At 45.0% G+C, this 65815-nt stretch overlaps 6 protein-coding genes and 1 pseudogene across 8 annotated transcripts; 4 read left to right on the top strand and 3 right to left on the bottom strand.

Annotated features, from left to right (window-relative positions):
- Window positions 1-5447: 5447 nt before the first annotated feature.
- On the top strand, window positions 5448-7907 carry Upk2 (uroplakin 2). The gene is made up of 5 exons (XM_046438728.2): window positions 5448-5827; window positions 6295-6426; window positions 6618-6756; window positions 7021-7091; window positions 7499-7907. The coding sequence occupies exons 1-5, from the start codon at window positions 5752-5754 to the stop codon at window positions 7633-7635; spliced, it is 555 nt and encodes a 184-aa protein (XP_046294684.1). The 5' UTR covers window positions 5448-5751; the 3' UTR covers window positions 7636-7907.
- A 3974-nt stretch (window positions 7908-11881) lies between these two features.
- LOC124088824 (putative KHDC1-like protein) lies at window positions 11882-12467 on the bottom strand (annotated as a pseudogene).
- A 6059-nt stretch (window positions 12468-18526) lies between these two features.
- Foxr1 (forkhead box R1) lies at window positions 18527-26676 on the top strand. Its single transcript, XM_046438601.1, has 6 exons — window positions 18527-18656; window positions 24089-24163; window positions 24267-24514; window positions 24737-24963; window positions 25978-26216; window positions 26642-26676. Exons 1-6 carry the CDS (start codon window positions 18596-18598, stop codon window positions 26674-26676), a joined length of 885 nt encoding a protein of 294 aa, XP_046294557.1. The 5' UTR covers window positions 18527-18595.
- A 13564-nt stretch (window positions 26677-40240) lies between these two features.
- Window positions 40241-49939, top strand: Cenatac (centrosomal AT-AC splicing factor). The gene is made up of 11 exons (XM_046438809.2): window positions 40241-40453; window positions 40556-40719; window positions 41106-41204; window positions 46432-46498; window positions 46568-46630; window positions 46943-47007; window positions 47154-47259; window positions 48638-48668; window positions 49380-49469; window positions 49546-49678; window positions 49760-49939. The coding sequence occupies exons 1-11, from the start codon at window positions 40334-40336 to the stop codon at window positions 49812-49814; spliced, it is 993 nt and encodes a 330-aa protein (XP_046294765.1). The 5' UTR covers window positions 40241-40333; the 3' UTR covers window positions 49815-49939.
- Rps25 (ribosomal protein S25) lies at window positions 49902-52216 on the bottom strand. Its single transcript, XM_046438813.2, has 5 exons — window positions 52060-52216; window positions 51736-51831; window positions 50940-51123; window positions 50052-50150; window positions 49902-49952 (listed from the first exon to the last, which is right to left on the bottom strand). Exons 1-4 carry the CDS (start codon window positions 52060-52062, stop codon window positions 50056-50058), a joined length of 378 nt encoding a protein of 125 aa, XP_046294769.1. The 5' UTR covers window positions 52063-52216; the 3' UTR covers window positions 49902-49952; window positions 50052-50055.
- Window positions 52217-52304: 88 nt separating this feature from the next.
- On the top strand, window positions 52305-55191 carry Trappc4 (trafficking protein particle complex subunit 4). The gene is made up of 5 exons (XM_046438812.2): window positions 52305-52694; window positions 52840-53014; window positions 53764-53867; window positions 54488-54614; window positions 54851-55191. The coding sequence occupies exons 1-5, from the start codon at window positions 52520-52522 to the stop codon at window positions 54927-54929; spliced, it is 660 nt and encodes a 219-aa protein (XP_046294768.1). The 5' UTR covers window positions 52305-52519; the 3' UTR covers window positions 54930-55191.
- A 429-nt stretch (window positions 55192-55620) lies between these two features.
- Window positions 55621-62096, bottom strand: Slc37a4 (solute carrier family 37 member 4). Of its 3 annotated transcripts, none has more exons than XM_046438806.2 (9): window positions 62049-62096; window positions 60322-60660; window positions 59297-59529; window positions 58751-58994; window positions 58104-58262; window positions 57781-57866; window positions 57174-57287; window positions 56422-56560; window positions 55621-56314 (listed from the first exon to the last, which is right to left on the bottom strand). In XM_046438806.2, the coding sequence occupies exons 2-9, from the start codon at window positions 60467-60469 to the stop codon at window positions 56148-56150; spliced, it is 1290 nt and encodes a 429-aa protein (XP_046294762.1). In that variant the 5' UTR covers window positions 60470-60660; window positions 62049-62096; the 3' UTR covers window positions 55621-56147. The 3 variants fall into 3 exon arrangements, with proteins under 3 accessions (XP_046294762.1, XP_046294761.1, XP_046294763.1); XM_046438805.2 differs by lacking the exon at window positions 62049-62096 and adding an exon at window positions 61454-61975; XM_046438807.2 differs by lacking the exon at window positions 62049-62096 and having other exon boundaries at window positions 59297-59560; window positions 60322-60464.
- Window positions 62097-65815: the final 3719 nt, after the last annotated feature.

The following is a 65815-nucleotide window of genomic DNA, read 5'->3' as shown; positions in this document are numbered from 1 at the left end:
TAAAAAGGTTTGGGGATGTAGCTCAGTGGTAGACACCTCAAATTCAATCCCCAATACCAGAGAGAGAGAGAGAGAGAGGAGAGAGAGCAGACGCACGCACGCAGGATCATTAGGGGCTATCATGGAGCCTGGCAATCACAACACCTCAGAGTTAGCAGATCCACAGTGAACTTTCTTCTCCCCGTCCTCCTTTCAAATCTGTTCTCGGCCATACGGCTGGAAATCATTCTTGATTCTTCCTTCCTTAAACATACTCTTCAGTCACTGATTCCAGTCCATCTCTCCTTAATACCTCTGCAATCTGTCTGCTTCTCTCTATTTCCATGCTTATTGCCTGGCCACATTTTTTTATTCTTTTTTCACTTGGATCATTTTGCTTCTCACCCAGTCTTCTTGCCTCCTGTCTAACCTGCTGCCAACCCATCCTCCACACTGTCGCCAGAATGATCTTTACACAACTCACACCACTCAAAGGCTTTCATTTTTCTTGAGGGTCAAAACCAAGCTCCTTGGCATAGGATATGAAGCCCCTGATGGCCCAGCGAGTGGCTCTAGCTCTCACCAGACCCATCTTTGGATATTTCTTCCTTGCTAAGATACACGATTTACAGTTCCCAGAAGGTGTGAGGATAACATACATCTCTGAGCCTTTTCATGTGCTGCTCCCTCTCTTTAGTTTACCTTCTTCCACTTACTTGAGTACCACTGACTCTGATTCACTCTTCAAAACTCAGAAAATTGGGAGCAGAAATTGCGTCCTGTCATCTCAGTGATCTCAGCACCTAGCAAGGTACCTACCATAAAGGAACTGTTCAACGAGTAGACAAGTGGTTCCTATGTGCCTGGTACCCTGTGGGATACTTGGTGTTATGGTTTGCATCTGCAATGTCCCCCAAAGGCCATGTATTGAAGGCTCAGTCCCTGATGCAGCTATGTTCAGAGGTAGAACTTTGGGGAATCAGCTGGATTATGTGGGCTCTGACCATCTGTGGATTAATCATCCTGACTGAATAGACCATGGGGAGGTGGTAGAACCTGTAGGAGATGGTGCCTACTGGAGAAAGTGGGTCACTGGGGGTGTTCCCTGGAAAGGTTTGTTTTGTCCCCAGCCCCTTCCTCTGTTGCTGCTCTCTCTCTCTGCTCCCCAGATGCCACGAGGTGAACAGAGATTCACCATGATTCATGGTGCCTCTCCTGTGCCCTTTCACCATGTTTTTGCCTTGGAACCAGCTGATCAGGGACTGAAACCTCTTGAAACTATGAGCCAAAATAAATCTTTCCTCTTGTTTTTCCCTCAGGTGTTTTGGCTATAGCCATGAAAAGCTAATACCCTTGCTGTATAATGCCCATATCTCAGCCATTTTCCCCTCAAACTAGTTTCCCCACCCCAAACATTTCTTTTTGCATCAATGACAAGGCTGGAAAAGTGAATTCTGAGTTATATCCTACCTCATTCCTATTTGCTCTGTGACCTTGGGAAAGTCATTTATTACCTCTGTGCCTCTAGTCTTTATCTGCAATAAGGGTTGATAAAAAGGAGAGGATAAGATGAATTACTTAAATTAGTATTTATTGAACCAGAGACTGTGCTAAACACTTTAAAATAAATTAGTTTGAGTGATAGTCATAATATTCCCATGAGACAGATTTTATACCCTTTATACAGAAGAGGAAACTACAGATCAGAGCAATAAGGTGGATAACTTGGCCCAAATCACAAAGCTGGAAGGTTTGGGGTACATGACTAAATCACAGGCTAGGGCTGGGGATGTGGCTCAAGCGGTAGCGCGCTCGCCTGCCATGCGTGCGGCCCGGGTTCGATCCTCAGCACCACGTACAAACAAAGATGTTGTGTCCGCCAATAACTAAAAAATAAATATTAAAATTTAAAAAAAAAAAAAAATTCTAAATCACAGGCTACATTAGAAAAAAAAAAATGGAGCATCCAGGTCCTTCCAACCCTGAATGAAGAGGAGTTTGTTTTTGTGTGTTTGGTTTTTGTGGCATAGGATATGAAGCCTATGTTAGGGCACTAAGTTACATCCCCAGTCTTTTTATTTATTTATTTATTTTCTTTAGTTGTCAATGAACCTTTATTTTTTTATTTATATGTGGTGCTGAGAATCGAACCCAGGGCCTCACACATGCAAGGCAAGTGCTCTGCCACTGAGCCACAGCCCCAGCCCCAGTCTTTTTATTTTTATTTTGAGGCAGGATCTCACTAAGTTGTCCATCTTGAGCTTGAACTTTCAATCTTCCTGCCTCAGCCTACCAAGCAGCTGGAATTAAAGACATGTACCTTCACATCCATCGCTGAAGAGGAGGATTTCTTATTGTCACAGCCTTTTCTAACCTTGGATGTCAAGAAGAGAGGACCTACCGCTTCCCAACAGAGCCACATGTGGTGAGTATGACATCTGACCCCCAGGCCCAAGCCCTCAGTCCTCCCCTGGGTACTCCTACAGTTCTTGACAATGATCTCCAGAACTCCTTCTGCACCTTCATTTTAAAACATATTTTATCTCGCTAGATCTCCTGAGTAAGGGAGGAATCAGTCCCCCCCCTTTTTTTTTTGCTACTGGAGATTGAACTCTGGGGCACTCGACCACTGAGCCACATTCCCCAGCCCTATTTCATATTTTATTTAGGGACAGGGTCTCCCTGAGTTGCTTAGTGCCTTGCCATTGCTGAGGCTGGCTTTGAACTTGCAATCCTCCTGTCTCAGCCTACCTAGCCACTGGGATTTCGGGTGTGTGCCACCACGCCTGGCTAGAGGATTTCCATTTTTGAGATGAAAAGAATGAGGCTCAAAGTGACTTGCCTAAAAAGTCATATAGCCTTATTCCTCAACAGGACAACAGTTGCCGTCAGAGGCTTGTATGCCTATGGATGTGTTTTTCTAATTGACTAAGAGGCAGAGGAGTGGCATTGTGGACAGAGAACCTGTTAGACAGGCCTTAGGTGTATGTTTGTTTGCTTTTTGGTACTGGGGATTGAACCCAGGGGTGCTTAACCACTGAGCCACATCCCCATAGTCCAGAAGGTCCAGAAAGAGGAGGTCTGTTTTAAGAGGTAATCTAGTCTGACCAAAACAAAGAAATCAGGAATACCTTAAGTTTCTTGAGGGCAGAAACTCATCTTACCTTTATATTTCTGGTCCTAGTACATTTCCAGTGACATACTTGGTACTCAATAAATGTCTGTTGACTTGAACTGGAAATTTGGAAGAAGAAGGCAAAGGAGGGAACTTGAGAGAGTTCAGAATCAAGAATCAAGGGAGACACCCTAGAAATACGGGGTCCAGGAGAGAGACTCCAGACGTGTGGTCCTGATTCACTTACTCCAAGCCATTGGGGAATCCTCCAGAGGAACAGGGTGCTGTGGCTTTAAATGACTTCAGCATTGTCAATGAATCTGCTCTGCTAAAAGAGTTATCCTCTTGCTCCTGCGCTTGGCCTCCCCCTCCTCTCAGCTCCCCAAACCCTTCTCGGCCGCTGTGATGGGATAATTAGATGCGAGAGCTCAGCACAGATGATGCTCCAGTTGCTTAGCAACTAATGGTTTCCATGGAGACCGCAAAGCACAGCCTCCAGAGCAGCCAGTGAGCAGCTCGGCAGGGCAGGGAGAAGACGCAACTCTCTGCTCCTCCAGAAACCTGGGGAGGGTTGGGGTGGGGAAGGTGGGGGGGTTGTTGGAGGGAGAAGGGAGGGCTTAAAGGCACAGGGCCCTCATATCCCTTTAAAACCTGGTCTGAGATCTGCCCTACCCTAATCTGTCTCATCATAATTTCAGATGGAGAATGGGAGCTTAAGGGTGGACCCAAGGCAACCCGCCCTGCAATAAACTCAACCTCTTCTCCTTTCTGCTTCCTGGTTATGATTGAAATGGAAAAAGATACCTCTCAAACCCAAATGTAAACATCCTGCCAGGGGGTGATGGAAGTTGAGAAGTGTCAGGAACATCCCCTCCCCCCAGGCATTCCACCCTTGACTCTGTTCTCTTTCATGTGCGAAAGATCCTCTTTCAGTTTATAAAGCAGGGCTAAACGGGACAAAAACCAAGGAGCAGGAAAAACAGAATTTAATTCTTCACCAAAAGGCAGCCCATCCTGGCAAACTGGAGGGGAAGCCCCACCCTTGCCTTCCATTGGAAAAGACCCAGGGTAAGTGTTGGGGGGCAGGTATCAAAACCAATCCTCTGCAAGTCCAAGTGAGCACCATCTGTGTTACCTGAAAGCTCATTGGAAACGCAGAATTTCAGGCTTCGCCTCAGACCCTCTGAATCAGAAACTGCATGACAAGAGATCCCTGGTCATTCATAAGCAAAATAAATTTGAAGAAGCTCTGGCCTAAGACCCTTCTACCCTCAGCCTGGGTCCTCTTTACTGTTGTCCCCATTCACACCCAGGATGGAAGCCCACCCTTCCCACCAATGGGGTAGGAACGCAGCTCCACCAGCCCCTCATGATCATACAAGGATGCTGGCCTTCTCTGGGACGGGAAAGATAACAGGGTCATGGAGCAAAGAGACCTACAGCAATTATCTCTGTAGAGCACAGGCCTTTATAGAATTCCACAACCTCTCCTGACAGTGTTCCACTTTCCACAAGTGACTACCTGAATTTCAGTTTCCACATTTACAAACGGGAACCAGTAACATCCATTACTCGGATCACTGTAGCTTATGTATGTGGGAACACACGGAGCCCCTGGCCCATGCCCAGAGTAGGGGCATCCTTGTCTCCCTCATGCCCCCGCTTTCCCTTCTGCTGATAGTCCCTCCTTCACCTCTCTCTCACTGGCCCAGGGCAGGGGGTGGTCATAAGTTGTATCATTGTTTTGTATTGTTTTTGCTTTTGTTTTTTCATTTTCTTTCTTTTCTTTTTTTGAACTCCGCAATTGATAGAAAGGGTAATGTACCTTTTTTTTTTTTTTTCATTTTCTCTTCCCAGGTCTCTTTCATTTTATTTGTTTTGCCTCGCTGGGGATCAAACCAGGACCTGACATGCTAAGCATGCTCTCTACCCCTGAGCTGTAGCCTCAGCCCTCTTTCTCTTCTTTATTCTCAGTTCAACAAATGTTTGCTGCCCAAGGCTGACTGTGCCCACCCCACCCACGCTTGTCTCTCCAGAAGTCTTCCCTGGATTCCCTTGTTCCCACCCACTGGAGGAATCTGAAAGCCTACATGTCAGGTCACCCCTGCCTTTCCAAGAGCAGCAATAGCTGGGCCTCGGTGAATACCAAGAATTAAGCCCCCTGCTCTACCACCCCTCTCCCTGTGATCAGTCTCTTTCTCTCCTTTTAGAAGCCCCTCAAGGTTACTCTCCTCTTCCTACATACCAGGGCAACTTCGGAATTCATGCCCTTCCTGGGAAGACCCCTGCCATGAAGGGAGAGCAGCCCCCCACCCCAGGCCAGGCTCTAGACCCACACAGGTGCCCACAGGAACACTGCTTCACATATGGGAGGCCCAGAAGAGGGGGTGGTTTACCTTGCTCCTCTGCAGCTGACTAATCACCAGGACCCAGACGGGCACCCCCACACACTTCTGGCCTGAAGGCCAGCTCTCAGTCCTGAAAAACCTGTCCCAAACTCCCCCCAGGCCATAGGGCCCAAGGGGCAGGTTGGACTGGATTCCCCTCCAGCCCCTCCCACCCCAGGACAAAATCAGCCACCCCAGGGCAGGGCCTCACTTGCCTCAGGAAGCCCCAACCTGCCAGCACCTGTTCCAGGATCCAGGTTTCAGCCCAGCATGGCATCCCTGCGGCCTGTCCAGACCTTGCCCTTGATCCTGATTCTGCTGGCTATACTGGCCCCGGGGGCTGCAGGTCTCTGCAATCTCTGGGGAAAGGTTCAGAGGTCTAAACATGGGGCACTGGGCCTTCCAGTTTCTCAAAGGGAAGCTGGTCTGGCTGGCTAGGGGTGGGGGTTGGTGATATCAGTGACCGGGCATTAGACATAGGATCCAGGGCACATTCCTGGGCCTCTTCCAGACCCAAGAGGCAGAGAAGTGTGGGAAAGGGTCCAGGGCTGCCCGTGGGGATAAGATTGGGCGCTGACTGCCTCCTGGCATCCAAAGTCTGGTTCCAGGGCAGCTTGGAAGAGTATGCAGCTTCTGCGGCCCAAGCCTGCCACCTGGTGGTCAGGCTCGCACAGGCTTGGCTGTTCTACTCTCCAGCTGCAGAAAGGGGAGAAGGATTTCGCTTCCTTAGCAGTGGCCCCAGGGGAATGCACCAGATCTGACGGCTGGACAGGGACTGATCCCCATCTGAACTCCCTTCTGGCCTCCCAGCAGAGTTCAACATCTCAAGCCTCTCTGGTCTGCTGTCCCCAGCGCTAACCGAGAGCCTGCTAGTTGCTTTGCCCCCCTGTCACCTCACAGGAGGCAACGCCACACTGACTGTCCGAAGAGCCAATGACAGCAAAGGTCTGCCTCCTGCTCCCCAGGCATCCCCCTGGTTCCCAGGGACCTCTTCCCAGGGCACCACCGGCATCCCTTCCCCTATTCATGCCACCTTGTCAAACCCTCTCTTGGGGCATTCAAACTCAAAGCTGCCCCTTTCTCCCTGGAGCTTCCAAAAACTTGACCCTGATTTTCACTCCCAATTTCCTGCCCAGTGGAGAAGTCCAGTTTTATAGTGCCTCCATGCCGTGGGCGCAGGGAGCTGGTGAGCGTGGTGGACAGTGGGAATGGCTTCACAGTCACACGGCTCCGTGCATACCAGGTGACAAACCTCCTCCCAGGAACCAAATACTAGTAGGTACCTGACCCATGCCTAGAGCAACTTAGGGATGGGGGTGCCGGAAGAGAAGCTGGGAGGGTTCTGGTCAGCATGGGAGAGAGAGAGAGAGAGAGAGAGAGAGAGAGAGAGGGCACGGCCAAAGGGTGTGCAAAGTGTCCTCTCCTGGGGGAAGGCACAGCCATGAAGCTAGGTTGGGGAGCAGGCTGGAGCCCCTCTTTCCCTAAGTCCCAGATACTCACTGAACATTTTCTCCTCTCTCTCCAACCCCACCCCAAAAGTATTTCCTACCGAGTAGAGAAGGGGACATCTACCGAGTCCAGCAGAGAGATCCCAATGTCCACGCTTCCTCGTAAGTAGCGCTCTGCCTCCATCTCTGGGTCCACAGACCTTTTAGGGACACTCTCACTCCACCCCCCAGTGTGGATTAGCTGCCCCCCTGCGCCACCACAGCACCTTTGCATCCTACCACAGAGGCCCGTGGCATCTTCTTGTTGACTCATCTGTCCTACTATTAAACTAAAGGCTCCTCATGGGTAGGGTTGGTGTCCTAACCTCTGTATGCTCGGGGACTCCCCTAGGAGATGTTCTGTAACTTTGGTTTGATGGGTGTTTGGGTCCACTGCCTGGCTGTTCGGATGGATGAATAACTGAAAGAATGGACATTGGTTGGGTGGCCAGATGAGAGCTAAGCTGTGCACCTGGGGTAGCCTTGGGCCCTTCCTGCCCTCAAAGGCATCCCTTTTTCTCTTCTGACAGGAAGGAATATGGAGTCCATTGGTCTGGGAATGGCCCGAACAGGGGGCATGGTGGTCATCACAGTGCTGCTGTCTGTGGCCATGTTCCTGCTGGTAGTGGGTTTCATCATTGCCCTGGCTCTGGGCGCTCGAAAGTAAGGAGGGCTGACCTGCGCGGGGCTCCTTCAGGAAGTCCAGAAACCCTCTGTGTCCCAGTCTGCCTCCTCCTGGGCCTCAGCCACCAGCCTCTGGCTCCTTCAGTGCCTTCATGTCCCTCTCCCTGCCCCCACCCTGCCCCTGGAGCCCTTTCCTCCCTCAGTCCCTCTCCCTACCCCCAGTGCCACACCACCCAACACTCCCTACCATTCCCCTTGCTGCAATCCTGTGGGAGTCGACATTCCTCCCATTTCACCACTCTGACCCCCATTACAGTCCACCCTTTCCTCTGTGAACTTGGTCTCTACAATAAAGGCTAATCCACATCTACCCTGTGCGGTTCCCGTTAGTGGGCTCCAATTGAAGGCAAACCTATAGAATCCACATCCAGGCTGCAAGTGCACCTGGACTCCTCCCTGCCTCAAGTCTCAGCATATAAGACACCAGGAGTCAGAGCTCTCAGACCCACACCTGGGCTGTGGCTTTTACATTCTGCACAGCACGAAGAAGACCACCCAACCAGGGTCCTGGGTTGGCGGCAGAGGCTGAGGCTGGGGCATCAGGTAGGGGCCAAGGGGCCTGAGGGCCTGGCTGGGGCTGGCAGAGCAGGGAGAAGCACTGGGAGAAAGAGCCACTGTCTGGGAAAGACAAAGACCGGGCCACCAGGGTGAGACCCAAGGATAGGGCACTGGAGGGGGAAGTAGAAACAGAAGTGGAAGGACCCTGGATGGAGGGGGACAAGGGAGGTAGAGTGTGGTAAATAAGGGAAAAGGGCAGGAGTACCCTTTTTTTTTTGTACCAGGGATTGAACTCAGGGTCACTTAACCTCTCAGCCACATCCCCAGCCCTTTTTAATATTTTATTTAGAGACAGGGTCTCGCTAAGTTGCCTCAGGCCTGGATAAGTAGTTGAGTCTGATCTTGAACTCAATAATCTTCATGCTTCAGCCTCCTGAGCTGCTGGGATTACAGGCATGCGCCACCGTGCCCAGCAGGAGTGGTCATAATTCACTCATCCAGTACATATTCCTTACAGGGACCAGTGATCTTTACATTGCTCTCTTTCTTCTTTCTTTCCTCCCCCTCCCCCTTTCTCTCTCTCTCTTCCCTCCTCCTCCTCCTCCTCCTCCTCCTCCTCCTCCTCCTCTTCTTCTTCTTCTTCTTCTTCTTCTTCTCTCTCTCTCTCTCTCTCCTTCTTTTTCCAGTATTGGGGATTGAATCCATGGCCTCAAGCAAGCACTCTTGTACTGAGCTACATTCAGGCAGGCCTAATATATCCCATAACTTCCTTGCAATTTTTACCACCATCCCTCCAAGATACTGTGTTCCTGCTTTCCTCAGGACCTTTGTACAGAGTATTCTGTGAGCCAGAACTGCTCTTGTGACTGCTCCCACTGCCTCTTCACTCCTATTTACATAGTTAGCTTCCTGTCCCTTTTCAAGGGAAGCCTCTGACCTTCATTCCTCCCTTTAGGTTGGACTCCCCTATCCCGTCTCCTAGTGTTACCACATAGTTTATAACTGTGTTTGTGTGATTATTTGATTGCCTCCTGTATCAGATGGTGAGTTTCCTGAGAGCAATTGCTTTGCTCCTATCTTTATTCCACTCTGCCTGGAACATAGTAGGCACTCAATAAATACTTGTTGAATAAGTGAATGAATGAACAAGCCTGTAAAGAGAAGGGGGAATCTGGGAAAGGACCAAAAATCCTGTGAAAACAACCAGAAAGGATTCACAGGAACCTTGATGACCTCTTTGTAGAGTGATCCTAGAACTTGAGACAGGGAAGAAATGGAAGAGAAGGACAATGATCTTTCTCATTCCACAAAAATTAACTGAGCATGTGCTATGTGCCAGGTGCTCCTGAAGGATCTAGGCTCACACTGTGAAGAGACATCTTTCTTCTCTCATGGAATTAACATGGAAATCAATTAAATAGAAAATGTAATGAATGCTGTGAGTAACGGAAGAGGATCAGACACTGGGCTCTTCTTTACTTTGAGTGGGAGTAACCAAGCCAAGGCTGAAAGCTGGGGAAGTCTGGGCTTTCTTCCCCACCCTATTGCAACAGCCCAGGAAGGTTTAGGAGCGCGGCCTAAACCTACAGGAGGACACTGGGCTGGAAACTGCACTGTACTTCACATTAACATCATCTAAAGAGCTCATGAAAAAGTTTAATAAGCCAGAATGGTGGTACACACCTGCAATCCCTGTAACTCAGGAGGCTGAGGCAAGAGGATAGCAAGTTGGAGGCCAGCCTGGGCAATTTAGCAAGGCAATATATCCAAATAAAAATCGAAAAGGAGGGCTGGGGTTGTGGCTCAGAGGAAAGAGCCCTCACCTAGCATGTGTGAGGCACTGGGTTCGATCCTCAGCACCACATAAAAATAAAGGTATTGGTTAAAAAAAAAAAAAAACCAAAAACGTCTGGGGATGTAACTCAGAGTTAAAGCGGCCTTGAGTTCAAATCCTCAGTACAAAAAAAAGCCCGATGACCAGATCACACTTCATACCAAGATCAAAATGACAAGGTGGTAGACATTTAGCTCAGGGGTAGAGCACTTGCCGAGGATGTGTGAGGCCCTGAGTTCAATCCCCCAGCACTACAAAAATAAGTAAATAAAAAATTTCAGCTGGGCATGATGGCACATACCTATAATCCCAGTAGTTTGGGAGGCTAAGGCAGCAGATCCCAAGTTTGAGGTCAGACTAGGCAACTTAGCAAGGCCCTAAGCAACTTAGTGAGACCTTGGATCAAAATAAAATATAAAAAGGGCTAGGGATGTGGCTCAGTGAATTGAACCCCTGGGTTCAATCCCTAGTATTACTACTACTACTACTACTAATAATAATAATAATTTCAGAATGACAGGGGTGGAAGCCAGGTATTAGTATTTATTTAAACACAACCCCCACCCCACCAGGAGATTCCAGTGTGCAGTAAAGTTTGGAAATTGAATAAAATTTACTATTTCTTTCTTTCTCACCCCCACCGCCATCTGTACTTGATTAACCCAGGGGCATTTAACCACTGAGCCATGTCCCCAGTTCTTTTAAATATTTTATTTAGAGATAGGGTCTCGCTAAGTTGCTGAGACTGGTTTTGAACTTGCGATCCTCAGCCTCTGAAGCAGCTGGAATTATAGGTATGCACCACCTCACCCAGCCATTTTAACCATTTCTAAGTGTACATTTCAGCATCATTACCTCCTCCTTCTTCTTCTTCTTCTCCTTCTCCTTCTCCTTCTTTCTCCTTCTCCTTCTCCTTCTCCTTCTCCTTCTCCTTCTCCTTCTCCTTCTCCTTCTCCTTCTCCTTCTCCTTCTCCTTCTCCTTCTCCTTCTTCTTCTTCTTCTTCTTGTGGGGCTAGTGCTGAACCCAGGCCTCCGAGCATGCTAGGCAAGGACTCCACCACTGAACCACGCCCCTGCCCTAACATCGTTGTGCTACCATCACCACTATCTATTGGCAGAATTTTTCCACTATCCCAAACAGAAACTCTGAGCCCATTAAATAACTACTATCACCTCCTTCCCTAGTTCCTGGCACTCGCCACTCTACAGTCTGTCTCTATGCATTTGGCTCTTCTAGGTACCTCTGTCACTGAATTACACAAAATTTGTCCTTTTGTGTCTGGCTTATTTCCCTTATAATATCTTCAAGGTTCATCCATGTTGTAGCATGTGTCAGAACTGTATTCCTTTTTAAGGCTGAATAATATACCCTGTATGTTCATACCATTATTTTGTATTTGTATTCATCCATTGGTGAACACTTGGGTTCTTGCCAAATTTTGGCTATCGTGAATAATGTTGCTGTGAACAATAATGTTCAAATATCCCTTTAAGTCTATGCTTTCCAATCTTTCAAGTATATACCCAGAAAAAAAAAAAAAGTCTTGTTGGATCCTATGGTAATTCCATGTTTAACTTTTTGAGGAACCACCGTAGTATTTTCCACGGTGGTGGCAGCTCTGCCATTTTACATTCCCATCAGTGATGTGCAAGGATTTGAATTTCTCCACATCCTCAACAGACTGTTTTTCTTCTTTTATTGGATATCTTTGCCAGTGGAAAGCTTTCCAACATTTAGGAAACTTCCTTCAGACACATGCCTAGAAGCTTGAGAGAGATGAGATGAGCCACAAATCAAAACTTCTATCAGGTCTTTCATGTTTTTCTCAACAAGGGCTAAAATAAGACTTCTCACATCTCAGCTTCCCAGAAGGTCAGTCCCTTATTATGGATACAGCTAACCATGATGCAACCCCAAATAACCAAGCAATTGGTAAGGGGAACACTGAGGAACCTCAAGAGAGATGGTCCCACACATTCTGGTGGCCAATAATAGACTCCAGGTATCTGGTTCCATCATGTGGTGACAGTCATGATCAGTCAGGGGCCAGCTCTGGACACACCTCAACATCTCCAGGCCTTGGACCCCGGCAGCAAGAATTCTGGCTCCCCACACTCCGGATCATATCCAGCAACCACTGTCTTGCTCCATGTGGCCCAATGACAGTAACTTGAGTCTGGCTTGTGGCTGTGAACCATGGATCCAGCTGAATTAGGGTGGGGCTATGCACCTCCATAGATCAAAGGTATTTATCTCCATGACCAATTACATGCTTCTCTAGCTCTTCTTCCATGTAAAATACCAATGGAGAATGAAAGTTTTCAGGCCACGTCCACCATGCTTTCTTGCCAAGAGTGCTCATTTCCAAATGGTACACTGCTCTTACTTGATTCAGAGTACAACAAGTCCAAGCCACTGGCTGGAAAATGTCTTTTTCTTCTTTTATAATAGCCTTTCCAGAGAGTATGAAGTGGCATCTCATTGTGGCTTCTTCTTTTTCTTTTTTTTTTTGGTAGTACTGGGGATTGAACCCAGGGGTGCTTACTGGTGAACTACATCCCCAGTCCTTTTTATTTTTATTTTGAGACAGAATCTTGTTAAATTGCCCAGCCTGGCCACAAATTCTAATCAGGCATGGTGACCACACCTGTAATCTCAGAAACTTGGGAAGCTGAGGCAGGAGAATTGCAAGTTTGAAGCCAGTCTTAGCAATTTAGCGAGACCCTCAACAACTTAGTGAGACCCTGTCTCCAAATAAAAATTAATATTTTATTTGGAGACAGGGTCTCAGTAAGTTGCTTAAGGCCTCACTAAATTGCTGAAGCTGCTTTGAACTCAAGATCCTCTTACCTCAACTTTCCGAGCTGCTAGGATTATAGGTGTGAGCCACCACGCCCAGATCCCACAATTTTTTATTGGTGCATTATAGTTGTACATAATGATGGGATTTGTAGAATAACACTTTTTTAAATATTCATTTTTTTTTTAGTTGTAGTTGGACAAATACCTTTTATTTTATTTATTTATTTTCATGTGGTGCTGAGGATCGAACGCAGGGCCTCACACATGCTAGGCAAGCGCTCTACCACTGAACCACACCCCCAGCCCAGAATAACAGTTTTTTTAAAAAAGTTTTGTAGTTGTAGATGCTTCACCACTGAGCCACATCACCAGCCCTTTTTAATTTTTATTTTGAGATAGGGTCTCACTAAGTTGTTGAGAGTCTTGCTAAATTGCTAAGGCTGGCTTTGAACTTGCAATTCTCCAGCCTCAGCCTTCCCAGTAGTTGAGATTATACACTAACAGTGGTTTGGATTTATACTTTTTTAATGATTAGTGAGACTCAGCATTTTTTCATGTGCTTATTGGCCAACTGTATGTTTTATTTTGAATAAAAAAATGTCTATTTATGCCCTTTGCCTTTTTTTTTTTTTAATGGTCTTTCTATGTTGACCAGCCTAATCTGGAACCTCAGACTCCTGGACTCAAGTTATCTTCCTGTCTCAGCCTCCTAAGTAACAGACTACAGAAGTGCACCACCAAGCCCATCTGTCCAGTTTTAAAATTAGATTTTTTTTTTTTTTTTGCTGTAGAGTTATAGGAGTTCTCTACATTTTTTCAATATTAACTCCTTATTACATATGATTTGCATGATAAAAACATTTTTAATAGTAGACTAATTAGAAAGGCTAATGTATCTAATAGATACATTAGAATAACACTTTTTTTTTGGGGGGGGGTTCTAAGGATTGAATGAGAGATACTTCACCACTGAGCCACATCACCAGCCCTTTTTAATTTTTATTTTGAGATAGGGTCTCACTAAGTTGTTGAGGGTCTCGCTAAATTGCTAGAGCTGGCTTCAAACTTGCAATTCTCCTGCTTCAGCTTCCCCAAGTTTCTGAGATTACAGGTGCGGCCACCATGCCTGATTAGAATAACTTTTTTCCCCACAGCTGTTGTTTGTTTGTTTGGGGTACTTAGGATTGAACCCAGGGGCACTCAACGTGTGAACCACATAACGAGTGAGCCACATCCCCAGCCCTTTTTCCTTTTTTTAAAGAGAGAGAGATAATTTTTTAATATTTATTTTTTAGTTTTCGATAAACACAACATCTTTATTTTATTTTATGTGGTGCCGAGGCTCGAACCCAGCGCCCCGCGCATGCCAGGCAAGCGCGTTACCACTTGAGCCACATCCCCAGCCCTTTTTATGTTTTATTTGGTGACAGGGTTTCACTAAGTTGCTTAGGGCCTCACTAAATTGCTGAAGCCAGCTTTGACTGGAGATCCTCCTACCTCAACTTTCTGAGCTGCTGGGATTACAGGCGTGTACCACCATGCCCAGATCCCACAATATTTTGGTGCATTATAGTTGTACACACTGATGGGATTTGTAGAACAACACTTTAAAAAAAATTTTTTTGTAGTTGGACAGCATGCCTTTATTTATTTATTTTTAATTTTATGTGGTGCTAAGGATCAAACCCACTGCCTCACATGTGCTAAGCAAACGCTCTGCCACTGAGCTACAGCACCAGCCCAAATAACACTTTTTTTTGGTGGGAGGGTACTGGAATTGAACTCAGGGGCACTCGACTACAGAGCCACATCCCCAGCCCCATTTTGTATTTTATTAGAGACAGGATCTCACTGAATTGCTTAGTGCCTCGATAAATTGCTGAGGCTGGCTTTGAACTTGCGATCCTCTTGCCTCTACCTCCCTATCCACTGGGATTACAGGCATGCACCACCGCACCTGGTTAAATAACACTTTTTAATAAAACAAAAACAAAACATCCATAAAGAAAAAGGTAATCAATTTGAGGCTGGAGTTATGGCTCCGTGGTTGAGCATGTGTCTCGTGTTTGAAGGCTCTGGATTCAAATCTCAGCACAGCAAAAGAAAAATTTAAATATATTTAATTAAAATATAATTTTTATTTTAATATACACATTTTAATTAAAATATAAAGTTAAATATAAAATTAATGTAATATTTTATGTTTTTATATAAAATATGTGTATATATTTAACTCTCTATGATACAAAATGATTTTTTTTGTGTGTGGTGCTGGAGATTGAACCCAGGGCCTTGTGCATGCATGGCAAGCACTCTACCAACTGAGCTATATCCCCACCCCGCAAAGAATAATTTTTGTTATTTGTACTTCCTGTATATTCCAAGTTGTCTATATCAAACATGATTATTTTTATACTTAGGGAAATTATCATTAAAATGATTATTAGAATTGGTATTTCAAGTAATAATCTTAGCAAATTGTTAAGAAGGAAGCAATTGCTGGGTGTGGTGGCACACACCTGTAATCCCACCCACTTGGGAAGCTTCGGAAGGAGGATCACAAGTTTCAAGGCCAGCCTCAGCAACTTAGTGAGACCCTGTCTCAAAATAAAAAAACAAACAGGGATAAGGATACAGTGCAATGGTAGAGTGCCCCTGGGTTCAATCCCCAGAAACACACACACACACACACACACACAAAATTGTCTAGTAGGCAAGAAACAAGCATCATAATACAGAGTAGAAGGGCTCTGATAGGGGAACCCAGGATGCCATAACACAGAATCAGAAGAGGCTACTCAACCAAGGGCCAAATTTGGGACAATTCAAGATAAGAACAAATATTCAGTAGGATACAGTGGTGCACACTTGTAGCCCCTGCTACTAGGGAGGCTGAGGCAGGAGAATCACATGAGCCCAGAAGTTCAAGACCAGCCTGGGAAATGTAGATTCTCTGTCTCAAAAAAAAAAAAAAAAAAGGCAATGGATTATAATCCACTCTTTTCAAAAAAAATCTAAGTCGGGCTGGGGATGTGGCTCCATGGTAGCGCACTCGCCTAGCATGCGTGAGGCACTGGGTTCAATTATCAGCACCACATTAAAAAAATAAAATAAAAGATATTGTGTTCACCTAAAACTAAAAAATAAATATTAAAAAATCTAAGTCAATATTGTTAATGAATAAACAAAAATGTAAGGGTTGGGGATATAGTTCAGTTGCCTAGCATGCACAAGGTCCTCAGTTCAACCCCCAGCGCACCCCCCTACACACACACACACACACACACACACACACACGGGCGAATAAACAAAAATGTGAGAAAAAATAGCTCTTCCTTACAATTGTTTTAAAAACTTCCTTAGAGTCAGGTGTGATGGTTCACACCTGTAATCCCAGCTACTGGAAAGACTGAGGCAGGAGGATAAAAAGTTTGAGGACAACCTGGGCAACTTAGTAAGACCCTTTCTCTCCAAATTTTTTTAAAAATTCATTTAAAAGGACTGGGAATGTAGCTCAGTGGTAAAGAGTCAATGAGTTCAATTCCCAGAAACCACCCCCATCCCCTTTATCTTAAAAAAAAATTAATTTAGTAGAGTTTATCTAAGCAAAGAAAAATAAAGCAAAAGATAGTTTGGGAATCTGTCAGCTCCCAGAACCAAAGAAGCTCCTAAGAACTCCAGTCAACAGCATGATCTGACATCATTTAAAGAAAGCAATGAGGTACAGAGACAACTAATCTGTTACAGCTTAATTGGTTAATGGGCTACAGAGCCCTGTGCAATTAACTAAAGTTCAGTTTAATCAGTGATTAAACTCTGTATTTGTTTGGTGTATTGGGTCCAGGGCAGGAGCCTAATCGATGGTCTCCTACAAAATTTTATTAACCCAATTGAATGCCAACTAAATAAGTGGAGAAAGAATGATAAATTTATAAAAATCACCATTTAATAACCATCATAGTAATGATTGATTCGGGCAAGATTCATAAACCATGCTAGTGGCTTAAAATTTAATGAACAGGATTTCAGGTAATTTCAACGTGTCTCCCCACTAATTACAAAAAAAAAAAAAGGGAAAAGGTAACTGTAAAGAAAACCTGGCAGATACCACTAAACCTAGTGATTGAAATTTACTTAAGAAATTTCAAAAACTGACATCATGTGTCTTTTGAAGCAATATAGCAAGAAACATTACCTCTGTGATATTCTTGTTTTTTAAAAAAAATGCAATTTAACTCTAATTATTAGGAAACACCAGCCAAATTAAAACTGAGCTGAGGGTCATTCTATCAATAAAATAAACAGCCTATGGTCTTCAAAAATGCCAACGATTGGCATGGAATGGTGGCACATTCCTGTAATCCCAACAACTTTAGAGGCTGAGGCAGGAGGATGGCAAGTTTAAGGCCAGCCTCGGCAACCTAGCAAGACCATCTCAAAATAAAAAATTAAAAGGACTGAGGATATAGCTCAGTGGTAAACACTCCTGGGTTCAATCCCTAGTACAAAAAAAAAAAAGTGAAGTTTACAAAAGATTACAAAGACTGAGACTCTGCTCTAGATTAAAGGTGACTAAAGAAAAAAAAAAAAGAATAATAAAGGCAACCAAAGAGTCATGGATATTAAATGCAAGTGTCTGATCCTTAAGGGAATCCTAGGCCAGGAAAAAAAATTACATGAAAGACTTGTTGGTGGAGCTGGGGATGTGGCTCAAGTAGTAGCAGGCTCGCCTAGCCAGTGTGAGGCACTGGGTTCGATTCTCAGCACCACATAAAAATAAAATAAAGATATTGTATCCACCTAAAACTGAAAAATAAATATTAAAAAAAAAGACTTGTTGGTTGGGGTGCTGGGGGTTAGGGCGTACTTTCCTAGCATGCACAAAGCCCTGAGTTCAATCCTCAGCACTGTAAGATAAATAAATAAATACATATGAAGAGAAAAACTTAAATGGATAAAATATTAATTGATGAATCTGGGTGAAAGTGTATACAAAATTTTTAATAGTATTCTCGAGATTTTTCTGTGATTTCAAAGTTATTAAAAACTATTTAAAAAAAATCAAATCACAATTCAATCTAATCCTATCTCCATCATCTACTACAAAATGCAATCTTGAATAAGCCGTAAATCCTATGGAAACTTCTAGAAAGTAGCTATGAATACTATCATGGGATTATTACACTTTTTTATTTTTATTTTATTCATTTATTTATTATTATTATTATTATTTTTTTTTTTTTTGGTGCCAGGGATTGAACTCAGGGCACTCGACAACTGACATCCCCAGCCCTATTTTGTATTTTATTTAGTGACAGGATCTCACTAAGTTGCTTAGCCTCTCGCTTTTGCTGAGACTGTCTTTGATCTCGTGATCCTCCTGCCTCAGCCTCCCGAGCTGGTGGGATTATAGGCGTGCGCCACCGCGCCCAGCTCATTATGACTTTTATATAAAATAAGTTTTATGTAAATATCGAGAGGATAAATGGTCCGGGCTACATTTCTTCTGGACCGCCTAATCCTCCCAGACCCCAACGTGCAAGGGTAGCGGGTTGAGCAAAGACTTCCTGGAGGCTAGCGGGTGGAGTGGAGGCGTCGAGCAGGGCTCTGCACACCTGGGCAGCCTCCCGCCTAAAGCCAGCGCCGCGCGGTATTTGAGGAAGTGCGCGAGGGCGAGCGTGGTGTCGCTCTTCTCTCCCACTCCGCGCCGCTCTGTGCCTCCTCTCCCTAAAAGTGGACCTCAAACTCCAAAATCTCTACTTCTGGGACAGCCTCCATGGCCAGGTCCCAGGACTGTTGGACTGGGACATGGGGAATGAGTCCTTTCTGGCCTTTACCACGGCGCACCTGCCCCTGACGGAGCAGAACCGTGAGTACCTCGTGAGGGCGGGGGATGGGAGAGCCCGCGGGGCTGGGTTGGGGCTGTCAGGCTTTGCGCCTTGCTCCAGGGCCCGGCACCCTCAGGCTTGGGTTCCGAGGCCCCCGTGCATGCTAAGTTCCCCCAGTGCCCATTTAGGGGCGCCATGCGGCAGGGGGACTGGGCTTCCGCCTGGACTGGAAACCCGCCCAGGGCAGCACTTGCACCCAAGGGACAACGCCTTCCAGCTCTTCCAGCTTTTGCATCCTAGGCCCCTCCCCAGCCTTTCTCCTTGGCTCACCATCCTTGCCATTTGTCGAACTGTACGCTTTACTTATTTTTATGTCTCTTTAAAAGAACTTGTAAATTATCATTTTGTTTATGGCCGTAACCTCACCTCTTAAGGGCGTTGCCTAGATCTAGAAGTGCTCAATATTTGTTGAATGGATGATTGACCATTGTGGTCTTACAATTTCTTTTCCTTCTTTGGACCTCAAAGTTGAGTTAATGTCATCCATGTATTCATGGTACCTTTTTGTCATCTGATGGAACAAGGTGCTTGGGTTAACTCTTGGTTTTCCCTCTTCAATCTCTACCTCCCACGTCCATCATCTCCTCCACACTGATGTACAAACCCTAGTCTATTTAAAATGTTTTGTTTTGGTACTGGGAATTGGGCCCAGGGGCACTTTACCACTGAACTACATCCCCAGGCCTTTTTTTTTTTTTTTTTTTTTTTAAACAGAGTCTCATTAATTGCTGAGCATGGGCTTAAACTTGAGACCTTCCTGCCTCAGCCTCCCTGCCCATGCCTGGCCCCTCCCACCTTGTTTTCCAGAGCTCTTCCTGTTTCTTTTCTTTTCTTTTTTTTTTATTAATTTTTTTATAGTAGATGGACACAATACCTTTTTATTTTATTTTTATGTGGCGCTGAGGATCAAACCCTGTGCCTCACATGTGCTAGGCAAGTGCTCTACCAACTGAACTACAGCCCCAGCCCCTCTTCCTGTTTCCAAATGCAATCTAATTTGATGCTTCTGGCTGTTGGGTAATATTCTCTCATTCATATATATTTCCTTTGACCTTCTAACTCTCCTTACATCCAAATTGCTTCCAGCACTTTGCCACCATAATTAAAGATAGTGAACATTCATATGTGTTCATTTATTCAAGAGTGTTAGAGTTGAGGATGTAGCTCAATGGTCCACCAATTGTCTAGCATGTATCAAGCCCTGGGTGCCGTATTTGCTCCCCCATGAGAGAGAAAGACTACTTAGGCCGTGGCAGTAATCCAGACAACACATGATGGTAGATTGGACCAGGGTGGTGACAAAGAAGGTGGTGAGAGGTTAGGACTAACTAGATTTGCTGATGGATGGAATGTGTGGTATAAGAAAAATAAAAATTGGGAACTGGGAATGTAGTTCAGTGTTAGAGCACTTACTTAACAGGAATGAGGCCCAGGGTTAGATCCCCAGCACTGCAAATACAAAAAGGAAAAACCTAGACTCTTCAGAGCTCAGCAAGAGGCAAATGCCTGTAGTCCCAGCTGCTGGAGAGGCTGAGCCAGTCTGGGCAGAATAGCTCCTTCAGCTCAGGGGAAAAGAAATTGGTAGATTGGAAAGGAAGATTCCTGCCCCCACCCAGTACTGGGGATTGAATCTAGTGGTATCCTACTACTGAACTTCCCCAGCCCTTTTTTGTCCAGACTGTCCTTGCTTGAATTTGTGATCCTCCTGCCTCATCTTCCCAAGTAGCTGGGATTGCAGGTATGCATAACCATACTCAGTTTAGAGTTGTCTTATACTGAGATGGGAAAGGTTTTTTGAGGAAAGGTTTACGGAGGAAAATGAGGAGTTATGCTCTGGCCACGTTAGACGTCCCAGTGGAAATGAGTAGGCAGCCAGGTGCAGTGGCACATGCCTGTAATCCTAGCTACTTGGGAGGCTGAGACAGGAGGACTGCAAATTCAAGACCAGTCTGTTAACTTAGACCCTGTCTCAAAATAAAAAGAGCTGGGGGCTGGGGTTATGGCTCAAGAATAGAACGCTTGACTAGCATGTTCACGGCGCTGGATTTGATCCTCAGCATCACATAAAAATAAATAAATAAAATCAAGGTATTGTGTCCCACTACAATTAAAATAAATAAAATAAAGTATTTTAAAATAAATAAAAAGAGCTGGGGATGTAGCTTCTTGGTAGAATGTTAGCATGCACAAGGCCCTGGGTTCAGAAAAGTTACATGACTCCCTTGCATGTAGGGGCAAGTCCCTGGCCTCTATGGCTTTGGAGCACTTGTTTGGGCAAACCACCACCCTGATTAAACCCGATTCTGCCAAACAAGTTCTCTGAAGCCATAGATGGATGGATTGGTGATGTCAGTGGGATTCTCGTTGTGGTTGAGAGGGAGTTAGCTGGAAAGACAAAAGATGGTGCATTTTTTAAAAAAATATATTTTTAATATCTTTATTTATTTTTATGTGGTGCTAAGGATCAAACCCAGTGCCTCACACGTGCAAAGCAAGCGTTCTACCACTGAGCCCCAGCCCCAGCCTGAGGTGGTACATTTTTATGGAGTACATAAATGAGTTTGTGGGAAGGTTGCAATTATTTTGTTAATTTAGATTTTGACTGAGGTACTTCTGAGATAGGGTTCAGTCAGGAGAGGTGATGTGCCCATAGACCCAGCTATGCAGTAGGCTGAGGCAGATAGATCACTTGAGCTCAAAGACTCAGGGCTCATAGGGAGCCTGGACACGTAGGGAGTGTCTGTCTGTCTGTCTTTTCCAGTGCTCTGGTTGAATTCATGCCTCATGCATGTTAAGCAAGTGTTCTGTCACTGAGCTACATCTCTAGCCCTATTCTAGTCTTTTATGTCTAAAAAAAGTGATTACATTTTTCCCCTAAAGGTCTAGTCAATTCTTTTATGAGTTAACTCCTAGATTCTTTATAATTTTGGTTGTTATTATAAGCAGTACCTTTGTAAAATTATTTTCCATTTTTAATGCTGGCATAAAGAAATATTATTGATTATTATGTTCTTACATGCAGCAAAGTTGCTGGGTTCTTAGTGGTTCTAATAACTTGTCTATTAATATTATAATCTATATTAATTATTTTTTCTTCAAATAACAGTAGCTTTGCCTTTCCTTTCCAACTTTGTTTTGCTATTTTTTTCCTTTTTCTAGTAGTACTATGTTAAATATTAGCAATGTAGTGCACATTCTTTTTTTTTTTTTTTTTTTGTACCAGGAGTGCTTAACTATTAAGCCACATTCCCAGTCCTTTTTTTGTATTTTATTTAGAGACAGGACCTCGCTAAGTTGCTGATGCTGGGTTTTTTTTAATTGATTTAAAAAAATGACAGCAGATTGTATTACAATTCTTATTACACATATATACCACAGTTTTTCATATCTCTGTTTGTATATAAAGTATGTTGACACCCAATTCATGTCTTCATACATGTATTTTGAATAATGATGTCCATCACATTCCACCATTCTTGCTAATCCCCTGCCCCCTCCCTTTTCCTCCCACCCGTCTTCCCTATCTAGAATTCATTTATTTCTCCCATGCTCCCCCTCCCTACCCGACTATGAGTCAGCCTCCTTATATCAGAGAAAACATTCAGCATTTGTTTTTTGGGATTGGCTAACTTCACTTAGCATTATCTTCTCCAACACCATCCATTTACCTGTAAATGCCGTGATTTTATTCTCTTTTATTGCTGAGTAAAATTCCATTGTGTATATATGTCACATTTTTTTTATACATTCATCCACTGAAGGGCTTCTAGGTTGGCTCCACAGTTTAGCTAATGTGAATAGTACTTCTGTAAACATTAATATGGTTGTGTCCCTGTAGTATGCTGTTTTTAAGTCCTTTGGGTATAGTCTGGGATAGCTGGGTCAAATAGAAATTTCATTCCCAAATTTCCAAGGAATCTCCATATTGCTTTCCGTATTGGCTGCACCAATTTGCAGTCCCACTAGCAATGTATGAGTGTGCCTTTTTCCCCACATCCTCGCCAACACTTATTGTTGTTTGTCTTCATTATAGCTGCCATTGTGACTGGAGTGAGATGATATCTTAGAGTAGTTTTGATTTGCATCTCTCTAATTTCTAGAGATGCTGAGCATTTTTTCCATATATTTGTTGATTGGTTGTATATCCTCTTCTGAGAAGTGTCTGTTCAGGTCCTTGGCCCATTTGTTAATTGGGTTATTTGTTTTTTTTTTTTTTTTTTTTGGTGCTTAGCTTTTTGAGTTCTTTATATACCCTAGAGATTAGTGCTCTATCTGATGTGTGAGGGGTAAAAATTTGCTCTCAGGATGTAGGCTGTCTGTTCACCTCACAGATTGTTTCTTTTGCTGAGAAGAAACTTTTTAGTTTGATTCCATCCCATTTGTTGATTCTTTGTTTTAATTTTTGTGCTATAGGAGTCTTATTAAGGAGATTGGGGCCTAATCCCATATGATGTGATGCTGGTTTTGAACTCATGATCTTCCTGCCTCAGCCTCCTGAGTTGCTGGGATTACAGTTGTGCACCACCATGCCCAGCAGTGTGCATCCTTTCTAATTACTGAGCTTTTCTATAAGTATATCATCATTTCCAAAATGAAAACCCAGATTTGTCTGAAATATGATGACATTCATGGGAACAGCAAGGAACGCAAAATAGTTTCTGCCCTGAACGTCTGGTTGGATGGTGGTACCTTTTGCTGAGACAAGAAATATAGGAGAAAGAGCAAGAAAATGGAATTCAGGGGCTGGGGATGTAGCTCACTGGTAGAACACTTGCTTAACATGTGCCAGGTCCTGGGTTCTATCCCTAGGACTGCAAAGATAAATAAATAAATAAATAAATAAATAAATAAATAAAGGAATTCAGTTTTAGAAATGTTGTGCTTGCTATGCACACAGACTACTCAAGTAAAGATATCCAATAGGAAGTCCTATTTAAGGATTAGCAGAGAAATCTGGACTTCAGGTAAAGATTGGGGAGCCCTATATTTATAGATGATTGGCTGAAACCATGGCATGAGATCATTTGGGGACAATATATGTGAAGAAAAGAATGCAAAAGGAGTAGGGCGTGGGGTGCCTGCCTGGATTCCCAGAGACTCAGGAGACTCAAGCAGGAGGATCACAAGTGCCTCTGCAATTTAGTGAGACCCTGTCTCAAAATAAAAAACAAAAAGGGGAAGGGATGTAGCTAAGTGGTAAAGTGCCCTGAGTTCAATTCCCAGTACCAAAAAAACAAAAGTGAGGTGGTTAGAAGTTCAGAAATGAAGGGAAAACCAGTCGAATATAGTGGTCTAACATTTCCTTCCCCAGGGAGGGTCCACAACCTTTTCCCAAGAGACCTTCAAAGCTCAAGATCCTGGAGTCACAATGGAAATACTAGAACATTTTGATTCTCTTCCATCTTTTCTTCAGTTGCCAGATACAAACTTCGAATAGTTGAACCGCCAAAACTACCTTTGGAAAAAAAACCCAATGCGGATGAAGACGGTGAGTGGTGGGTTCTCTGACTTGGCTCCACGTCCTGGGCTAGATACCAGGGACACCCAAAGCCAGTGAACTGTGGCACACAGTCTCCCTTTGCTCTGCACAGGTCCAGATATTGAGCCCAACCTGTGGATGTGGGTGAACCCCAATGTGGTGTATCCCCCCGGCAAGCTGGAGGTTACAGAATCTAAGAAAGGAGAGGATCTGATGAGCGAGCCCCCATCCCCTCAGGCACCCCCAAAGGAGGAGGATGCCAGCTACTCAGAGGTTGCCAGGGCAGAGTCATCGCTGCATTCCTCCAGTGAGCAGTCTCTGCCCCGGAAGCAGTTCGCTTCTTCCCCCAGCAACTGGGAGGTATGGCTTCCTGGGGCTGTGAGCCAGCCTTGGGCATAGGCAGGGTGGGCTCAGGGATGAAGTGTCACTGTTTGGTTTTCTTAGGGACAGCCAAAGGTTAATGGGTTCAGAAGAGACTAGTACCCTTGGGTTGGGGACAAGCCCAGATGGTGGTCCTAGACTGCTGCACCCTGGAGTTGAGGCCAAGGAGTCAGGACCAGTTCCTACTCTGTGCTCCTCTAGCTCCCAGAAGAGGAGGAGGCTAAGGACCAGGATGACAGCTCCTCTGTGGCTCTCCCATCCCCTCACACAAGGGCCCCCCTCCAGAGTCGGAGGCTTCGGCAAGCCATCAGCCCGGAGGGGAGGCTCTGGTCCCGGCCCCCTCTCAATTACTTCCACCTAATTGCCCTGGCACTAAGAAACAGTCCCCCCTGTGGCCTCAACGTGCAGCAGATCTACAGTTTCACTCGGTATGTGTGGGGGGGGGCGGGGGGGCCCTGTGAGGAGGGGGAAGGAAGGGGTCAGGGCCCTGGTTCTGGGCTTGCTGACTCAGTTTCCTCATCTGGGTCTGAGGATGAGTGCCTTCCCAGTCCTCTTTTCCCAGGTGGATACCTGCCACCCATGTGCAAGGACATAATCACTCCTACCCTCTTTCAGGTCTAAAAAAACTCTAGCCTTTTATGTCTTGGTTCTCCTTTAAAACATAGACTCACTTGGTTCTACTAACAGTTTCTACCTACTGCCTCTCAAGATTAGCCAGCATAAAACTTGGTTTCCCCAGCCATGCTAATCCTAATGACCTTCCTGCCTAACACAAGTTCCTGTGCCCTCAGGGGTCAGGAGAGCCCAATTGAGAAGGGATTTGCATTTAGTAGCATGTGTGCATGCGATTAAACCTGGGGCCTCCAACATGCTTTACCATTGAACCACACTTCCAGCTCTGCATTCAACTTTTTTCCTCCCTTTTTATTTATTTATTTATTTATTTATTGAGATAGGGTCTCACTAAGTTCCTTAGGGCCTCAGTAAGTAACTGAGGCTGGCTTTGAACTTGTGATCCTCCTGCCTCAGCCACCTGAGTTCTGGGATTACAGGTGTGCACATGTACACATGTGTCTGAGGGAGTTTCTTGGGCCCTTTCCCAGTATTAGAAGAGCCTAATGTCTCCATATTAATCCTGGAATCGATATATCCCTTTGACCAGGGGCCTGGTTCTGCTTTGTCCCTGCTTTGTCAACATCCTAAGCCCTAAGGGAGAGGGGGGAAAAAGAACCTGGGGTTAAGAGGCTCAAAAGAGGGGGCTCCTCATAAGCAATGAATCAGGTGGAGGCTTTGCCACATGCTCAGGCAGCAAAGGCTTGCTGGCCATTATCCACCTTGTGAAGAGCTGAGGCTCGAGGGGCCCCTGTGGGGAGAGCCAGCTGGAGAGTAGGACCTCCCCCAAAGAAACCATGACTTTCCTTATCTTTCCTCCCTGTCCACAGACAACACTTCCCCTTTTTCCGGACGGCTCCAGAAGGCTGGAAGAATACTGTCCGTCACAATCTCTGTTTTCGAGACAGCTTTGAGAAAGTGCCGGTCAGTATGCAGGGTGAGGCCAGCACCCGGCCTCGATCCTGCCTCTGGAAGTTGACTGAGGAGGGACACCGCCGCTTTGCAGAGGAGGCCCGTGCCTTGGCTTCCACTCGGCTGGAAAGTATCCAACAGTGCATGAGCCAGCCAGGTGTGAAGCCTTGCCATGTGTGGGCCCAAGGGGAGACCCGAGGAACCTGACCCCAAGGCTGAGTTTGCAGCCTGGGTCACACTCTGGGGGGCATCTTCTGTAGGGATCAGGGAAAATAGCAGTTGTCTGAGACCCTCTGGTTATGCTTTTCTGAAGAGAGACCTCTCCTCAGGAGTGTAGGACTTGATGTACACAGTCCATGGGGTGCATTGGCCCCACTTCCTGGGAAAATGGTATCACACAGTGGAGCAGGAGTGACGTGCCAAGGAGACTTTCACTTTTCCTGGGGAAATTCAGGGAGGCCTCAGAAAAGGCAGCATTTGAGCCTTGAGAAGGAGTAGGTGGCTTGCTGCGAGACAGCAGTCCAGACTCGGAACAGCAGTTACAAAGTGCAAATTTCTCTGAACTTTCTCCTTTTCTTACAGATGTGATGCCCTTTCTCTTTGACCTTGAACTCTAAGAAGCAAGAGTCAGCCATGCTCTATTAAAGTTTCTTTCAGCAGTCATATGTGTCTGTGTGGTATCTGAGGATGGGGATCAGGGTAGGAGTGGAGTTCATCCCCAAGAATGAAAATGGAGCACCCTCCGAGCTGGTACGGCTGCCCTGGTATGTAGGTGCTCAGTGGGCAGCATATGGAGAAGGAAAATACTCAACCCTCTTCAGGATCCTGGAGCTGTTTCCATTTTTCTGTGTTAGGAAGATTATGTTGGGAGATGCTCTTGTAGCAGCCAGCTCTGGAAGTACCACCAACTCACTCAGCTGACATTCATTAAGCATCTGCTGTGTACCAAGCTGAGGACAGAAGATGGGCCTGGCCTCTGCCACAAGGGTGGCAAGGACATGTGCTCAGGAAACAGGGAGAGGAAGCACTGTACGGAAGGCTTTATTCGAGCAGGGAGATGTAGCCTTTGTTTGCTCTGGGGATCAATCTCAGGGCTCTTTCACGGTAAGCACATGCTCTACCTCTGATCTATACCCTGCAGCCCCTGCTCAGCTTTGTTTTTCACAGTGTTTTTCAAACTAAGGAACCCTTGCACGTTGCTCAACCTTGTATGTGTTTGAAAATTTCAATCAGTAGAGAGTAAAATAGAGCCAAGTGTGGTGGCGCACCTGTAATCCCAGCTACTCAGGAGGCTGAAGCAAGTAGATGCCAAGTTCAAGGCCAGCCTGGGCAACTTAGGCCCTGTCTCAAAAAAGGACTGGGGATGTAGCTCAGTAGTAAACTACCCCTGGGTTCAATACCAGAGGGGATGGGGAACTAAAATATAATTAATGCCCACATCTGCCTCCTCATGGATAACCTAGATTTGTTATTTTAAAAAATTTTTTATTTATTCTATTTAGTTATACAGGATCGTAGAATGCATTTAGACATACATAAATGGAGTATAATTTCTCATTCTTCTGGTTGCATATGATGTAGTGTTGCACTATTTATATTCCCTACCCTTTTCCTCCCTCTCTCCGAGTTATTTTAAAGACTTTTTTCCTTTTTCCTAAAATACCCTAACATGGGGCTTGGGGTTGTGGCTCAGTGGTATAGTGCTCACCTAGCATGTGTGAGGCACTGGGGTTCAATCCTCAGCACCACATAAAAATAAATAAATAAAATGTATTGTGTCCATCTACAACATCTACAACAATTTTTTTTAAAAAAGCCCATAACATAATATTGTTAGCATATCCCAAAAAAATAACAATTCCTTAATTTTGTCTAAATACTGGTGTATTTTCCTATTAACTTATTATCTAAAATATTTCTGTAGAAAAATCATTTAAAGTTTAGATATCTTGAGATGCAGTTTGTTCAAAGGCAACAGAAGCTCAATTCCTTTTATTTACTAGTTTTGAAAACAAAGAGCTCCTTAAGTAAGGAGGTAGCTTTTGAGTTGTCTTGATGGATGGAAGGGGAGCCAGGCACAGTGGTTCATGCCTGTAATCCCAGCAACTCAGGAGGCTGAGGGAGGAGGGAAGTTCAAAGTCAGCCTCAGCAATTCAGCAAGGCCTTAAGCAACTTGGCGAGACCCTATCTCTAAATAAAATAAAAGGGCTGGAGATGTAGCTCAGTGGTTAAATGTCCCTGGGTTCAGTCCCTGGTACCAAAAAAAGAAGGGGGGCATATCCACAGGTGGGTTGCTGCAGAGAGAATTGGGAGGGGTGGAGGCAGGCTGCACTGGTAAGCAGGGGCCAAATTCCTTATCAGCCAATGGGGGCAGTGAGAGTGGGGATAAGGAGAGTTCCCCATTAGGCAGCTGAGCAGCTCCCTGGTGTTTGTGTTTAAGGTTACAGCATCCACTGTGTTGTGGATGATGACCAGGAAAGGGACTGGAAACGAAGACCAAACAGAAGTTGATGGAATGAGCCCGTAAAAGGGACTTCTCTAAGAGTAAATAATGGAAAAAAAAAAAAAAGTAAATAATGAAGCTGAGTGTCATGGCACACACCTAAAATCCCAGCTATGCGGGAGGCTGAGGCAGGAAGATCATAAATTTGAGGCCAGCTCAGCAATTTAGCAAGACTATCTCAAAAAAAAAAAAAAAAAAAAATAGAGTGGAAGGATGCTGGGAATGTAGCTCAATGGTAAAGCACTTCTGGGTTCAATCCCCAGTACTGTGCAAAAAAAAAAAAAAAAAAGGAAATGGGACTTCAAAGTTCTAGGAAGTAGAATCTGCTGCTTGGGATGCATAGGGACAGGTAGGAATCTAAGCTGATTGTGGCTTGGGTGGTAAAGAATGCCATTCAAAGAAGAGCTACAATATAGTGCTAATTTGGGGCATGCTGACTGGGAATCCTGCACACTATCTGGGTTGTGGTTGGCATAATTTAGCAGTTGAAGGGTTCAAAGCACAGGGTAAAGGTCTAGACTAGTGGGGTAGATTTGGAATAAATGGTAGTCAAGGCCACAGCTGGGACTGAGTGAAGGGAAGCTTAATAATGAAGGCGTAGTCATTGAAGGAAAGATCCTCAAAGGCCAGGAAGGAGCTGGGAGAGAGGTGAAAGGAAACAATGTCTTGAGAAAGTGGTTGGGCTCAAAGATTATGCCTGCCACACTTTACCTTTGATTGCCATTTAGCCTCCTCTCTGGGTAGGGAGTACCAAATTGAATTCTGCTCAGTGCTGGTAGGAATGAATAGGTGGAAGAAAGACAAGGAGCCACTGGGGGAGGATGAGAACTCAGAGTCTTGAGTTTCTCACACTTCCTGTAGCAGATCCATCAATCCTTCAGAAGCAAGAACACTGTGGAATAAGAGTCCTACAGGCTCCTATGATGGAGTTGCTGTGGCCTTGCTGGTTGCCAGAATGAGTCTCCAGAGCAGCCTCAGGTCTGAGGGCAATAAAGAGAAGCCCAGAGACAATAAAGAAGGAACGATTGGGGGTCCAGACTATATTAGGATCCCACAGAGGCTCACACAGTGAGTGCTCAAGGACAACGGCACATATCCACCGGACCAAAATGACTGTTCCCACTCCCTCCTCTCTCTTCCCCACCTCACAGTACTGCCCAGCCCCTGGGCCTAGGTGTTTACCTTTCTCCAGAGATGGGCATACAATGAGCTTACTGCTTGAAAATGTATCCTAGCTACTCCAGAGGCTGAGGCAGGAGGATTGCAAGTTTGAGGCCAGCCTCAGAAACTTAGTGAGACCCTAGCTTAAAAAAAAAAAAGAAGCTGGGGATGTAGCTTAGTGGCAAATCACCCCTGGAAGTAGAATCTGCTGCTTGGGATATGTAAGGAGAAGTAGCAATCTAAGCTGATTGTGGCCTGGTAGTAAAGGATGCAATTCAAGAAGAGCTAGAATATAGTGCTATTTTGGGAGATGCTAAATTTGGGAATCCCAAATTCCAGGTCTTTACAGCTGGCAGGTTGAAGTGGCCTCACCTCTTCATCTTTCCTCCCTTCCTCCTCACTGGTATCCATTTTGAGGTAGTTCTTGCCTCCCTATTTCAGAAGAACCTATCTCTGGCAAGGTGTTCTGATCAGGAAAAGGAGCTAATGAGGCCTCTTTCTTAGTCTTACCAGAGTCTAAGCCAGAGGCCTGACTTTGGGGGCTCCAACACACCAGGTCCACCCATTTGCCCCAAAAACCAAACAGAAAAGGTTATAGTGAGAAACAGGAAAAGGACTTGAGTCAACATGAGCACACTGGGCAGGCAAAGTGAGATGCAGCATCTCCGTCCTGTCTTCAGAGTGCTGACAGGAGCTTTGGGGTTAAATAGAGGAAGAGTTAGGGCAGGGAGAGAGAAGTCTGCATAATTAAACAGTCTTGGCTAAACTGTGGCCTGGTTGATCATTATTTCAGTTCCGGTTCTACAAAGTGGCTCCAGAAAAGTCTTTATCACTTGAGGGGAGCAATTTCCATTTGTTGCTCAAAATACTTATTAGACCTATGATCCCAAAAGGGTGGGATCACAGTTCTCATGAGATGATTGCTCCTGCTGGGGGTGGGGGGGTGGGGGGGTGGAATTCCTGCGTGGGGTGAGGTGTCTATAAGGCTCCCCTAGTAGGGCAGTAACTGAAGACTTTAGGTGTCTCTCCAGAGGCCTAAAACAGGATGCTGAAGACCCAGTCTTCAAGGGGAACAAGATGGATAGGTACATTTAGGGGTAATAACCCTTATATTACACTGAGCACTGTGACACATACCTAAAATCCCTTGAGAGCCTGAGTCAGGAGAATCACAAAGTTGGAGAACAACCTCAGCAATTTAGCAAGACTCTGTCTTAAGAAATAAAAAGGACTGGGTATATAACTATGGCAAGGGCCCCTGAGTTCAATCTCCAGTATCAAAAAACAAAACCAGAAAACTTGTATTACTTGTTTTTAGATAAATACTCCTTAAATGATTAACATCCCTAGGCACAAAGTTGAGCAGAGATCTGAAGACAAATACAAAATAAGGCAGAGATGCCAAACTTTATCCTGTTTTTGGTTACCCATGAGGCATCTACAGGCCCAAGAGTTACTTCTTTTAGCAAAGACAGCCTCTCCAAGTCCCTATTACATTAATGAAACTGGAGTTTCTCTGCTTCTGCTGGTGGATGGGGTCTTGCATAAGCTGCATGCCTCTGCAGCCAAGAAACATGTTGCAGTTCTTACTAGTGGGCTATGCCCTCCAGTGTTGCAACAGACCCCAGCAGCTCCTGGCCAATTTCTTCTGAGTTCTTGTCTTCTGAATTCAAAGAAGGAAATCCACAGACAAGGATGAGTAAGAACTGGATTTATTTGAGTGTGAATAGAAACAGAACTCCCACTGGGCAAGAGGGTATTTGTTAGGGGTTGCCACTTGAGTGTGCTAGTCTAGGGGGTTATATAGCAGTTGGGTCAATGCTATTGGTCCAAATTTATGCTAATCACGGTTTCATAAAGTACCAAAGCTATTAGTTAGCCTTGCAGTCCCATTCATCTGCCCCACTTCTGTTTTCCCATGGGAAAGTGGGAGGTTGAGGTCATTGGATCCTGGATGCTCTGGGGTTCCAAGCTGTGGTGCTGGGTAGAACAGGCATCCACACTTGCCCAGGGCAGACCATTGTCAAGTGACAGGAGGGTGCGAACTGGTTCTCCTGGTGCTGGCTCACAGAACTTCAGGGTGACAGTCTTCTCCATGTTCCAGGAGGTGTGGGAACTGGTAATGGCCTGGACCTACTTTTAGTCTTTGACAACTCTTATTGGTAGCCTGGACCTTTCTGCTGCTTAGCAACACATATTTTCTGTCTTTGACTCCAGACCTAGCTCCCTCTACAGATAACCTGACCTGAACCAAGCTGTGCTGCATTCGGCACAAGTTTTCTTAATATTTCTAAACTTAAGTTTTCTTTTTTAAAAAAAAATTTATTTACTTGTAAATGGATACAATATCTTTATTTTGTTTATTTATTTTTATGTGGTACTGAGGATCAAACCCAGGGCCTTGAACATGTGAGGCGAGCTCTCTACCGCTGAGTCATAACCCTAGCCCCCCCTAAGTTTTCTTGATAGGCAAAGTGGGGATACACAGAGATTTAATTTGAGAACTTATAAGAAATGGATAGGATATGTCTGATGCACTAACAATGGAGTACTTACAATTACACTACCTTAAGGAGTAGGTACTATTATTCTTTTTCTGTCTTGGAGTGTGATAGCCATTATATTTAAGGAGTTATTTATTTATTTATTTATAACATTTATTTTTTAGCTTTAGGTGGACACAATATCTTCATCCTATTTCCATGTGGTGCTGAGGATCGAATCCAGTGCCTCATGCATGCCAGGCGAGCTTGCTACTAACTTAAGCCATATCCCCAGCCCTTGAGGAATGTTTTAGTCAGCTTTTCTGATGCTGTGACCAAAAGACCTGACCAGATCAATTTTAGAAGAGGAAAAGTTTATCTGGCACTCACAGTTTTAGAAGTCTCAGTCCACAAATGGCCAGCTCCATTGCTCTGGACCCAAAGTGAGGCAGAACATCATGGTGGAAGTGTGTGGCAGAGGAAAACGGCTCCAGATATGAAAATCAGGAACAGATAGAGACTTCACTATCAGGGACAAAAATAAACCCCAATGGCAGGCCCCTAGAGACCCACCTCCTTCAACCACACCCTACCTGCCTATAATAAATCCACCCAGTTAATCCCTATCTGTGGATTAATACACTGATTAGGTTAAGGCTCCCCTAAGCCAATCTATTCACTGCTAAACTTTCATGTCTCATACATGAGCTTTGGGGGACACCTCATATCTAAACCATAACAAGGAGTAACCTTCATTTCCTGTCCACTCATCATGGCTTAATACCTTGCAACCTGGCTCATTGTGAAATCCAACTGCTTCCCTGCTGCTCTTTGAAACATGGTACTCCTGAAAAGCACAGTCTATGCACTCCTAGACCAAAATATGCACCTCTGAAGAAAGGCCTCAGTTCACTCGATTTGTTCATTTATTTCTGTGACAGACATGAAGTGCCCATCCTATCACCTCTCCATCCCCAGCCTTATTATTTTTTATTTTGTGACAGGGTCTTGTTAAATTGCTGAGGCTGTCTTCAAACTTGTGATCCTCCTGACTCAACCTCCCACATCACTGGGATTACAGGCATATGCCACCATGCTCAGGTGTGTCATTATTAAAATATGATGAATACACTGATTTTTCCAAGAATGAACTATCATGTAAAATGAAGATGGTACTTTTTTTTTTTTTTTGGAAGCTCATCAAGAGTTTTTTCAACAATACCACATGCCTGTGTCAATCTGTGTGTGAATCTGTTGCATTCAGAAGGATCCTATAAACAAATACACTTACTTAGCTCTTATGTCAAGGTAGTAAGCATAAAGAAAAAGTATTTTCAGGGCTGGGGTTAAAGAGTAGAGCGCTAGCCTAGCACAGGCGAGGCCCTGGGTTCGATTCTTAGCACCACATAAAAATAAATTAATTAAAGATACTGTGTCCAACTACAACTGAAAAATAAATATTAAAAAAAGGAAAAGTATTTTCAGTGTTTATTTAAACAGAATCTTTAAGCTATTTATGTTTTGAAATTATCTCGTTTTTAAATAATTTATTAATTGTGATACATCTTATCATATTTTTTCCTCCCTTTATTTTTCTGTTATATTTTGGTTAGAGCATTATAGTGAGCTTTTTAAAGTTGCATATGCAGATAGTCTATATTATTAGTAATATTCTTTCAGGAAGGTAAAGTATTTGCTCTCTTCCTGGGGTATGAAGACTGATGGAGTAGAGAACCCCTGAGCCAAACATCGTATAAAATACAAGCCCCACCCCACAGGGGCTCCCTTTCAGTACTGCTGGCAACCAAGGAAGTCAACACAAAGGAACCAGGGATGGTCTCATCCAAACCACCCCCCCCAGCCTAGCATGGGGCCTGTTAGGTAATGAGGCTGCACTGTTTGCTATGAATAGTCACTTCTGTAACCAGCAGATTCCATATTCCCTGGAAGCACAGAAAAAAGAGCAATTAGATGTGGCTGCAGAAGCTGGGGAAGGCTTCTCACAGGAGGAGACTTCAGCGCTGATTGTTTTCCAACTTTGGAAAATAGCTAAAACTTCTCCCAGAAGTGTTTTAAACCAGCACTGCTCTATGGGGATCTGCTGATGCTCCAAGGAGGCAAAAGTGAAAACTGGGGAGGTAGGGAGAAGCAGAGACTGCATGGGAAAAGAGAGACTACGAATGCTTCTTGACTTATGTTTGGATTAAGTCCAGATACATGGATCATAAGTTAAAAATATTTAAGTTGAAAATGCATTGAATGCACCTAACCAGCAGAACATCTCAGTTTAACAACACAGTACCCTGCAGAGTATCAGTTGTTTCCTCTTCTCATTCCAGGGATGATTAGGATCTGTGGTTTGCTGCAGCTGCCCAGCACTTGACAACAAAGAGAAGCTGGGTGCCATGGCAACTTCCAATGACTTGGGAGGCTGAGGCAGGAGGATCATGAATTAGAGGCCAGCCTGAAGCAACTCTGTAAGACTCTATCTCAAAAAAATAAAATAAAAAATAAAGTAAATAAAACTTAAAAAGAGTAAGACCACACTCATATAAGTTTTAATAGAATATATTGTTATAATTGTCTATTTTATTAATAATTTATTTTTAATAATATTTTGCCTAATTTATAAACTTCATCATAGATATATATGTAAAGGAAAAAATAAAACAGATCTTATAGGGCTCAGTGCTATCCACAATTTCAGGCATACTTTGCAATGTGTCCCCCCAAGATAAACTACTGAATTTGTTGGTCAGGGCCTGTGCCAGGTGTTAGGGTTAAAGTGAAATCCAAAATGGTTTCTTCCTCAAAGTTTTCAGTCTTGGTGGAAATACATGTTGAACTAACATGCTAATTATGTACAATGCACAATGGTAATAAATATTAGTAAGGTAAATATCAGATTAGTGTGAAAGAAAGTGATATAGGTAACAAGGTATCTAACTTAGATTGGAGGGCACATCAGAAAAGACCTTTCTAAAACAGTGACATTTCAATTAAGACCTGTAGAGTGAGTGGAAGTTTGCCAGGCTGAAGAACAAAAAGAAAACGTGTTCTAGTAGAGTCAGAGTCTCACTATGTTGCCTAGGCTGGCCTTGAACTCCTAAGCTCAAGCAATCCTCCTGCCTTAGCCTCCCAGGTAGCCAGGACTATAAGTGCCTGCCACTGTGCTGGACAATTCTCTGATCTACTGATAAGACTGTGGAGGACAGAACATAGAAAGCAAGGGGAGAAAGATCCAAGGCGAAGCTGGGAAAGGTGGAAAGGGACTGGATCTTGTAGTTTTTTTCTAGGTTATGATAAAAATTTGTTTGATTTTTTTTTTTTTCAGAAGCAGAGTAGAAAGTAACTGAAATAACTAACATAACCTGTTTTGTGATGCCAACAAGTTGCTCTCACAGTTAATCACTTCAAGCATGGGGAGCAAAGGTGGACGCAGGAAGTAATCCAGGGGACTGGGGCAGTGGCAGCAGAGATGGAGAGAAGCACAGCAACGCAACCAACTAGTTTTTTTCTAGTCCCTGGGTTGACTGCATGCAGAAGGAGACCACAAGAATGACTCTGAGGTTGTCGGCTCGAGCACCTGCATGGTGGTGGGGACAGGGAGCCTGTGGGAGCAGCAGGTTTGAGCAGTTCTGTGGCTGGAATCTGTGAGACATCAGGGTGGTTACGTCAGGTAGATAGTTGTTATAGGGCAGAGTTCAGAGGAGAATTCTGAGCTGAAAATGTAAATACAATCAGCCTTCAGGATCCCTGGGGCACTGGTTCTGGGGACTGCATGCAGAGACCAAAATCTGGAGAATCTCAAGTCCCTTATATGACATGGCCTATTTACATGTAACCTACCCAATCCTTCTAGATACTTTAAATCATCTCTAGATTATTTGTAAGACCTAATATAATGTAAATGCTATGTAAATAGTTGTACTGTATTGTTAGGGAATGACAACAAAAATGTCTGTACAAGTTCAGGAACATACAATTTTTTTCTGAATATATATATATGTATTTATTTATTTATTGTTGCTGGGGATTGAACCCAGGGTGTCATGCATGCTCAGTGTGAACTGTACCACTGAGCTATAGCCCTAGCACCCTGAATATTTTTGATCTGCCATTGGTCAAATTCACAGATTCATGGATACAGAGAGCTGACTATACAATTTTAATGACAGTCATTGGCATATAGACAGTATTTAATATCGTGCTCTATACTGATATAGAAAAATATCCAAAATATATTTTAAGGGATAGCAGAATAGTGTGTTCAAATGTGATAGAAATTATGTTCAAAGATATAAAAATGTTGTCTAAGCATAGACCAGGTCTTGAAAAATACAGACATGAAACAGCAGTAGCCATCTTTGAGGACTGGGTGGGAAAGAGAAATAAGGGACCATCACTTTTATGTAGAGTCTCTGTACAGTTTGGTTTTTTTTTCATAACAAATTATTTTAATGGGCTGGGGTTGTAGCTCAGTGGTACAGTGGAATCAATAAATCACTTCCGGGACCACGGTATAAATCATTGGTCAAGTACTTGCCTAGCATGTGTGAGGGCCTGGGTTCAATCCCCAGCATAATAATAATAATAATAATATAGCAACAACAACAACACAACTCTGGAAAGCTGTACAAAAAGGGATAACATGTTATTCTTTAGTAAATTTTGATTGAGATTACCATGTACCAGAAAAAGCCACTAGGTTCACGAAATTACTCATTCTAGTTCAGGGGCTTATAGAAAAGAAAGATTTAATGAGGCAGCACTGGAAAGAAGTAAATTCCAGGCAGAGGGCACTGAGGACCGGGATGCTAAAGAGCATAGAAGCAATAGAACTTGGAATGCTTCCGGGAAGAGAGGTATTGGAGGTCAGAGAAAGAGAAGAGGAGAGCCAAGGAAGTTGGGAACCCTGTGGTAGGAGCCTTTGAATGACATGCTGAGGAATGCTGAGGAGGTTTAGGTTTGTCCTGAAGGCAATCGAGAGGTATAAAACTAATCATGAGTGTAATTTGGAGGACTTTCTTAAGCCTGGAGTGTGGTAGGTAAGTGGAGCTGGAATCAACCAGACACTTCGAAACGAGTTAGGATGAGTTTACATAAATCTCAGCAAAAAAGGAAGGGAAATGAAACGAAGTATGCTCTCAGTATTAACAAAATGGAAGATAGGTCAGGTGCAGTGGCACACCTGTAATACCAGTGACCTGGGAATCGAGGCAGGAGGATCACAATTTCAATGCCAGCCTTAGCAACTTAGCAAAACCCTGTTTCAAATACCAGTTGATTAAAAAAAAAAAAAAAAAAAGGGAGGGGAGACTAGAGATATAGCTCTCAGTGGTAAAGCACTCCTGGGTTCAATCCCCAATTCTGGGGGGAAAAAGAGAGGCTTTAAACTTTGGGGTTATAAGGGATTAAACTCAGGGTCACTTAACCACTGAGCCACATCCCCAGCCTTTTATTTAGAGACAGGGTCTCACTGGGTTGTTTAGGATTTAGGACCTTGCTTAGTTGCTGAGGCTGGCTTTGAACTCACGATCCTACTGTCTCAGCCTCCTGAGTCACTGAGATTGCAGGCATGCAACACAGTGTCCAATTAGGCTTTAAACATTTCAGAAATCCAATGAATATGAGCTTGGATGTGGGGGTTGAGAAAAAGTGTGTGTCTAGGATAACTCACCCCAAACCTCCAGGCTTTAGCTTGGTGGTATCATTCACTGGGAGGATTAACTAGAGAATGACATGAAGAGGATGGTGTTAAGTTCCATTTCACACAGGCCAAATTCAAATGGCAGCTGCACACTTAGTGGTGGAGAACTTTAAGGACTTTTTTATAAGCCAAATTTCAGGGGGCTAGTAGTCAAAGCAGATTTTGTAGATTACTCTGAGCAGCTCTGCTGTGCAGAGGAACAAATCTAGAACCTCATGAATGTTAGACAAGTGTTGTACCACTGAGCTACACTCATAGCCTGAGCAGTTTTGGAACAAATGATGGAAACATATGCCTGAGTTGATGGAGGGTTGAGGTTTGACAGAATGAGAGGTCTTGGAAGGGTAAGTAAAAAGTTGCCTTGAGCCAGGTGCAGTAACTCATGTTTATAATCCAGTGACTCAGGAGGATCATAACTTTGAGGCCAGGTACTGCAACTTAGGGAAGCCCACAGCATTTTAGTGAGAACTCTGTCTCAAAATAAAAAATAAAAAGGACTGGAGATGTAGCAGTGGTAGATGTAGCAGTGTTAGAGTGCCCCTGAGTTCAATCCCCATTACCTGCCTCCCAAAAAAAGAAAACACAAAAAAATTGTCTTGAAAGTGGCATTAAAGTGTCCCTGGGGCCTGGGGCAGTGGTGTACACCTGTAATCCTGGTGGCTTGGGAGGCTGATGCAGGAGGATCACACGTTCAGAGCCAGCCTCAGAAACTTAGCAAGGCTCTAAGCAACTTAGCAAGACACTATCCCAAAATTTTAAAAAATTTAAAAAATAAAAATAAAAGGGCTGGGGATGTGACTTAGTGGTTAAGAGCCCTGGGTTCAATCCCTGGTACTAAAAGCAAAAACAAATCCTTGGGATACAGTGGATAAAGTAAAGACAAGAGGACCTAAGAGCTAGTCCAGTGCTTCTCAAACTTGAGCAGACATCAGAATCCCCTGAAGGGCTGGGCTTACACCCCCCAGATTCTGATTCTGTAAGTACTGTGTGTGGGGGGGAAGAACCTGCATTGCTAAAAAGCTGTGGGCCTGGGGGACACACTTTGAAAATCACCACCTAGAATAAAGCACCTGGCAGCAGGTAGATGTTAAATAATTTTCTGAATGAAAGGATGAGGAGTCTTCTTCAGGAATGGAGATCTCCCTATAGTTAAAGTCCAGGATGAAGATAAGTCCACATGAGAGGATAGAAGGTGTAATCGGAATAGAACTTCAGAGTTTGGATTCAGAGAAGGAGCAATTTTGGTGGACAAGATTCAGGATTGAACCTGCCAAAGGAATGATGGGAGCTCAAAAATCTTGTTACAGAGGTCACCAAAACGAATCAGCAGAAGGACTCATGCTTTCCAGGTTCAAGGCCTGGTTTCAATCCCCAGCACCAAAAGGAAAACGAAACAAAACAAACAAAAAAGAATCACATCTGGCAGAAACTGCAGTTTAGAGGGCAGCTCCAACAAGGAGGCAAGATCCACAGGGGACCCTGGCTATTTTCTGGGCCTGACTTCTATAGAATTGACCGTGTGCAGCCCCACAGGCATGGCTGTCCATCCAGGTTAGTGCACCAGTACCAATAACAAAATCTAAGAGAAATCTGGGACACTGGGCCAGCTCTGGCTCTTTATCCTATAAGTAAGGTCTGGGCTAATTTCCCAGGCTTTGTCAGGGAGCTCTAGAATGGAGATTTCAGGATTGTGGAAGGACAATTCACCTTATGGTCTAAGTTTTAGGGAAGCAGTGCAACAGGGGTTCGCTTGATGCTTTGACTACATCCCTTGTGGCTTTGAAACTTAACGTGTTTTTTTCTTTTTCCAAATCATCTTTTCCTAAGCTTCTCCTCCCTGATATTCTTTTCCCCAAATTTCTCCTCTCTGATCTTCTCCTTCCAGATCTCTCCTCCCTAATCTCATTTTCTCTGAATCCATTCACAGAGTTCCTTACCTTCTACGTGCCTCAGCTTTCCCACTGGTAAAATGCCAGTAATGACACACCACACAGGGTTAGTGGGAGGATTCAGTGAAATAACTAATGCAAAGCCTAGGATACACTCTGTGCAACCTGTAAATATCAATTAGGATTTGGTTCGAAATGAATGTCGTCTGTGGTCCTAACTGGCGTGCATTCTTTCCCGCGCACCTGCACGGTGGTGCTAGGCTCTTTCATTGGCCGCACAGTAGTGGGGGCTCTTTCATTGGCCTCACCGCATCTGGGGATGTTGTGTTGACTCCGCTAGGTTGCACTGCGGGAAGAACAGTCTGCGCAACCGCAGCACGATTTGCAGTGGCGCTTGCCGGCCGCTAGAGGTCTCAGGAGCCTCTGGGTTCGTCCCGCCCCGAGAGGTCAAGGGTCGGAGGTCAGCGAATGGCGAAGGATCTGCTTCAAGATCCTTCGAGATCCTAGGAGTTCCCAGGTCCTGGGCCCATGGCGCCACCGCAGCGCTGCCCTCTGTGCCGCCAAACCTTCTTCTGTGGTCGCGGACACGTCTACAGCCGCAAGCACCAGCGACAGCTGAAGGCAGCTTTGGAGCGTCTCCTGCCCCAGGTGCGGATGTGGAGCTGGAGGGATGAGGGCCACTGCCGCGAGGGCCGAGGGGCTGCGATTTGGGCGTCTTCCTCGGGGTCCTACCTGGCCTGTTCTCCTTAGGTGGAGGCCGCCCGGAAGGCCGTCCGCGGGGCTCAGGTGGAGCGTTACGTGCCCGAGCACGACCGCTGTTGCTGGTGCCTGTGTTGCAGCTGTGAGGTGCAGAAACACCTGAGCCACGGAAACCTGACAGTGCTGCATGGGGGTCTGCTGGAGCATCTGGCCAGGTGAGAGCCAGGCTGGGCGCCTTTTCTGGCATATATGTATACGTGTGTAGGTCGGGAAGAGGAAGGACACTTTGTGATTTGATCGGGGTAGGTAGATTGAGTCACAGGTATAACCAACCTTGGGAATAGAGAGGGTTCTAATGGCTGTCATGATGCCAATAATGTGGGTGGTCTAGCTGGGAAATCCAGCGTGCTCACCGCCCATCACTTCACAACTTTATTGGGGGGAAAGGAGACTGAAGGTCTTGAAGAGTGGTAATAATATTCCTCTCTCTGCCTTGCCCAAGGCAGAAACCAGATGCAATTTGAGTCCTTACCTAATGCTTAGATACCATAATACTATTTTATAATCTATACTTGAGATTAACCATCCTATCCATTCTCAGCCCAGAGCACAAGAAAGCAACTAACAAATTCTGGTGGGAGAACAAGGCTGAAGTCCAGATGAAAGAGAAGTTTCTGATCTCCCCACAGGATTATGCACGGTAAGTCACTTGCACATAAGTCACTGGTTATGAGATGAAATAACAGAGTTAAGATCTCTGAATCTGTGTTCTGGATCTGGATTTGAGCATTTTATATTGGAAAGTTCAGCAAGGATTGCACAAGCATGTGCTGTCTTCATAGCACTTATTACTGTAAGTGAACACAGAAAAATGTGATGGCCACAGTAGTGAACACCTGTGGTCTCAGCTACTCAAGAGCCTGAGGCCAGAGGATCACTTGGGCCCAGAAGTTTGAGACCAGGCTGGGTAATATAGATAGACCCCATCTCTTGAAGGAAGAAAAAAAAGCCAATATGGTAGTGCATGGGTGTGATCCCAGTGGCTTGGGAGGCTGAGACAGGAGGATCGGGAGTTCAAAGCCAGCCTTAGCAAAGTCAAGGCACTAAGCATCTCAGTGAGAACCTGTCTTTAAATAAAATACGAAATTGGGGCTGAGGATGTCGCTCAGTGGTTGAGTGCCAAGTTCAATCCCCAGTACCAAAAAAAAAAAATCTAGTTGGAGGATGGGAGTTAGCAAATAGAGAGTATAAAATAAAAATTGACTATAATCAACTCCATAAATGTGGGGCACAGAGAATACTAAAATTCTTTAGGAATGGAAGAGGCTATTCATTGTGTGCAATAACTAGGGCCCACCCAGTGCCTACTTTGAATAATTTTAGACTCTATTTTCTATATTATGGAGTGCCCTGAGAAACTGGTATGCAGGAAGATGGTCAGTTCAGAGGGAGGGAGCCCTGAACTGCTTTGGGAAAGTAAACTTTTAATTGGGACCATGCCAAGATTATGAGGTGTGGGACCTAAGGGGATGTCAGAGTCAAGAGTTTATAGAAAAACCTCCTTATTCTTATGTTGACACTATGGAGAATAATAAGGGGACCATAAGAAATGCCTGGATCCTACTACCTTATCCTCAGATCTGTGGTTCAAATTGGGAGGAGGTAGGAAACTGCAGAGAAAAAGCACTTACTTCTCACACCCTGACCTGAATTTATGTGATTTTTGATAAGTAAATAAAAGGTAGTTGGGTAGAAAGTTGAAATTGAGAATTACTTGGATGTACTCTTTGAACTAACATGGAATGATTTCCAGAATTCCAGAATATTTTAAGTGAATAAAGCAGGATATAAATGAATGTATATATTATGTAGATTTTTTGCTGTTTTGTTTTGTTTTGTTTTGTGGTACTGGGGATTGAATCCAGGGGCATTGCAACACAGAACTACATCCCCAGTCCTTTTTAAATTTTTATTTTAAAAATCCTATATTATGTTTCTTTTATATAAGAAAGAAAATAAAAATACATATTGTCATGCACCATATAACATTTCCATCAATAGACCACATCTACAAAGATGGTCCCATAAGAGTATATTGCCTAATGCCTCGTTACTATTTTAGTTTGTATAAGTATACCCTATGAAACTTGCACATCAACAAAATTGCCTAATGGCCCAATTCTCAGAACATATCCCCCTCATTAAGTATTTGCTTATTTTTTCAAAAAGAATAATTAATAAACCAACAAAACTGATTACCTCTAGTGGGTCCATGGAACAGTGTAGCGGTAACAGGAGTATAAACAAAGTGTCTATATAAACTTTTTAAAATAAGTTTCAATTTTGGAACCTTATAAATTTTCAGAGTCACACACACCACAAGGCAAGGCCAAGGCTTAACTAATTTGATTGATAAAGATACAAATAGCCATGTATAGATTTGGCAATTTATTATTTACATATGTCAGCTTCCTAGGTCCTTGTCCCACACACTAAAAAGTACCACGTTTTGGGCTGGAGATGTGGCTCAAGCGGTAACGGGCTCGCCTGACATGCGCGGGGCACTGGGTTCGATCCTCAGCACCAAATAAAATAAAATAAAGATGTTGTGTCCACTGAAAACTGAAAATAAATATAAAAAATAAAATAAAAAGTACCACGTTGAAACAAAGGATAGACAGCTGCAGTGTGAGTTGTGGAACATACTGTTGCCAAGTCTAGACTGTAGATAAGTGAGAGCTTTTTATTCTTATTTTTGTGGTACTGGGAATCGAATCCTGGGTCTTGTGACTGCTAGGCAAGCATTCTACCACTGAGCTACATCCCTAGCCCTTTTTTTGAGACAGAGTCTCAATAAATTACCCAAACTGGCCTTGAACTTGCAGTGGTCCTGCTTCAGCCTCCCAAGTAGCCAGGATTACAGGGGTACACCACTATACCCACTTTTTTGTTTTATTTTAAAAGTTTGTTTATAGTGAGTTTTTTTTTTTTTTTTTTAGTTGTCAATGGACCTTTATTTTATTTATTTATATGCAGTGTTGAGAATCAAACCCAGTGCCTTACACATACTAGGCAAGCACTCTACCACTGAACCACAACCTGATAGTGACAAATTTTTAAAAGTGGTTTATTTACTTTTTTGGAGCTGGGAATTGAACCCAGGACATTGTGCATGTTAAGCACATTCCACCCGAGCTAAGTGGTTTTATAATCAGCTGTAATCTCAGAGTGGTTCAGAAAGCCCCATGCCTCATTAGAGTCTAGAACTCAATGAAAAACTGTCTCATCATCCAACCTTTCAGGGAAGATAAGATGGCAAGTGGGAGATGGCCTCATTATAGTTTCTTAGACTTCTCATTCTCTCATATACTAGGAGAGTCATACAAGCCCTTCAGCCAAGACTCTGCTAAGCACTGGTTAAACACATTGCCTTTATGGATAAATGCTAGAATGCCAGGGCACTGTTGATAGTGGTCTTGATATTACTGTGAAATTTTTTTGTGTGTTATAGGAAAAAACAACTGCAGATGTGTATGATAGTTGCATACCTATAATCCCAGCAACTTCGGAAGCTGAGGCAGGAGGATCACAAGTTTGAGAACAGCCTGGGCAACTTAGCAAGACCCTGTCTCAAAATAAAAGACACAAAGGGCTGGGAATATCAGTGGTAAAGCGCCCTTGAGTTCAATCCCCAGTACCAAAAATATATATATTGATAATAAATAAATTAATTTAAAAAGTTTTTTAAAGGGGTGGTGTAGGTTGTGTAGTTCATTTGGTAGAGTACCTCTGAGTTAACCACAGAGGGAAACAGGAGGACTAGAGAGACCTAGATAAGTGAGAGCTTTTTGTTCTTGTTTTTATGGTAGCCAAATTCCATATTTGACCTTTCACTCAGTCTTGGGGTTTTAGAGTTAGGAGAAGTTATAAAGCATATTTTTGAAATGGTGGGGAACTATGAATATATTTCTATACTTACTAGCCAAATATGGGACAATTTGAACATCCAAAAGAATAATTGATTTTCTTAAGTGGAGTAATGGTATGTGGTTCAAAAGAATGTTCCTGTTCTTAGAGATGCATCCTGAAATATTTAGGGTTAAGAGTCATATCTAAACCTATTTTTTGTTTTGGCAGAAAAGAAGGGTATCAAAAAACCAAAGGCTGATAGGCAGATGCTTAAGGAGGAGTGGGGAAAAATAGAAGTTCATTGGATTAGACAAAGGGAAATGAAGAGAATGGAGAGGGATGGAAATAGGAAAGACAGTAGACTGAATCAGACATAACTTTGCTATACATGTATGAATACATGACCAGTGTAACTACACATCATGTACAACCACAAGAATGGGAAGTTACGTTCCATGTATGTATAATATGTCAAAATACATTCTACTGTCATGTATAACCAAAAAGAATAAATGAAAAAATTTTTTAAAAAAAGAAAAGAAGGGTATTTGGGTGTGTGTAAAAGAAGTGGAGCCAAAGCCAGGCATGATGGCACAGACCTGTAATCTCAATGGCTGGGGAGGCTGAGGCAGGAGAGTTGCAAGTTCAAAGCCAGCCTCAATTTAGTGAGACCCAGTCTCAAAATGTGGATAAGAGGTTAAACCCAGGTTAAACATCCCTGGGTTCAATCCCTGGTATCAAGGAAAAAAAAAAACAAAGGCAGAGCTGTATGGCAAAATGTTAACAGTGAATCTGGGTGAGAGATGTAGGGGTGTTTATTGTACTTTCTTTTGTTTTTGAATTTGAAAATTCTCAAAAATTGTGAGGTGTGGTGGCACATGCCTGTAATCCTAATGATACAGGTGGCTAAGGCAGGAGGATCACAGGTTGGGACCAGCTTCAGCAACTTAGTGAGATCATCTCAAAATAAAGGGGGCTGGGGGTGTAGCTCAGTGCTAGAATACCCCTAGGTCTCCCAGTACTGAAAACAACACAGCTAAAAAAAAAAAAAAATTTTTTTAATCCTACTTGGGAGACTGTAGTAGGAAGATGGCAAGTTGAAGGTCAGCCTAGGCAACTTAGTGAAACCTGTCTCAAAAATAGCCAGGTGTTATTAGGTATGGTGGTGCACGTCTGTAATACCAGCAACCCAGGAGCCCAAGGCAGCAGGATTGGGAGTTCAAAGCCAGCCCCAGCAATTTGGCAAGGCCTCATGCTACTTAGCAAGATACTGTCTCAAAATTTTTAAATAAGCTGGGTGTGATGGCACATGCCTATAATCCCAGTGGCTCAGGAGGCTGAGGCAGGAGGATTGTGAGTTCAGAGCCAGCGTCAGCAAGTTAGTGAGGCCCTAAGCAACTCTCTAAACTGTCTCTAAATAAAATACAAAAAATGGGTGGAGTTGTGGCTCAGTGGTTAAGTGCCCCTGGTTCAATACCCAGTACCAAAAGTGGGGGAAAAAATGGTGTGGTTGCCTGTTATTCCAAGCAACTCTGGAGACCATTGCAAGATAGCAAGTTGGAGGCCAGTCTCAACAACCTACTGAGACCTCCCTCCATCTCAAAAAATAAAAAGGGCTGGGTGTAGCTCAGTGGTAGAGAACCCCTGCATTCAATCTCCAGTACAATAAATAAATAAAAATAAAAAGGGATAGGGATGTGGCCCAGTAGTAGAGCACTTTCCTATTATGCACAGTACCTTGGGTTCAATGCCCAGTACCATCAATCAATAAACAAATAAAAGTTTAAAAAAATATATAAATATGGGGCTGGGGCTGTAGCTCAGTGGTAGAGCGCCTGCCTCTCGTGTGAGGCCCTGGGTTCCATCCTCAGCACCACATAGTAAGTAAAGATACTATGTACATCTACAACTAAAAAAATATTTTAAAAAATAAATAAATTATATATCCCCACAACTGGTAGGGGCTGGAGTTCTGGGCTGATATGTCCTTTTGTGTATGTTGTTCCCCTTATTTTTAGATTCAAGAAATCCATGGTGAAAAGTTTGGATTCCTATGAGGAAAAAGAGGATGAAGTGATCAAAGAGGTAAGTTAAAGGACCTCTGAAGGATTCCCCCATGATCCTAAACCTGTCTAAGTAGCCTGTCTCCCACAGATGGCAGCTCAAATTCGTGAGGTGGAGCAGAGCCGGCAGGAGGTGGTCAGATCTGTCTTAGAGGTTGGTTTCCCTCGGAGGATCCAGAGCAGTATCCAATCCAAATCCACTGATCCCTCACTTTCTCAGGTCCAGCATTTCAACAATCAGATCTTCTAAGACAACTCAAGGACTTCATTCCACATCTGCTTGGCTTGAATTCCTTACCTGTCCACCAGGGGGCAGGTCTAGTCGGAGAAGATGTGGGCAGGGCTGGGAGGGAGTTTGCAATTTGGGCAGTACCCTTCATGATACTGGGGATTAGAGCATGGGGGCATGGCCTAGGCAGGCTCTTAAGCACCTTAGACACATTTATTTTTCCTGAATCAAACTCAGCCTCAGGCAGAGCCAGACCCAGAAGAGAGCTCCTCAGCACTTGGAAGCTGGAAAGGGAGAAACAGGTAAGATTATTGGGAATCTCTTTTGAGTATTAGACGTCTTAGAGCAATCTATAATCTTTTGGCTGGGAAATGGGAACAGATCTAATCTTTGCCATCCTTGTGGCTCAAGGACCTCATCTGCCAGCCTGAGCCTGTTTGTCTTTCAGCCAAGTAGCTTCCAGCTCACAGCAACCCTCATACTTGGACCAGCCACCAGTTCCAGACCTTGACTGGATGGAAGCAGGACAGCCTCTGACATTCATTGGCCATCAGGTACAACGAACAAGCCTGCCAATGCCCACTCAGATCCCAGGACAGCCTTCTTTTCTGCCTATTCTCCTGGGCCCATTTGCATCTGTTTTGTAGGCTTTTCCCTTTTATTACACTGTTTCTTAGTTCTGTGTCCTTAGATCTCTTTTCTCACCTTTCAGAATGATCTTATCCACACCTGTTGCCATCATTGCCAAAGAAATGCTAACCCCTAGTGTTTCATCTCAGTACAGGCCATTCATACATCAGTATCCCACAAGCATCTGAAGGTAACCCCTACTGCTCTACTGTATTTTCACTCAAGTAAACACAGATCCTTGCCCTCTTTTCATCTCCAATTTGTCCCTTAGTCCATCAATTTTACATCTGCCTCAGTTCACCCTTGGGATAATTTCTACTCCCTTTGCAGTACTCCCCTCCCCCAAACCACTGCATCACCTGCATCCCAACTGTGCTGGAGCTGCTTCCACACCTGCCATTGTTTTTCCTCCCCTACTCACCTAGTTAAGACTTCCCCTCCTCTACCCCTTAGTTCACATCACTTTTTCACAGGCATATTTGAACCAGCCTCTTCTATTAATGGATGTAGTACCACACAGACCCTCAAATGTAATCTGTAATACATGTGTGCTGTGAGGCCCAGGGTTTTTGCATGTGGTAGGTATGCCACTTTTGGACTCATCTACCATTAGAACCATTAATCTTGCTGTGCCTATAATCCCAGCAACTGAAAAAGGTACTGTGTTCAACAAGGTACTGGGAGGTACTGGGTTCAATCCTCAGCATCACATTAAAAAAAGAAAAAAAAATGTATTATGTCCATCTACAACTAAAAAAATATTTAGAAAAAAAGCAGGGGTGAGGGGGTCGGTTCCAGGTGCGGTGGCACATTCCTGAAATCCCAGTGACTAGGGAGGCTGAGACAGGAGGGTAGTGAGTTCAAAGCCAGCTTCAGCAATGGCAAGGCACTAAGCAATGTAGTGAGACCCTGTCTCTAAATAAAATACAAAAAAATAGGGCTGGGGATATGGCTCAGTGGCCAAGTGCCCTAGTTCAATCCCCGGTACCAAAAAAAAAAAAAAGAAAAAGTAGTAGTGGGGGGGCTAGGAATGTAGCTCAGTAGCAGAATACCCCTAGGTTAAATCCCCAACCATCCTCCCCCCCCCCAAAAAAAAACAACTCATGCACAACACACACACAACCCTAAGCCTCTTCAAGCCAGGACTACTCCAGTGACTTCTCACTTTTCAGGTTTAACATCACCGGAGTGCACAATTTAGCGGGGGTTGTATCTACCTCCTTTGTCTCTAGCTAGGAGTATCCTATTATCTATCTCTTTGCTTTCTTATCTAGGATTTCCTTTTTTCCATTTCCACTACAGGATACACCTGGAGTTGGTAACATTCACTCAGGTAAGGTCCTGGGAAGTTTTTCTAAAACGAGGCAGTTATTTAATTTTTGGTACTGGGAGTTGAACCTTTATTTTTATGTAGTGCTGAGGATTGAACCCAGTGCCTCACATATGCCAGGCAAGCACTCTACCACTGAGCCATAGCCTCCCACATCCTTTTTGAAGAATTTATTAAGATAAAGCATGAGTGTCTACATAAAAATAAGGTCGGGGGGGGGGGCATAGCTCAATGTTTGTAAAGCAATTTCTAATTGCACCAAAAAAAAAAAAAAGGAGAAAAAGACCCAACAGAGGCATATGAAAAGCTGGCCACGATGGTGTCTACCAGTAATCCTAGGTACTCCGGAGATTCACAAGTTTGAAGGCTAGAATGGGCAACTTGGGGAGAACCCTGTCTCAAGTGTAGCAAAAGCAGGAGTGGGGAACTGGGGGTATAACTTAGTGTAGAGCTCTTGTGTAACCTGCTCTAGGCCTTGACTCAATCCTCTGCTCTGGCAATGAGAGGGTGGAGCTATTTTTAAGTGTATTCCACCTAAGGCATGTCACTTTAAATCAGCCTAGGACCTTTAGGACTCCAGAATTCTGATTTTTGAACATTTCTAGTTGTTAATTATGTGAGCTAACAGTTAGGGCATGTTCCCTAAAAGCATGAAGATTTTTTTAAAAAGGTACTTCAGTTTCTGTCAAAAATTTCTGAGTTTTCTTTTTTCAGGTGCTACACCTCCCTGGATGATCCCAGATGAGGAACACAGCCCTGGGAACCAACAAATAGGACCTTCCTATGAAGAATTTCTTAAAGAAAGTGAGTAAACTAATTCACGGAGTGCATAAGATTCTTGATAAATCTTCACACTCAAAATTATTTCCTATCATTGCAGAGGAAAAACAGAAACTGAAGAAACTGCCCCCAGATAGAGTTGGGGCCAATTTTGATCATAGCTCCAGCACCAGTGCTGGATGGCTGCCCTCTTTTGGCAGAGTCTGGAACAATGGACGCCGCTGGCAGTCTAGGTATGGATCCAATGCTTATGACTCTAACCACCCCTTTGGAGATTATCACCCTTCATACTGGTATCCCTTCACTTCCTTCAGGCATCAATTCAAAACTGAAGCTGCAGTAAGGAACAAACAAAAGGAAAAAAGCTAATTTCAAGATACTCTTCAATCACCATAAGGTTCATCACAGTATTTCATTCCCTCCACCAAATCCTTTCCTAGAAAACAGACATACCCATTCATTTGTTTTAATAAAGTTTTATTTTTTCAAATGTACAGTTGATTGGACCTGTAAAAAGAAAAAAGTTAAGAGAAATCAGAATCAGAGCCTTGTAAAGGAAACGGAATGTATACTTCCTTTGCCACAAAACCCTGTGTTCCTGCTTACCTGTTCATGCATCTTCACCAGCAGCTGGGGCATCTCCACCCTTGGTATTTCTGGTATAAATTACTTGAGCTCTATGCTTTGAAACCAGTTTGATAAGTCCTAGGAAGGAAAGATAGCTTAATTTTACCATTGTTTCTGAGGAGGTGGGGTAGCAAGGCAATAGACTGATTCAATCTCTAGCACCATGAAAAGGGAGAAGGTGGTGAACCCAGTGGCGCATGCCTGTAACTCCAGCTAGTTAGGAGGCTGAGGCAAGATGATTTGAAGCCAGCCTCAGCAACTGAGCAAGAATTAAAATAAATGAGGGCTGGGTATGTGGCTCAGTGGTTAAGTGCCCCTGGGTATTCAATCCCTGATACCCCCACCCCCTTCCATATGTACTATATAATTAATTTGTTATCATACCATACCATAAGTAAAATTACGACACTCAAATCTACCATTCAACTTAATGCATCGATAAAAATGACTTTACTCTAAAGTCTTCTTAACAAGAATCTTTTTTTTTAAATTGTGAATCAGGCCACAGGGACACATGCATTTAATTCCAGCTACATGGGAGGCTGAGGCAGGAGAACCACAAGTTCAAAGGCAGCCTCACCAATCTAGTGAGACTCTGTCTCAAAAAAATAAAAAGGGCCAGGGATGTAATTCAGTGCTACTGTGTTCAATCCCCAGTACCAAAGTAGTAATAATATTAATAGGATCCACAGCATTAAAAAAAATAATAATAAAAGCCAATGCTTATGGCTTTGATTATAATTATTATTATTTTAATGCCTCCTCCTGCCCTTAATTCCAACTGCTTTTCCAGTAAAAGCATTTAAGATGGCTAACATGAAGACAACTCAACCATTAAAAGCATACCATTACAAACACATCCCTCACCTTTACTGAGGAGCTCCTGAAGGGCTGCCCTGGCCAGGGAACCTCGAATCTTCAGTCTCTCAGAGACCACAGCTGGGGTAATAAGCTTATAGTTGGGAACTTCCTTACAGAGTTTGTCATAAGTAGCTTTGTCAAACAAGACTAGATTGTTGAGCTTGTCCCGAACTTTGCCTTTGGACCACTTCTGCTCACAAAGACAAATAGAAAAACTAGTTAAATTCTGGCAGAAGCACCTATCCCTTTGCAGCAACATGCGTCAGAGATCAGAGAAATCTCTTCCACCGTTAACATCATGAAGGTGCAGATTGCAAAAAATAAGACACATATGGGGGGGGGGGTGGAATATGGGCAAAGGATGTTAAAAAGCAACGTGTACTAGTCAATAGAGTAAACCCTTTATACACGTTTACTAGTCTAAAAACTTTTTAAAATGGCGATGGGAGGCTGGAGCTATAGCTCAGCGGTAGAGTGCTTGCCTCACACATGCGAGGCACTGGGTTCAATCCTCAGCACCACATAAAAATAAAGAAATTGTGTCCATCTACAGCTAAAAAATAAATTTTAAAAAATTACGATGGAAACATAATTAACGTGGCTCTAAAACCCACAACCCGAGAAAACCACTTGGTACACTAGTCATTTATTAGGACTGGGGATGTGACTCAGTGGAAGAGGGGTTCTCCAGCTTGCAGTAAGCCCTGGGTTCAATCTCCAGTACCATGAACAAAAGAAAGTATAGGTTATGTTTACCACTAGCATGCCACGGAGGGCGCCCCCAATAAGGGTTCACTCCTACCTTCTTTTTGGCTTTGCCCCCAGATTTGTTCACTGGGTCCTTGTCTTTCTTAGCCGACTTTCCGGCGTCTTTCTTCTTCTTGTCATCCTTGGGCGGCTGCAGGGGAAAAGCAAGCAGGTTTAAGGCAGTCCCATGCTCTCCGACTAAATGCACCCCACCTCGCAGCGCTGCTCCAACCAGAGCACATGGGGCAAGCAATCCCTGCGCCCGCACTGAAGCCCAGCCCCGTAATGCAAGAAGTCCTACCGCCCAGTGTCACCTTCACTTCGTCCCAGCACCGCCCGCCTCACAGAACCTCGCCGCCCTCACACCCGCGAAGCTCACCATCACTAAGCTTGGAGAGCAGCAACAGCCACTGGAGCCTCGTCAAGATGTCGGACAAAAAGGAAGCTCTGCTCACCAACAGGCCCAGAAACCTCCGCCCGTCGCGACTACTTCCGGGGCGAGGGGCGGGGCCACGGCGAAGAAATCCTGTGGCGGCGCTCTTGCCCTCTCGCCAAAGGCGGGATGAGGGAAATGAACGCCAGTGCCTGAGCCGCGCAGTCTAGATACTGCCCCTTGCTTGTTGGACTGCCACTAATTATGAAGCAAAGTGCTATCCAGACACCGAGAAGCACAGCAGTACTGCTAGGCCCAGGCGTGTAGCCCCGAGTGCGCAAGCGCCGCAAGTAGCAAGCTGGGGGTTAGGAGGAGAAAGCTGGTGCTGGCCGGGGCAGGTGCTGTGACGGCAGTTCCGGGGCGGGACTTCGTAACCGGACCCAATTTTTAAGAGGCAGAGGCTGCAATGGCGATTTTTAGCGTGTATGTGGTGAATAAAGCTGGTGGCCTCATTTACCAGTTGGATAGCTACGCGCCACGGGCTGAGGCTGAGAAAACGTTCAGTTACCCGCTGGATCTGCTGCTCAAGCTACATGATGAACGTGTGCTGGTTGCCTTCGGACAGCGCGATGGCATCCGGGGTGGGCTAGTCGCGGGCTGGGGGGCGGGGCCCGGTTCTCCGGAAATGGGCAGGTGTGGAGATACGGGATGGGGTTTGGGGTGCGCCTGGGCCCTGGTGGGATCCCTGGCTTGGAGCTTCGCTGACGTTTAGCCTCAACTCTGCAGTGGGCCACGCAGTGCTGGCCATCAATGGCATAGACGTGAACGGCAAGTTCATGGGCGACGGGAAAGAGGTGCTGGAGTATCTGGGTAACCCTGCTAATTACCCGGTGTCCATTCGGTTCGGTCGGCCCCGCCTCACCTCCAATGAGAAGCTTATGCTGGCCTCCATGTTCCACTCGTAAGTTACCTCAACCCTTCCTAGTGGGTTGGCCTGCATCTAGCTGTACACTGGCTGGTGTGTGGTTCTGTGGGCACTTCTGGGCAGCAGTGCTAATCTTTCTATACCTCCTCCTCATAAGTCACAGGTTCTTGTGTTATGGAAAGGAAACTGATCCAGTATGTCTAGGTTTTAGTAATATAGTGATGTGATCTTGCCTAAGTCAGTTTCTCTTTTGTAAGCCTTGTTTCCTCATCTGTAAGGCAATTGAATTAAATTACCTTTAAAAATCTTGCTCTCAGCTGTATGAAATGAGCTGACTTGGGCCTACCCACCAGCTAAGCAAGTATGTACATATTCCCCAGTGTTTCTTTTACCCCCAGTTTTCAATGTAAGTGTTTATAGTACAATATGTAATGTAAGTTGGGCATGAATGCACATGCTTGTGTGCACCATGCTGCTAGGGAGGCTGAGGCAAGAAGATTGCAGGTTCCAGACCAGCCTCAGCAACTTGGTGATATCCTGTCTCAAAAATAAAAAAGGACTGGGAGTGTTGTTCAGTGGAGAGCACCCCTGGGGTTAAGTCCCCAGTGTGAGCAAGGAAACAATAAAATATTCGCAGAAGACAAATTAACTTAAAAGAAATTTTGACACTGCTGCCAGGCACTTCTCCTGAGCTGTAAAGTGAACTCCTCAGCAGATAAAGTTTGAGAAGCACGCCTCCCTCACAGCCTTGGGGGAATTCCCAACTTTGCCTCCTTTGCATATAGGCTTTTTGCCATTGGCTCCCAGCTGTCTCCCGAACAGGGAAGCTCAGGCATTGAGATGCTGGAGACAGACACTTTCAAACTGCACTGCTTCCAGACACTAACAGGTATGTGTCTCCAGATAGTCCAGTCGGATAGATGGGACAGGCAGGGCCAAGGGATTGATCAAAGACAGCTTTGGTAAGCAAGGATAAGGGTGGTGTTCAGTTTTCTGGGGACAGTGGTACACATACATCTATGTATTAGTTTTGAGAATCCAAAGCCAATATGTAATCTGAGGCTTATTTTGTTTACATCATCTGGCATGCTCAGCTCTGGTTCAGATAAATCACCTGAATGTCATGTTACACCCATTTTGGAAGGTGTATTGTTCCAAAATGAAATATAAAAATCAAATGAAAATGGTCTTTGGATCATGCCTTTCCTTCACTTACTTAATACAGTTTGTCCTCCGCATGACACTGTTTCTCTAGAAGGATTCCAAGACTGGAAGGAAGTGGCAGAACTTGACCTCAAATCTTGGTCTCTCATTTACCTGGTGACATAATAAAGTCACATTCTCTGGTCCCTTCTATAGATGCACAATTTTGCCTTTTCTGCTTTTTGTGGCAACAACCATAAAATGGGCTTGTGACAGTAGTTTATAAAATTGAAAGTGCTGTAAAAATACAGAATGATGATTGCTATGTTCTCTACCCTTGGGTAACCATTCCTGGTTTCTCTCCAGGGATCAAGTTTGTGGTGCTGGCAGATCCTAGGCAAGCTGGAATAGATTCTCTTCTTCGAAAAATTTATGAAATTTACTCAGATTTTGCACTCAAGAATCCATTCTACTCCCTGGAAATGCCCATCAGGTAAGTGGCCTCACTCGCCAGATACTGGTCAAAGCCTTGTGCTCTACCCAAAGTCTTTTGAAGTATAGCAGAATATTACTTTTAAATAAGACAACAGTAACTAGCCTTTTGAAAATCCAAGTTTTCCTTGGGTTCATGTCCTGCAGGTGGAGTTTTCACTGATTCTGCTTCTATATTTGAAGTGGGGAAAGAGCTTCACAGTGTTTTCTTATTTGCGTTTCCTGGGTCTGACCTAGGTGTGAGCTGTTTGACCAGAACCTGAAGCTAGCTTTGGAAGTGGCAGAGAAAGCTGGGACTTTTGGACCTGGGTCATAAATTAAATCTACAGTGGACTCCCAAATTCTGAGAGATCGTGCAGCATGGGTTCTATTGTTTCCACTCCATTGGAGATCCCAGCAGCCTTGTTAGTGTACTTGAAAATGGAAGGATACTGATATCTTGTCCTGATCCCTGAGCTTTAATAGTATGCTTTCTTCCTTTCTGTAGATGTCATGGTCCTACTTCCCAACTCTGTACAGATTTATTTATGGAGGAGGTAGGCCCATGAATGCTATAATAAAACATTCCTTTGATCCAGTGTTTGCTGTCCTTGGTCTTGTGGGAAGGGCGAAAGGAGACAGAAATGGTAAAGGAATTCTGGGAAGTTGAAATACTATATTTCGGCAGAAATTAAAACATGTTGAATACAACACCTTGAATCATGAGCCCTAATTCTAGTCCCAGAACTATCAGTGAAACACTGTCATACTGACCCCTCCATCAAGGTATATAGCCTGCCTGAACCACCAGCTTCATCTCTAAAATGATTATTAAATTACACAGTGTTCCAACTGAAGGCATCAGACACATCAGCTTAATGGTATCTATCTGTGCTTCAGCATTCCCACTCCAAGGAAATGAACATCTTTCCCTTTGGGATGGAAAGAGCACATACTGATGAGTAATTTTCCAAGGAAAACCACCTCTAGCTTCTATTATTAGCCCTTTTGAAAGAATGAGTTAACTCTTCAGTATCAAATCTAGTTTTAATCTACAAGTCACCTTCTCCTTCCATCCATACCCTGTACTGTACTCAAGCTGTTGATGAGAATGGTGGCCTTCTCTCTTCCACTGGGGACTTGAGGTATTGGTAATAGCTACTGCCCACTGCTGAGAGGCCTTAGGGCAGAGAAGTCACAGGTTATTGGTGCCTTGCAGCTTCAGGGAATAGGTAGGTGGGAATAGGTAGGGTAGGGCCCAGGAGAAGAAGAAGGGTACAGTACATACCCCGACTGCAGGAGTTACCTATTCCTCTGAAAGCAGGAAATAGGAGCTAAGGAGTCCAAGAACAAAGGTTATCTTTTAAATAGAGCATAGGATGAGGAACAGGGACCTCATTAGCTACTGATAACTTCCAGTGCCACCTGAATGAGAGAAGGCGCCGAAACAGAACATCAAAGCTTGAGTGCTAGCCAGAGGGAACACTCCCTTTCTGCACCCCACTGTGTGCAAAGGGAGACGGTAGGTGAGAGGGTACTCCAGAGCCTGCAGTCTTCACTCAGCTTTCTTGGGCACTCGGCCCATCTTGGTGCGGATGTTTCGGAGCAGGAAGAACACAGCTGTGCTGGCTGTACAAATCATTTCAGCTACCCAGAAGGCTGTGCTCCAACTGTAGTGCTTGGCAATGGTGCTGAATGGTAGCCCAGCCAGAAAGCCGCCCACTGTCAGAGAGGAGGGAAAAGCCTATGGGCTGCCTCCTGTCTCTAGCAGGCCTGTGTGCAAGGCACAACAGGGGCAAGGCAGATATATTCTAGAAGGTATCACTTACCATTGGCCATGAGTCCCACAATAGCATGAGAGGTGCCACACAAATTGGGAGGGGCACTCTCATTGGCTATGACTCCAAACAAAGCAATAGGACCATAAGAGGAGAAACCAAAAACAGCTCCCAACACCAGGATCCAGATCTGCAAGGGTAGAGTGGAGTGCATGAGTCAGAAAGCTGCCTAACTACCTGCCCACCCCTGCCAGAAGACAGACAAAATGCTTGACTCTCAGGAACAAGCAGTATGAAGGGTCAGTAAGTGACCCTCCTCACACACTCTCCAGTACAACTGACAATACAGAGCCAGAGTGACAGATGCCATACTAAGCAAACCTAAGAGCTTAGGTGGGTAAAGGAAAGTGGAACAGAAGTCATCCCTCCAAGTTGGAACGCTGACTTTTTCAGAATTTATGCAAGCTGGATTGGTAAGGGGCAAGGCAGAGGGACAGGACAAAGGTGAGACAGACCAGGAGAAAAAGAAAACAGATATCTTAAGGCACCTCCTGCTCTGTAAAGCCTGTGAGCTCAGCAAGAGGGTGGAGAGCCGGAGTCCAGAAAGCAACATCCTAGAAGCAGAAGAAAACCAGGCCCAGAGTGGAGGAGGGGACCCAAAGTACAGAGGAGAACTGAGGTATAAACAGAACTGAAAATGAAAATCAGAAGCAGAGAATGGGTTGGCCCCTGCTGGAGCCAGAGAGAGGGAGAGAGCTTTCTCTCCTTGTACCCTGGCTCCACCCATCTCTCCCCCCATTTACCTTGGGGGAGTCACTGGTCACTGTAACCCGGAAGAGGTACATTGACACTGTCATGCCAGCCATCATGAACAGCAACAGGCTGTGGCGAGGGTTCCCGTAGACAGACAGCCCCGCCTGTGGATACAGTCACAGTGATGTCAGGCCCTCAAAGCAGGGCAGAGCACCCCCATCCTGGACTCTGACACAACAGGGCCTCTGCTGGCAGCTCTTTGGCAATACCATCACAGTTCTTGGCCTCAGGCAGCTCTGAGAGGCCCTAGGACTTGCTCATTTATGTTCTGAGGCCAAATTCCATCCCTTCCTCCACCGTTGGGCAGGCACAGGACACGTGCTGGGAAGCTGCACCCAGTCCACCCCTGCCCCCAGTTTTCCTGTAGCAGTGGAGAAGCCTATAGCTAGACTGAAAGAGATTCCAGTTCTCTGGCATCAATTAAAACCCTTTTCCCTTCAGCCTTATCTCCACATCCCTAGAGAAGGATAACCTGGAATCATTTTTACCCAACCCAAACCAGCATATGCCAGCCAGCCTGTATCCCAGGGCATCCTATCCCGGCCACACAGGGAAGACTCAAAAGGACCCTTCTTCCTGTCCCTTCTGCCCACTCACCTTTGCCATTGCCCTGTCTGACAGGTAGCCAGCTGCAATGCTGCCTATAAGGCCCCCAACCTCCAGGGCACTCACATAGGAGCTACCTATAGGGAGAGTTGTGGAAAAAGAGGGGTGGAAAGGGGTTAAACATTTATACTATAATGGCTTAACCCAGAGGGTACATAAAGAGTCCCTGAGGAGTTATCAACCATAGCTGCCAGAGTGGTGCCCAGCCTCAGGGAAAGAATAAAGAGGGTAAAGGCAAGTAGAGCCTAGATTTCCCGTCTTCTGCATTGGTTCCTGCTCCTGAATGCCCATCCCCATCCCAACGCTCATCTTACCCACAAGGGCGGACTGTCCTTTCTCCTGAATAAGGAAGAACTGGCCCCAGTCTGTACAGCAGGTCTTTACTCCAAACACCACAAGGTAGCCAGCGGAGAGCACCCACAGATAGGGGGACAGCAGCAGCTCCTGTAGGGTACTCTCCTCCTTCGAGGAGCCTAAAGATGGGAAGAAGCCAGGCCTCAGGCTCTGCTCCTGCTGTCTTGCCCCCACTGCACCACCACCACTCATTAACCAGCCACAGGAGCAGAGTCCATGGGCACCACAGAATCAGTGAATGGTATTCCCTTTAAGCCCCTGCTGTTCTGTCCCTGACTCCGCTGCAAGTCTCAACAAATGAAAGAGAAACTGAGGATTGTGGCAGATGGAGGAAGGCACCCAAACCACTTAAACTGAGGATACTAACCATGATAGGGAAAGCTGTGGTGTTGTGCAGAAGTACCAGAATTAATATGAGTTACCATATCTGTTGACTCTGCCTCTCCGGACAGAGTTTTAGTTATTCCCCACCAAACCTCCATTGCCACCCATTCCCTACTCCATTGGCTAGCACAGGATGAGGCCTAAGACTAGTCCTCACAAAGTTCTGCCAAGTGAATGGTGAATAAAGGTGCCCAGTGGTTGGCTTGGGTGGGTGCAGGCTCACCCTTCTTGCCCTTGGAGGGGGTAGGGTCCAGGTTACGGAGGCCAACATCAGCAGGTTCATTGTGGATGAGCAGGAGACAGAGGAAGGAGACAACCACACACAGTACCCCAGACAGGGCCAGTGTGCTGCGCCAGCTGTAGCTCTGGGCGAGGATGGTTGCCAGGATAGGGCCCAGCCCTCCAGCCAGGTTCATGCTGGTTGACAGGATGGCCCACCAAGTGCCAAACTGAGATGGCTCAAACCACTGTGAGGCAGAGGAGGGCAGAATAGGTGCCTGACCTATAGCTCATGTTGATGGTGGGACTCAGGTGGGGCAGGCCCAGAAGCTCATATTACAGGGATGAGGGAGAGGGTGCTTCTGCTTGGCAGGGCCAATTCCTTCATCTGCCACCTGATCCCACCAATCTCCTAAAATATCTTGACAAGCAAGAGGAGCTGGCTGGGAACTCCTAAGGAATCTGCCATGGGTTAGGGGCGAAGGGGTGTTCCCATATGCCCTTTAGGATCCTGTATGCCAGTCCACACAGGCTCAGTGGAAGCACTCACCTTCCGTAGGATCTTCCCACAAGGGGGCCAACCCAGCCCCTGTGCCAGGCCATTAAGGAACCAGAGTGCAGCAAAGACAGGTACTGTGGAGCTCCAGGAAAAGACTACGTTGACCAGGCCAACCAGGAGCAGCCCAGAGGAGAAGAGCCAGCGAGCACTCATCTGGTCGGACAGCACCCCACTCACAAACTTGCTGATGGCATAGGCTGCTGACTGGCTGCTGGTGATGAGCCCTGCAGCGGAGGGGAGCAGGGAGCAGGACACCTGGGGGGTTAGGGCAGAGCAGAGGCACAGGAGGGATGGAGGAAGGCATGGGGTCAGGTGTATAGAGGTGCCCAGCAGGGTGAGACAGGTTCTTTCCCAGAGGAACAGGAGGAACTGCGCTGTGATCTTGACACTCAAGGAGACAGCTGTGTCTGCTACCTCTTCTGCCTGCCCAACCAATATCACTAGCCCCAGGCTGACCCATGACTTCTCAGCCTCTTGTAGAGTTAGTTCTAGCTGCAGCTGTCAGGGAACAAGAAGGAAGCATCTCCCCTCCCAGGGGTCTGCATATGCCTGATTTCCCTCCTGACCCAAATGCTAACCTAAGTCCTCTAGCAGTGTTGCCCCACCTCTGAACACTGGGTGATGGGTTCAGGATTAGAGTCAAGAACCTTGCCACATGCCAGGCCACAGGAAATCACTGAGCCAGCTTCCCAGTGCTCAGTATCAGTAGCCAGAACTCAAGCTGCAGCCTCTGCATCCACACAGGTGTGGAAACCTTGCTTAGAACCCCCAAACACTCAAACAGTACCTCTGAAGGCACATTTGGGTTACAGGCATTCATATACCTTTACCCACACTATGTACACAGACCTCAGAGTCCTTTCATCTGGCACATGCCCACTGCCCCCAGCCCTGCTGTGCAGAACACCCACACACACACACACTCCATACAAGCCTGTACATGTTGCACTGTCACTAATTATGTGCCCTGTTGGTTTTGTGTCCCCAGCCCACCACCCTGTCCTTCCAGGGCTCACCCAAATCATCCTTGTCCAGAGGGATCTCTTCCACCAATGATGGCATGACAAAGGAGAAGGTCTTGCGGTTGAAGTAGTATAGGCTGTAGCCCCCAAACATGGCTGAGAAGATCACAGTGCGGTAATAGCCATAGCTTTGGGGTGCCATGGTAGAAAAGAGCAGTCCCTGCAGGCCAGGACGCAGCCTCTTATCACAGCTCCTACTTGTAGCTCTCAGTGCTCAGATTTGCTGAGTTGGTTTTTCTCTGTTCCCTCCTCCACCCAGCCTGCTAGGCTCCCTTTATAGCTGCCTTCTGGACAATCATTAAGCCTGGGGCGGCTCCTAGGGAACCCAGTGTCCTGAGGGAGACAAGAAAACAGATTACTGAGTCCCAAACTGCCGGAGTGGGAGGGTCCCAGAGGGAGGCATGCCTGTGAACCAAGCCAGCACCCTGTGTCCTCAGAATTTCTGTCTTTCCCTCCTTTTCCTTGTCAGCTTGCCTGTGCAACCAGCTGTGATTAAAGGCTCAACCTAATTACTTTTGTCTGCAGGAACCCAAGGGAGTCAAGGGCAGGATGAACAGAGCCGCCCTCTCTACCCCTGCTCCCTCAGTCAGAATGGTTCAGTGAGGGCTTACTGGTTGCCAAGCACTGCAATAGGTGCTAGATTAGTTTCTGCTTTCTCTCTCTTCTCCTCCAATCAGACATACCCCCAAGAACCCCACTTTCAAGCCTTCTAGAGCAGACCTCACCCAATGCTTAGCACACAATGGAGCCCAACTGTGTCCTAACACAATAGTCCCCCCCTTATCCTCAGGAGATACATTCCTAGACACTTCCCTCCCCTCTTTCTTAGACATATCTATGATAAAGTTTAATTTGTTAGATGCAGTAAGATATTAACAAAAATAAAACAATTCTAACAATATACTAGAATAAAAACTTAAAACTTATGAATCGTTTTCTGAATTTTCCATTTAATATTTTCCCACTGCGGCTGACTTCAGTTAACTGCAAAATGAAAAGCAAAAGCATGGATAATAGGGGACTCCTGTAGTTGCAGAATTTCAAGCAGAAGAATCCCTCTAGTTCGCCCCACAGTGTCACGCAGAAAACCCCACGGAGGACTGAGGTCTTGATGGGTCCCCATTACCCTGCAACGTCAGTTCGGGCTTCCGTCTGGCTGGGATTTGCAGGGGATCTTAGCGGTCTGTGGGCGGAAAGATGCACCGCCAAGCTCCGGGGTGGGGTACTGGAGCGCCCTGCCTCCCGGGCAGGCAATGTATCCCGGCTTTTCCGCTCGGCTAAGGCGGCTAGTGGAGCAGAAGGCGTGGGCGCGAGCTGAGCCGGCGGCCGCACGTAGTCTCCGGAGGCCCCTAGCTCTGGCAGTCAGAAGATCGGCCTGGCAGGGGCGCCAAGCGGCGAGGACGGGGAGGGCAGAAGCGGCGGGCTGTCGGCAACTGCCCAGCTCCAGTGTCCTCAAGCTACCTAGGACACCCGACTCCGGGGCTGGGAACCACCGGGCCGGGTGCAGCAGCAGGAGAGACTGACAGTATAAAGAGGGCGCGCTAGCGTCTCGGCAGCCCCCAGACCCTGGAACTTTTCCCCACCCCGGAAGGGGCAGCCGCAGGAGCAACTCCGGGTTCTATCAAAAGTTAGGGTTCGCCAACAATGGGGACCCAAGAACGAAGATTCTCCCTCCCGCCCTGCCCTCAGGTGACGCTCTTCCCCAGCATACCGCCTCCTACCTGGACAGAGGCGCGAGTCCGGCTAAGACGGGGCGGGGCCAGGCCAGAGAGCACTGCGCATGCGCCGAGGGTGGAGCTGGTCCACCTTCGGGTGCGAAGGAGCCTTTTGGTCTCTAGAGTGTAGTCTTAGTCACACGGATTAATCTGCTCCTTGTACGGGGACAGCGCCTCTTAAGATCTGGGCATCGTATGTCCAATTCTAAATTGGTTACATTCAGTAAACCAGTTTCTAGTGAGTGCCTTCCACTACCAACACACGGAAATACTAATGTAATAATTATTGTTTCCTAGTTGCTTACAGTATGTATTACAAAGTCTTGTAGGAGCACTCGGTAAGAAGTTAATGCGACCTCAGCACAATTTGAAATTTTATCTTGTGGTCAGACAAGAGAGAGAACAACACGGCCATAGTTTTCAAAGGAACAGACCCTGAGTAAACCATAAATTCTAATCTTGGGTCCTCTATATAATAACAGTGACCAAAGGCACTATCTGTGATTCCCATTTTTGGTGGGTTTTTGTTGTTGTTGTTGTTGGTGGTGGTATTGTAGAGTAAACCCAGGGACGGGAGCTTTATCACTGAGCTACATCACTAGCTTTTTAAATTTTGAGACAAGCCTGGTCTCGGACCTGCAATCCTCCTGCCTCAACCTCCTAAATCTGTGGGATTACAGGTGTGGCCCACACGCCATGATTGTGATCCTGTTTCTTAACCAACCTCATAGTTCGTTGTGAGGACTTAACAGATGATATAGATGAGAGCTCAGAAAATTTAGGTAAGGGTTCTTCACAGCAGTGGCTTCCACCTGTTAAACCAAGTTCAAGACCAAGAGATTCCTGAAATAAAAGGTTTATGGTAGCCAGAAGAAAACTTCCATCCTGGGACAGTCACCAGCAGCAAGACTAGGTAGTACCTGGAAATATGTCTCCTGGATCTAAAAAGTCAGAGTGTTTTATAATGAAAATTTGTGGGAAAGAAAGCTTAAATTGTTTGCATTGAATTTACATTGGCTATAAATATATTGGTTTATTGGCTATAAACAAAGTAGTCAATGTTTTAGGATAGTGTGTACAGTCAACAAAATGTGCCAGCTTGATGGTGGATCTCTGGGAATTTTGTTTGCTTAAGGTAGTGCGGATTGAAACCAGGGGCTACGGGCTGGGGATGTGGCTCAAGCGGTAGAGCGCTCACCTGGCATGCATGTGGCCCGGGTTTGATCCTCAGCACCACATACAAAGATGTTGTGTCGGCCAAAAACTAAAAAATAAATATTCTAAAAAATAGAACAAGTGCTCTATTAGTTACAGAACAATCATTTACACTATCTCCACACTTCTTTTTTTCTTTCTGTTTTCTTTTTTTGTAGTGCTGGGGATTGAACCCAGTGCCTCATGCTTGCTAGGCAAGTGCTGTACCACCAAGCTACACCCCCAGCCCTAAACACTTTTATATTTTGATTTTTTTCCCCATTATAGCATAAACCGTTTTTTTTCTTTTGGCAGTACTGTGTATCAAACTCAAGGCCTTATGCATTTTAGGCAAGGGCTTTAACAATGATCTATACCCTCTTCTGCCAGCACAGATTTTTTTTTTCCTGTTACTGGGGATTGAATCCTGGGGTGCTCTACCAAGCTATTCCCTAGCGTGCTTTAGTTTTCATTTTGAGGCAGGATCTCACTGAGTTGCCCAGTTGGCCTTGAATTTATGATCCTACTTCTTCAGCCTCCCAAGTAGCTGGTATTACAGGTGTGTGCTACTGTGTCTGGCCCTAATGTAAACATTTTTTAGAGTTAAGGACTTTGAGCTTAGGGGAGTGAAATACTCAAAGTATTGTTTGCTAAGAGTGTTTGCTGTTGAGGAGCAATAGACACAAGGGGCAGAACCTGGGCAGAGCTGTGGTTCCAATGGGAAGTGCTTAGAGTTCCACCTAGAGGGAGAGGAAGGGAGTGCGTTGGCAGTGGTAGGTCCTGCTTCCCACACTGCTGATATAATTAGCTGGGAGTAGGGGAAGGGACTGGATTTCACCTCAGCCAGAGCTCAAAAGTATGGAAGTTCGCCGGCCACATGTGTGAGGCCAGAGACTATGGCCTGAACACATCCCAGATATAGTTTAACAAGGCTTCGACTCATGCAGCATCAATTTAGGTACAATCCTCAACCCCTTTCAGCTGCTAGTCATGCTGAGTTATTTCTCTGTATTCTTCCTTCAGTTTTCTTAAGTAAAATATGGACTATATAACCTGTCTGGGTATGGCTGCGGGAATTAAATGAGAAAACACTCCAAAGTACATTACAGTCAGGACCTAGTAGGAACCTAAATGTTAATTTGCTGCTGCTGCTTCTTTTCTTTTTCTTCTCCTCCTCCCCCTCCTCTCCCTCCTCCTCCTCTTTTTTTTTTTTTTTTTTTTTGGTACCAGGGATTGAACCCAGAGGTGCTTAACCACTGAGCCATATCCCAAACCCTTTTTATTTCTTATTTTGAGACAGGGTCTCATTAAGTTGCTTAAGACCTCCCTAGATTGCTAAGGCTAGCTTTGAATTCGCAATCCTCAAGATTTACAAGCCGCTGGGATTACAGGCATGTACCAGCATGCCCAGCTACTAATTTGCTCATTCTTTTTTCCCAAGAACATTATGGAAAAGAAAGGATAAGAGGCTATCCCAAAGAAATAAGGCCAACTTTACAAAGATATAATAAAAAGTTAATGTGTGAGCAGGCCTGTAGTCTCCCACTACTCCAGAAGCTGAGGCTGAAGGATCCTCTGGAGCCCAGGTTGAAGACTAGCCTGGGCAATGCAGCAAGACCTCAACAAAAGAAAGAAAGAAAGAAAGAAAAAGCGAATGTGACTAAATGTAGTTCATGTCACATGTGAATAAATGCAGTTCATGTCACATGCCTGAAAAAGAAGCTATAATTATGGTACTTTTTTTCCTAATAGAAAAGTTTTAAGGGGCTGTGGTTGTGGCTCAGGGGTAGAGCGCTCACCTAGCACATGCAAGGCCCTGAGTTCAATCCTCAGCACTGCATAAAAATAAATAAATAAAGGTGTGGGAGACCAACCTCATGACTGAGTTAATTCCCCTGCCGGGAGATGTGGTGTCAGGCACCCAAGCTGCTAGACTGCCTCACCCTTCTAGGGTTCTAGTGACTGTGTTTTCGTGTGGGGGGGCGTGTCTTGCTACAGCCCCATGGGTGGAACTACGCTCACCTGTTCCTTTGTAATATCACTCCTTGCCCTGTTTAGGATAGAATCTTCCATGGAAGTGCCTTGTGTGTGTCCCCTTCTCTTACTATGCCCTTGGGTGTGGCCTACCCAGATGTCAGTCAACCTGCTGACAGTGGACATCATTTAGCTAGACTCAGCTCCCTGAAACCTGACCCCTTGCCTCATTTGAATGGCTTCTCCTCAATATAAGGGGTCAGCATGTACTCTCCCGCTCTCTCTTCCTGCGGACCCTTAAGGTCAGAGGAGCCGTCACAGCGACCCCAAAGGAAAAGGTATTTGTGTCTCTTGTGTGGTTATTTCACACAGCCCAGTCAGCCCAGTTCAACTGGAGTAACCCCTGAGCCTTTTAGTAGCATACAGAAACCCTGCATAAAGGTATTGTGTCCAACTACAAAAAAAAAAAGAAAAGTTTTAATATTCACCTTCAGTAAAATAATGAGACTGGGAATTATACCGATAATATTTTAAAATATACATGACTTATCTACACTATGCCACATATTGTAAGAATAATCTTCACACTATAATAATCCTAAGTG

This window comes from Marmota monax, unplaced genomic scaffold (assembly GCF_021218885.2).
Source record: "Marmota monax isolate L192 unplaced genomic scaffold, Marmota_monax_Labrador192_F-V1.1 WCK01_AAM20220418_F8-fsc00081, whole genome shotgun sequence".
Lineage (NCBI taxonomy): Eukaryota > Metazoa > Chordata > Mammalia > Rodentia > Sciuridae > Marmota > Marmota monax.
This window is presented reverse-complemented; position numbering and strand designations above follow the sequence as displayed.

What these genes read in the sequence shown, in the direction of transcription:
- Rps25 (XM_046438813.2), bottom strand. An exon ending in GGGGCAAAGCCAAAAAGAAG is followed by an intron (nt 51,124 to 51,735) that starts GTAGGAGTGAAC and finishes CTTTGTGAGCAG; the next exon opens with AAGTGGTCCAAAGGCAAAGT. An exon ending in TCAGGAGCTCCTCAGTAAAG is followed by an intron (nt 50,151 to 50,939) that starts GTGAGGGATGTG and finishes TTTCCTTCCTAG; the next exon opens with GACTTATCAAACTGGTTTCA.
- Trappc4 (XM_046438812.2), top strand. Translation starts at nt 52,520, where the DNA reads ATGGCGATTTTTAGCGTGTATGTGGTGAATAAAGCTGGTGGCCTCATT. An exon ending in ACAGCGCGATGGCATCCGGG is followed by an intron (nt 52,695 to 52,839) that starts GTGGGCTAGTCG and finishes TCAACTCTGCAG; the next exon opens with TGGGCCACGCAGTGCTGGCC. An exon ending in CTGGCCTCCATGTTCCACTC is followed by an intron (nt 53,015 to 53,763) that starts GTAAGTTACCTC and finishes CTTTGCATATAG; the next exon opens with GCTTTTTGCCATTGGCTCCC.
- Foxr1 (XM_046438601.1), top strand. Translation starts at nt 18,596, where the DNA reads ATGGGGAATGAGTCCTTTCTGGCCTTTACCACGGCGCACCTGCCCCTG. An exon ending in CTTCCCCCAGCAACTGGGAG is followed by an intron (nt 24,515 to 24,736) that starts GTATGGCTTCCT and finishes GTGCTCCTCTAG; the next exon opens with CTCCCAGAAGAGGAGGAGGC. An exon ending in CAGATCTACAGTTTCACTCG is followed by an intron (nt 24,964 to 25,977) that starts GTATGTGTGGGG and finishes CCCTGTCCACAG; the next exon opens with ACAACACTTCCCCTTTTTCC.
- Slc37a4 (XM_046438806.2), bottom strand. Translation starts at nt 60,469, where the DNA reads ATGGCACCCCAAAGCTATGGCTATTACCGCACTGTGATCTTCTCAGCC. An exon ending in CCCCTCCAAGGGCAAGAAGG is followed by an intron (nt 58,263 to 58,750) that starts GTGAGCCTGCAC and finishes TCCCATCTTTAG; the next exon opens with GCTCCTCGAAGGAGGAGAGT. An exon ending in CAGACAGGGCAATGGCAAAG is followed by an intron (nt 57,288 to 57,780) that starts GTGAGTGGGCAG and finishes CTGTATCCACAG; the next exon opens with GCGGGGCTGTCTGTCTACGG.
- Upk2 (XM_046438728.2), top strand. Translation starts at nt 5,752, where the DNA reads ATGGCATCCCTGCGGCCTGTCCAGACCTTGCCCTTGATCCTGATTCTG. An exon ending in CTCCCAGGAACCAAATACTA is followed by an intron (nt 6,757 to 7,020) that starts GTAGGTACCTGA and finishes CCACCCCAAAAG; the next exon opens with TATTTCCTACCGAGTAGAGA. An exon ending in CCCAATGTCCACGCTTCCTC is followed by an intron (nt 7,092 to 7,498) that starts GTAAGTAGCGCT and finishes CTCTTCTGACAG; the next exon opens with GAAGGAATATGGAGTCCATT.
- Cenatac (XM_046438809.2), top strand. Translation starts at nt 40,334, where the DNA reads ATGGCGCCACCGCAGCGCTGCCCTCTGTGCCGCCAAACCTTCTTCTGT. An exon ending in AGTTGGTAACATTCACTCAG is followed by an intron (nt 48,669 to 49,379) that starts GTAAGGTCCTGG and finishes TTCTTTTTTCAG; the next exon opens with GTGCTACACCTCCCTGGATG. An exon ending in GGACGCCGCTGGCAGTCTAG is followed by an intron (nt 49,679 to 49,759) that starts GTATGGATCCAA and finishes CACTTCCTTCAG; the next exon opens with GCATCAATTCAAAACTGAAG.